This window comes from Pollicipes pollicipes, unplaced genomic scaffold, assembly GCF_011947565.3.
Source record: "Pollicipes pollicipes isolate AB1234 unplaced genomic scaffold, Ppol_2.1 Scaffold_6052;HRSCAF=7182_pilon_pilon_pilon, whole genome shotgun sequence".
Classification (NCBI taxonomy): domain Eukaryota; kingdom Metazoa; phylum Arthropoda; class Thecostraca; order Pollicipedomorpha; family Pollicipedidae; genus Pollicipes; species Pollicipes pollicipes.
The window spans coordinates 3,830,908-3,902,996 of record NW_023596805.1 but is presented as its reverse complement, the minus strand read 5'-3'; the positions used below and the strand labels follow the sequence as shown (position 1 = coordinate 3,902,996).

Genomic DNA, 72,089 nt, shown 5'->3' with positions numbered 1-72,089 from the left:
AATCTCATGGAAAGAAGCGAATCCGTTTCGCAAGAACAGCGAAATGACTGCAAATGAGCGTTGCCCTTTTGTCTTGAAGAAATCACACGACAAAGGCAGTTGCCTCTTCCTGCTCCCTGGATTACGCAATAGCCAGGACCAATGAAGAATGCGGCTGCACGGTTGCATTTTGCCAAGCACGCGGGTCGGTTTTTAAGCCCTCGAGGCGACAACTATCCGTCAGTAGGCTGAAGTGGAGGACAAGAGGTTAGAAAGCAGGAGCTCCCCAGGTCGACAGGGGCATCAAGACTTTTAATGCGTTTCGTCCTACATAACGCCCCCAGTTCTTTTACTTTTTCCGCGTAACCACCGCCGAGGGCAACACGGCCTCAGATTCCCAGGGTAGTTTCTCTGTGTAAACCACTGGCGGAGGGCAAACACGGACTCAAATTTCCTGGGTGTTTTTTTCCGTGCAACCACCGACAGAGGGTAATACGGCCTCAAATTTCCAGGGGATGTTTGCGGATAAGAGATGGAATCAATGGATAGTGTTAATAACGCCTTCTTTAATGGTTTTTGAAAGCCAAATTTTTTTGCATATCCATTTTGACATGACTGTGATCTGACTACTTTTGACATAACTATGACTACTTTTGGCGTGATTTTGACATGACTACGACCTAAGTGGTAACACTTTAAGTGCATCCTGACTGACCAAAGTTGTCGAGCTCTGATTTTGTTGTGACCTTTGACCTGATCGTGACCTGACCGACCTTTTCACCTCTGTGTGACCTGACTACGATTTAATCTTGTCTCTGAAGAAAAAAAGCTCTGAATACCGTTTCTCATCTGAGTGATATAAACAAAAACGCGTTAGGCTTACCACACGATAGCCCATGCTCGGAGCTTCCCTCAGATCATTCAGCACAAAAAAATTTCGTACCAATTTGTCTTCGTGGCGTCACCAGATCGTCCACCCATCATCATTACTTCACGGTCGCTATCTGCTCATTCGTCATAAGCGCACCAACTCACCAAACCCTCCCCCCCCCCCCACCCCCCACACACACACAAACAGACACACATGTTACGCACTCACATGTTATCAACAATACCTGTCAAAAACCGCTGCACCTTATGCAGTACACCGTGATCCAACCTTGGTCACTTCGAAAGGAGTGGGCCCGCAATGCTCAAAACGTACGCGTTTTACAAAACTCCTCCCATACGTGGTCTCCTGCGAGGGCAAGTGCATGGGGAAATAAAGCAATAAAGGGACAGATGCTGCGAACGAAATGCAAATGCACTCCCAGTGCGTTTGACCGCAGCTGGGATGAGCGTAGGTTGCGCTGTGTGTCTCAGCGTGAGGTGTCACAACATGGGAACTGTGGCACCGAACAGGAAGGCCGTGTTCCATGTGCTCGAGCTACACGTGTTGGTTGCCCAATCAGTGGAGCATCTGGAGCGCGCAGCAGAGTCATCAATCATGATATGTATGTATATACATATATATTACAAAGATGGGTCTGCATGAAGAAAAATAGACAGCTCGGTTATCAGATATTTTCGTAGGAGCTACGAGCTTTGATGACAGAGCTAGTTCTCGATTTACATGGATTTACTGACATGCTTGATTTACTTTTGATGCGTTGTGCTTGTGGAGTGGTTCCAAACACCATGGTGAAAGCGAAATTTCTTAGGGAGCCAGACGCAACATAAAAATAGCAAGTCGACTACTAGGTAGTTTTTTCAGTTTTAAAGGGCGCGTCAAGTGCATTGGTTTTTTGTGCCGTGTATTTAATGAGAAGCAAGTTTATGATAAGAAACGAGACTCCTTATACAAATGTCTTGGTCCGTGTCCTTAGTTCAACAAAATTCTGGAAGGAACAAGGCCTGGCAATGAGCCGTGAAAATCGCAGGAGGGATTGTTGCTTACATCTGCTATAGGGATTATTGCTTACATCGGTGCTATGTGGAGCAGGGCGAGTTTTGATCATCATTTAATTTAAGGACCATTTATCGCGGATCATGTATAGGTATATTAGCTCTGCAGGTAACGCATACCTATGCATGAATACACGGTCAGGATGTAGAAGATTTTTTCACGTCAGACATGCCACCGAACGCCAAATATTTCTAGCCGAACACCGCTGATAAAATCTGCTCCGATAGAAAAAAGCATGAAACTTTTTCAAAGATTTCAATTTTCGCACCAAATTTTTTTGTGAAAGTGGCTAGTGATGAAATGTGTACGCATCAAATTCGTGTTGAAGTGGAATAGCCACCGCGACCCTCGTCAACATCTCTGAGTGCGAAATTAAGGCCCCTGAATGTTAAACAATCATCTCCGGATGTCACACACAAACACCATTGAGTGTCTATCATACGCCCGCAAGTGTCACCTAAGCACCCTTGAGTGCCAAACCCCTGGCACCAAACCTTCCGGCTGCCTCGAATCAGCCAGTGGTTAGAGACGCCCACTGAGTGCGGGAGGCAGAACCGAGAAAATGTTCTGCGGAGGCGCGGTTTGGGTCTACACGCGACACTTTCGTTTTCATGAGAAACCGACCGAGCCATCTGGCGTCGCTACCATTGTCCGGTGCAGCGGGATAAATGGGATGACTGTGTGGGAGGCGAGGAGAAGCCAGAGCCGGCGCTGAGCGGTCGGAAGAGTCGAACCAAAGCCAGAGCTGGCGAGTCCTCGCCAGCTCTGCTGCTGCGGATTCGGTGTGATAGAAGTTGGTAGGCGAGAACTTCGAACGCAAGATAAAGTGCGATTGGTGTTGGCTGGTCTGCGATGTTGATGAATGCATGTTTTTAAGAAGAGTAGGTAGATGAGTTCTAAGCCCTGAACAAACAAGCTGCTCAGTGATCGCGTTTTCAAGACGTGGTTCAGATCAAATTCGCTTATTTCCGACCGCTCCGTCCGACAACTGTGGTTTCAGGAATATCGGATCCAGTCGAGTTCAGTCCCCCAAAGCACAATCATCATCATCATCACAATCATCACAATCATCTCTGATACCAATCCACATCAGATTGACATGTATAAGCCCGGGTTTACATGAAATGGGAAATATGGCTTGCGTGGCCTCAGTGATATATATTTTCAACGAGGTATTCTTCGGTTCGTTGGATGCCTCAATTCGTCAGATTGACCAATCTGATAAGGATGGTCAATTCCTGAACCATGGCTCACATCAGCCGGTATCTTTGTATATTTTCCGATCCAGTTCGGCTGAGTAATGAATGCAGACGTGATGCAAAGGAACAACTAAATTCATGTGAAGCTCCATAGTGGTCCGCGTGATCCATTTCTGTTTGCGCACATAAACTGTGAACACCATATGCAATACAAATGTCAAAACCGAGGCGCATGTTTCCTTAGTGCATTGCACGGAAGATAATGACCGTTCCATCTTAAACCTGATGCTATCAAAATGCTCGTAGAAGCTAAACCGACGACAAAACGCCATTGTTTTCTGCATGGTCACTCACGGCTGATCACTCAGCGAACACCACACACACCAAAGCACCTGTCAACCAATCATTTACCTCTAATCCACCCGCCGACAATTGGTAGGCGCATTCATTCAGCCCGGTACATTCAATGCGCTGTGAGATTCCAACAGATCATGATCGAATACCCGACATGGAAGCGGAAAGCATTACGACGTTAGTAAGTGGACATCATGAGCTCGTAATGGGCAGACGTGTTAAGGAGACAGCAGCTGGTTGGTCAGGCGATCTCCGGGGTTCCGTCGTAAATCGGAAGAAGCCAGATCGCTCCTAGAAGGCCCAGGGTGCTTTTAGAAGGCCCGGGGGCCTTGAAGAGAAAAGCGGCGCCGCGGAGTCCAGGTGAGGAAGCGTAGACAGCAATGGGAGGACATCTGAGCGGTAATGAGTGGACTCCCGTCGGGCTGGCAAATGGCCGCCGTGTCGCAACCCCGGCACTCGGCGGCAGGAAGTGCTGCCATATGGCTGCCAGATCACGCTCCGATTACTTTCGTCCGCGCACTATATGCGGGTGTTCTCCACGCGCGGCGTTGCTCGGGATTCACGCTGCTTGCTCAACGGCAGCAGGTGCGAGAACGTGTCGCCGATACTGGCGCGGCGGTGACGAAATGGCGCACTTAGTCAAATGCGGCGCTGTCCGACGCGCTCCGGCTGGGTGTGGCAAGCATCGGGCTGGGTGACTGTGAGCGTCTAGTCTTCGCATGGTGTGTGGCCATCTTCAATGAGCTTTATTGTCGCATGCGAAGGCAGCCGTCATGGAAGGGGTGCTTTTTGTAACAGCGCGTATACTTGCCAACACACTTTAGTGAATACGGAACAGATGGATAGCGTTTTGTAATGCATAACGTGACAGGTGGATTTAGCAACGCGTGGTGTGAAGAAGTCTCGCGAGAGACGTACGCAGGGCAGAACTTCGCACAAAGTATGGGGACGGGGGCAAACTCTCTACTTGGAAGGATGTGGGGTGCTCAGGGGTCGGGTCGTTGTGTCATCGGAGTGCGGCTCATTATTGGGTCGGTTACAGACTCTTCAAAGAGGTACGAAGGCCCCCCCCCCCGTGGTTATGCGGCGAAATCAGGACGGTCCATGTGCGTGCGGAAGGATAGGCGGCGGGGATGAATTTGCAAAGTTAAGACAGACGATATTCTGACAGTGTGTCAGAATTCTTCTTGGGACGAAATCGATCGCAGGACACATCCTGATTTATCCTTGGGCGTCCTATTGAAAACATAGATGATAATTTAATACTGATGATCCTGCTCTGAAAGCAGAGTTACGGGAACCAAAAAAGCGCTAGCTACTGTACGAGCGAGAAAAGATCTTTGGTGTCGCGAAGCGTCCGATAATATGTTTGAATCCCTCAACGTACAACTGTAGCACCCCTTTTTTCCAAACGGACTCTCACACAAACGAATCCTCTATAATGCAGACACACACGGATTGACTGCATAATCCGCAGCAGGGTCTGCGGTCGTCAGCTTTAGCGGACTAGAAGAGACACTTTTGAGTCAGCAAGCCCGCGAGGTGCGGTTAGAAAGAGCTAAAAAGTGATACCTCCCTAGCTCACAACATTTGAAGTCTATGCAGCCCGCATGAAATACTGGGGTGTATGAGTTTGTTGTGGAATACAGCGGTGCCATTTTTGAGATATTTTTGCCCAGGATTTGGGGACCTTCGGGCTTGAAGATTACATTCCTAGTCCGCAACAGCTGACGGCTGTAGAATCCGCAGCGGATTCTGCAGTCAATCTGCAAGGTGTGAAGGAGTCTTGACTCCGCGAAGAGGAGATAAAAATTTAAGCCATATTTACGTCAGTTAAACATGGGACCAACTGACAATACAGTGATCTTTGTCACAAAAATGCGTTAAAGATGTCCCCAGCGCAACACAGAGTACAGGTGGAACTGGAACAGCTGTACTGAACAGAACTGGAACTGGAACCGAAACTGGAATCTGAACTGGAACTGGAACAGTTGTGGAACTGAGCATCTGAACCGTGGCAGAGTAATCAAAACGGAAACTAAAACAATTTGAAATAGTTGCTCGTCATGTTATTGCTGACATACTGCCACGCAACCCCACCAGGTGTGCTGAGCACGTCATGCTTCGGTGACTTTGCTCCCGCACAAAATCCGCCGCGACCGTTCGCTAATTTGTCCTGGTGAAGGACCAGATGGTCGCTGCGAGCTGCAATGACTATAGCCTTCTGGGCGGCGGAGGCCCTACTCTGTATTCCGTACGGTGGGTTGGCTCATAGCTGGGAGAAAAGGATTGTAAAGCCCTGAGGACAATGTCGATAAGCTTGCTGAGTCATCTTGTGTGATCTTACACGATGATGCACCCATTTTTAGCAAACAAAGTAAGTTAACAGTTGCACCAAAAGCTGTAAATGGCCTATGTCTGCATGATTGTTCATGGTAGCCGTGAAACTATTGATGACAGCGCATTCAGCGCACAGGGGAAACGCGGTCTCCAAATCCAAATTCACCCACATCAATTGTGCCCGGCATGCCATCCCAGGCATCAATTACCAATTACGCAGCGCCCGTGGTGCCATGTCGCCACATCAGCTGTGGCGCGAACGCACCAGGTGCGGCTGGATCAGAGGCGTCCGCAGGAGACCAAAGGTCGCCGCGGGCCGCCCGGTGACCCCGGGGTCACGCACGGAAGGTTTCCCTAATGTTTTAACCATGGCCGCCGCCAGCGGCCCAGACTGCCGCAGAAAACGAGAGCGGTCTGCCGGCGGAGCTGACCAACCACGAGAGCGGCGATGGCAAGGGGATGAGCTGAGTGGGCACTGGATGAGGCTGCTGACAGGACCGTCGTCCGGCGGTGTTGTGATGAGAAAACCACTCAATGCGGCAGCAAATACGTAATTGTTTTGTCATAGTTATAGAGTTATGAAATTTTATGTTATATCCGTAGATTTATAAAAATGTTGTCATATTTATAAAACTTGTTTTCATATGCTATATATATATAGGCTATATATATATATATATATATATATATATATATATATATATATTATATATATAAAGTTATCGTTTACTATATATCTATTCATTTGTCGGTAAAATCCGCTGCGTAGTTGCTTTTACGACACATCCGTATTCAGCACGTGTTAAGCTATCGTGATCTATGTAACGAAGCAAAGGGTGGGCAAGGTAACTGCTGAACGACGTATGTCAAATGATCCCATCATCACAATCGGTGCTTTCGCGGCATTTCCAGACCATTTGTTGTATGTACTTGTCAATGTGCAAAACCGCAGCGGCGCATTCCCGCGTTCTGCGCTGGCTTGTTGTTGGAGCTGAACCGTAGTGTCGCCTCGTAACTCAAGGCTCCACCATTGAACTCTGATCGCGGCAAGAGTTACATCGCACGAAGCTTTTCGCCTTCGAATCGAAACCACTCACGTAGCGCTGCGTCTTTCTCGGGAATTTCTGCCTGGAAAATCTCGGGAATCTCGGGAAAAAAAATATCGGGAAAAAACAGCCGTGCGCAGTGCTGCACTTTCGCTTTCGTGTGTCACGTCAAGTTTGCGTGCGCGACCGGGACTTAAAGCGCGATAAATCGCGCACCGCCTCGCCTCTGTTCCTAGCAGGCACTCAAACCGTGGGACTGCACACCAGATGCGGCAACGGCCCGGCGTTTCCGCAAAGTACGGATGTAGATCGTGCGCAACAATGGGACCGTTTTTGTCGGCGGGTCACAATGACGGGGTGCGAGGACCGTCACAAGGCGCGCGAGGCGTCGGACGCCGAGTTCACGCGTGATCATACGGTTCAGAAGGCGAGGATGCGGATGACTTTCGATAATTCGAGATGTCGATTTCGTCATGGCTGTGAGTCTCCTACGATGCAAGCATCCGTTTGGGATTGCTGGTTATGACCGCGCTTGGTTCCAAAAGAAGTGGATCTTTACAAATGACTACGCTGGTTAGAGTAGGGTGTGACTAAATTGTGGGTGCCACTCCTTGCACTGACTCAGTGAAAATAAGTGACTAAAATGTGGGCTCCACTCCTTGTAGTGGCTCAGTGAAAGACTAACTGTGGGGTTTACTCCTGGTAGTGGCTCAGTGAAGAACTAAGGTGTGGTTTCCACCCTTTGTAGGGGCTCAGTGAAAGACAACTGTAGGTTCCACTCCTTGTAGTGGTTCAGTGAAAGTTACACGGCATTAATGACCTGCTATTTCCTAAATATGCGAGCTAACTGAGGCGGGTTATGTGCATTTTGCTACGGAAGTATGCATGGGTATGTAAATTTTTGTCTAGTGGCCCATGACCAATATTCATAGCGACTACCGTTTTGTGAGCCTCTAAGATTATTCAACGGGAGAAGACTTTTAGTAATAGCGAGCCAAAATTACGCTTCGCTCGCTTAGTCGATCTGAATCATCTCAGCAAACATATCTGTTTACTCCCTCCGCTAAATGATCTGCGGGTTATCGAGCTATGAGCTATTGACTACGGTATCGGCTGGCTCATACAAGCCACTGGACGTGATCAGTTCTGGTAGAGCATTCACTAGTGTGAGCTGGTATGAATTAATGCGCCAGACTAAGTCGTAAAATTCGCTAGAACGGAGCTTTTTAGGGGTTTATACTCCTGCTAGGATGGCCCAGTCCATCTTTGAGACACCTTGGAGCAATGTAATGCAAGAAAATCGCGATCTCTGCGGGCACAGTTATGACACTGAACCGTGAAATTGCACTGACTGACTTTGAACTGCCTTATCCTAACAACACACTCTTCAATTTAATTTACGTAGGCATATGCACATTTTCCAGGAAAACGCATGACCTTGCTTCTATCATATTTTCACAACCAGATCTTGGTTGCAACCACATCACAAGTGTTTTCAGCATTGTACTGCTACATAAGCACCGTTGGTGCGGTACGCACTGTACCGTCTGTTCAAGGTGATCTAGGCATAGCAAGGCGGAGTGCATTTCTTATAATGTCGCGTTTAGCATAGTTCTTGTGTTGTATCGAGGTCCTGAGCCCGACAGCACTATGCGCTACATAGGACAGCAAACATCCCTCACATACCTAGGAATTGCGCGACCGGGTGGTAAGGGCTAGCGCCCACACAACCACCACTGCCCAGCATGAGCTCGGGTCCTAGAAGTCATGCATTTAAAAGGTTCTGTAAAAATGTGCCAAATTTTAACAGGCATTACCAGTCGAACGCCGCTGACACAACTATTTTCGTTTTTGCAATGACAGTATTACTACACGAGTGCCGCATATATAGTCTAGTTCGTTTGTATAATTCTAGTATAATCAGGCGAATGCCGCAACCATGACCTATCTTTTGTAATACTGGCATTAGGGGACGAATACTGCATACATGAACGTTTACATATACAAAACAATAAGAGGCCGGCTGCGCATTGTGTGTTTACTCGAAATATCTCTCCACATGCTCTCCAAGAATGGCAAAGCAATTTTCGTTTCTAGCTTACAGATATAAAGATGACAGCAAACCGTCTGGAATCTTATTTAACGCTATGCTGCGTTGCTCTAGATGTAATGGCACTGCGGCAGATGACTAAAAAACAGTACGGTTATGCTGTAACAACGAATGTGCAGCTAAACATGCACGAGGAAAATTTTGACGCATGCGATTTTCTATATATTCACGCTATGAACGCATGATGAGCCGTCTCCCACACCCATGCACGATCTCACACCTTTCTTGTGTCTTGAAATGGAAATATTTCACTAAATACAATTCCGCTACCTTACTAAAAATGCATTGACTGTTGAAAAAAATGCAGAGACACACCAAAAAAAGTTGTCGAAAAAAGGAGTCGCTTAGAAGTGATTGTAGTTTAGGAATTTGTGCCGTCCAATTCTGATTCATTTTATACGTTTTTTTGTCAGAAATTCTGGCTTTGCATCATGCTATCACTGTCCAGTATTTAGATCCCTACACAGACCCAGAAAAAGTATCATCTGCTGGCACTTCCATTATGACAACGTTTTAGTCCAAAACGTTACAGTTGATCACGAAGTGAAAAGGTGAACGTTTACCGGGCTTTCAGAATTTGGGGAGAGGGTGGTTAAGAGACTGCCTTTAGCCAGAATTTGTTTGGCAGGTCCAGCACGCGTGATATTGTAGAGATGAGCAAAATCCCTCTGTTCGGTATCGTTTGATCGTTCGTCAACACGCATCCGTCGGCTGATGCTATATTTTGAGGTTTGAATATCGGGCCAGGAAGAGGACATACGCGTCCTCTCCTCGGCAGCGCTCGCGAGACAACTGCCCCGTCACCGGGCGGCGCGGCCCCGCACAGGACACGACACATGTGGCGCAGCTTCCGGGCTGGCCGTAGGGCCGGGGTCGCAGGGACGGTAAACTAAACAGAACATAAATCTAAGGGGAAACTCGACAGGGGACCGAGAAATGGAGAAAAAACAGAAGCTCAGAGACAGGACAGCAAAGCCGACATTTCACAAAAAGGAAACCGTGTAAAGGCAGACTTTTACGGAACACCCTCGGTACAGAGCAAACAGATTTCTTCCACAGGCCAAACGCAACCCGAATTTCGTTCGAAAAGCGGTCTTCGACTGCACGCTCGCCCCCTCCCAAAAAAGGCAAACCTACCACCCTTTCTTCAGAAAGCGGGATCAGCCGTTCTCAGGACCGAGCTCACCTTCATGACGAGTCCGCTCTGAATCGGGGCCGCATCACAACTACGTTCGTCTGCTGGAAGCGGTATCGCTTTTCCCCGCAGCCGGCACCATGTGCGTGCGACCGTGCTGCCACCTGTTGTGTGAACGTGACAACACGGCGCGAAGGCCGGCTTGGACTGGAACGTGATGATGCGACATGCGATTACACTTTCGTTCGCTGATGTGGTAAGACACTGCCCTTATTAATAAACTGAGGTAAATATTCAGTCTACTTTGCCTAAGACGCACCCTACGTTTGGTTATTTGTATTTGCGTCCGTTTATGCATAAGGCATCATTCCAAGCGCCCACGTGAATGGCAGGGCGTCAGTTGCAGATGCTTACAGCCTGCTTCGTTTACAGATGCTTGGGTTCGAAGAGCAGCGTAAATTATTTGTACAGATTAAGTGTAAAAGATGGCGTTAACGCCAAACTTGGCTTAATTTCCCTTTCTTTATCGCGTTTAACGCCACTGGGAAGTGGCAAGTTACTTGCGTGGTAACATTATCGCACACAATCATTTTGTACGATTAAGCAGCACAATAGCAATTTACGATTAAGTGGTATGACCTTGAACTGGCATATCCCCGACGCTGCCTTGGCTCGCGACTTTCGTTAGCATGGTGGTACGATTTTGAAGCGCACAATTTCGCTCTTTCGCTTGGTGCCGATTCCACGCCTATGCGAGCCATGAGTGCAGGTGCATTGGGATTGACCGAAAGACTTCGACGCCTTTTAGGTACTTTGTGTGGTGAGTGACGTCACGGGCACGTGACATGCACTAACTCAACGTTCTGATACTAGCTTAAGTTATCGATTGATGTTTGAATTTGTCTGACCTGGCGATCGACCCCGTTGCAGCAGGAGATCCTTGATCTCTCCGAGCGGTCGCAGAAGGCAAAGTACCTCAGACGATCCAGGGCTAAGCTGAATATTTCATACAAGAGGTGAGAAATGACAATTTTGCTATGCTCTGCGGCAACTAGCAGTTTCTTCGGACCGACATCCTTCCAAGTACAAGACGCAACTGAAGGTTTGCCGCTTTTCACGTTCACTATACATTAATGCGGCTTTCCAACCATGGTCAGCGCAAAAGAAAAGCAGAAATGTTAAAAAGGCTCTATAAGTGGATTGAGTTTGTTTACAAGTGAATGGCTGGTTTAGGCAGGTGCGCTGCTCCTGTCCGACACAACAGCCATCGGCTCAACCCTGCCATTCCTAATGTTAAATTCCACCTCTGGATTATAATGTTCAACCCGATGTCTCATTTGTCTCATATGGCCGTGGCTGTTGTCTTTCACGCTCATGATTTCTTGTCATGCAGTGGATGCACCACGAAGTCTCAGTTGTCGCTGTAACGTATTCACGATGATAGAGTTCCTGAGAAAACGGCAAATGAGTCGTTCGACATAAATCATCAATTTTTCCACCACCTGATCATCGCTTTCTTTTTATCATTATTTCAAATTGTTGTCTTTAGATAGCCTGACAAACCTTGCCATGGAAACCCGCGGGCAGCAACGGCAAACCAGGCAGTGGCAAACAGCAACACCACCCAAGGAAACTGCAAAAGATGAACCCTTTGCAAAGGCATCTTAAATTGAGCTTTGACCCACCTCATGCAACTCAAAATCTTACATTCCTTTCGTTGTTTACCTTTGGTGGACCATATGCGCCGGGTCGCTCGCCAGACAACATTTCGGCATTTTAATTGTCACACCTGCGCCATTTGCGTCACCAGACGCCGCCGCCACCGCTGTTGCGACAGTTGTGAACGCCCTGCACGCGCTCACCAAATTCGCTTCGGCCAACTTTAGGATGGCCATTTCATTGTGGATCTTGTGTCACATGCTTAGGCTGCATAAAAAGATGGTGACTGCATGCTGGTGATCCATCAAATTGGTTCAGTGACTATCCCACAGCCTCCACACTTCGTTGAGTGACCACCCCTCAGTCCGACGAGTCTAAATTGATGGCATTGTGCTGACGTTACATATGCCATAACTACGCGTACCTATGTGCCAGGTGTGTCTGGTTTCTCGCCAGAAATTTGTGAAGATAAGAGCAAAGATTTCCGGGTCAGACAGTGTTAAGCAGCCTGTTCCCATTTAGCCTACATGAAATATCCTGCAGGGCAACACAGCTTCTTTGTAGGAACTGAAAACGTGTAAGATAGCATTGCACGTGCTTGCACTTTTCAGCTTAATCGATGACATTTGAAAAAATGGTTTAACACGGCACGTTTACACGGCCCCCAAAATTCAATCAAGTGAATTTGATTTTAGAGCTCTACATGAAAAATTCACCCTAAGTCACCAGTCTAAACCAGCATTAGCTGAGTTTCTTAGAAAATCTGACATGTGGTCTTTGAGTTACAGCGAAGCGTGTTTGGAACTACCGGGACCATCGCGTCCATGAGCCTGCCTCCGGCAGGTGGCCATGCCTCCCTATTCCAAAGTCCTCGCCGACAAGCTGCGGTCCCAGTGGCATGAACTGCAGTGTGACAACTCCGATGCAGCCTCCCACTCCGTGTCCTACGACTCCTCGTCAGCGTTCAGCTCGCGTAGCTGTAAATCGAGGAAGAGCCTGAAGAGTTCAAAACTCAAGGCAGGTGGCGGCAAGGGAGAGGATCCCAACGTGTGCAAATGCGGTGTTGGATGCAAATGTAAAGTGGGAGAGCCCGCTGTCACCGATGGTCTGCAAGAAACTCCTCGGAGCAGCGTCCCTCAGTGCCCTGATATTGGACCCGCTGACCCGTACGGCCAAGCTAGGGAAAAGTCTTTCGCTGCCGCCTCGCCTGGCCAAGGCAGAGAAAAGTCTTTCGCTGTCCCACCTGATCAAGCGCCCAAGCTTGGAAGTGGAGGTGCAAACACCAGCCCGTTTAAAGGCGTTTTAGCGGCGCTGAAACAACTTGGGTCGAGTCTTTTTGTAGCTCTGTGTCCTTGTTTAAACAAGAAAAAGTGAGAGGGGTAGAAAAAGTTAGTGCTGGAGTATTTTAGTCCTTTGTTTCTTCGATTTGCAGTCGTGTGATATCGGACCTCGGTTTTTTGGCACAGCACGCTTACTGCAAGTGTTTCGCCGCTCTGTAACTATGAGACGACCAATCAAAACGTACCGCTGCGGGCGACCATATTGTTACCGCTTGAACCAAATACACCTGGCTCGAGCTACCTCGGTGTGATGCCAAGAGGAGGCCTGCCAAAAATGCGGAGCGTGGCTGTGTGAACTATGCCATTTTGTAATGCCTTGACTTGCTATTAACATATTGATATCGAAGACTACGAAGTGCTCGAGAAGTGTGTTCTACCAAACTTTCACCGGTTTCGGTTTTCACGTGTCCACGGTGACGCTGTTGGCCCAGCAGTTGCATCTGGTGATAAATGACCTAATAACTAATGAAGAGCGTTACGGTCTAGCGACGTGAAATGGGTTAATCAAACCAATATGTTTCATTGTTTGAAGGACGGCTCACATGCCTCTCTACATAGGCCGTACATTGGCAGCGGCATGCGATGTATAGTAATAATGACCCCTAGCTTACTTCTCCAGGAGTGACAGGTAGTGCCACCCCTGGACAAATAGGCTAATGGCATTAGTGGCATAGGTTCTAACAGCGGTTATCATTGTACAAACGATGTCACGAGTGCAGCATTTATTTAGATCAGATCAATTGACATCAGTTACAATGGCAGTACCTGCTACTGCTTTGGCACGCTCTCACAACTAAAGCACTGAATTGGATCTTGATTAATTTTGCATCCTCCTCAACACAAAAAGCCTTAGACAAGCTCCTTGGTGTTTGCTTTTACATGCATTAATATTAGCACGCTCTTCCAACTCATGCGTTGTCTTCATGTTGCTGCTAGCTGCATTTGTGACCAATGATTCGATCTTGTACGCTATTAGCATGCATGGACGTCATTGCGGCACGTGATGCATTCCGTCCAAGCCGTTTCTCCGTTCGCCGACGCCATCGACAGCTGGAAGCACAAGGTTAGATTATCGTCGGCTTTGAAGCTTGTCCCACAGCTGATTAATTCACACTCGCCCACCACGCGACGCCACCAGCACAGAGGGCGCTACTCCCAGTTGAGAAGAGGCATTGGAACACGACAGCTGTTACATTCTCGAGAGGCTGCGCAAGTCCAGGGGACACTAAGTGCAAGTAGCGAACATTCGTCATGAGGGGAATTGGTCCGCTCTGAAACACCACCCCGTGTCCACCGCAGTGTTGTGCTTACAAACAACCAGCGCTGCTTCCCAGCGACGTGGGACCAATCATCGTCAATGAATGAAGACTCATCCCCAAACAATTTTAATGAAGTTATTGGCTCGCATTGGTTCTCTTTGAGCCTTCGCAACTTCATCGTGGACCAGCACTCGACTGATTCGCTAACAACAGCTGACTCCGCATGCTCGGCCGGTGACGTACCCCCTCCACACCACCAGCATGGTGTGTCGCTGCAGCTTCTGCCGCCGCATCTTCGCAGCGCTCTGCCCGTGCATCCCCGTGTGCTGCTACCTGTGCCGGCGTTCCCGGCGGCCCAAGCGCCGCGTCATGGTCGAGGTGCGGACCGTGGACCCCTCATTGTACACGGTGCCGGACACGGACAACAATCCGTCCTACCCCGGCACCCCGTCCTACCCCGGCACCCCGTCCTACCCCGGCACCCCGTCTTACCCCGGCACCCCGTCTTCCCTGAACTCCTCGCCCTCCCTCGACACCCCGCTGGATCCACAGAAGCCCCGCCGCCGTTGGGATAACCGCCCGCCAGCCTGGACAACTGAGCCCCACAAGGAGGAGGTGACATGACGCTACTTTAGAAACTTGTGCACTCTGCTCCATCGTCAATAGCGAGAGACCGCGGTGAAGAAGATTCCTGATGTCTCGTTTGCGCTGGAAATGGCCACGTTAGGAAAATACTCCATGCGTTCCAGGTTTTTTGGTACGCTTGTTTCAGTGTTGATCTTACTCGTGAAGGCCTCAGCGCCGCCTGAGCGTGTTTGGTGACCTGTTTTAATCGTTCCAGAACTGGTCAGTTACTTTTTTCATTCGTCGGGGAGATTATGTCAGTTGATGTGCTGCATTAGTCAAACCGATGTGTAGAGAAGTGAGCTGCACCTTCAAAACGGAAGGCCTCATAGCACAAGAACAACTGCCCGACAATTCCATTGCTTTATCTTCCACAAAGCAGTCTCTCCCTTCTCGTGACATGGGCTAGCATAGTCACGAGAAGATGCGTGATGACGTCATTGCGTCGTGATGACGTCCGTCAGCCCACTGCCGCCTTTGTGCTGTGTCTGATGGTGGGTGAGGTTGTCGTCTTTCAGGCCGCTCTGATTCCACAAAGCTTGCCGCATGTGGTCATCTCTGAGCGCTGGTGCTGGATGACTGCGCCATGTTTTAGGTCAGCGTGCAAACTCATTAACTATGGTCTGTCGATGTGATCAGGCGTTTTACGGCCGGGTGTACTGGCGAATGAATGTGAACGCGTTTTGCGTGTGTTTGGATCCGCTCGGCTTACAGCACGGTCCAGCTTATTAACTCATCCTATAACAACACAGGCCCGTAATAAAACACCTGCATCATCTCGAGGGTGCTGGTGAGAGGGGACACAAAGTCTGAAAGGCCCCCCGCAGTTTTTGAGTGTTGGCATATTAAACATTATAGCCATGTCAGCGTCTGTTTGGTGGCTGATCAGCAAACTGCATTTAATCATACGTCTCTGATAGTATGTCATATCGCCGCCGTTTGCGCAACGTCAGTATCGCAACTTAGGCTCCAGCCTTTCCTCGGGCATAAAACTCATCAATGTTTTGTTACGAGTTCATTCATAAAACAACAATGAGTCATACGATCAGCACGCAGCATACAGTGACATCATGACAGCAGGTCGAGTGGGGTGAGCATCGCGAAACGTCTACCAACAACCTAACGAAAGAAAAGAAATACTGAATACAGCTTCGCACCCTTGACTGACATTCGTCTCCAGCTGGGCATTAATAACTTATTGGCTACGACGCCGCACTGGTCGCTGATCTCGCACTAGTGCACCGCCCGGTCTCAACACAGTTCTCGCTTCCATCTCGCGTCAGTGCAACGCATCTCGCTACTTCTTCGAAAACACGGCAAGAAATTCACTCCCACGTGCAACACTCGGTTGGTATCACACTCCGACTGTCTCCCGACAAATCCGCCCAAAAGAGTCTCGCGATCACTCGTGTCCGAATACTGTCGTCGCCAGGCTGAATACTGCCGTCGCCCCGAGGGCTGCAAACATCCCGCTAGGCGCATGGAACCGCGATACGAGGAACACGAGGGCCCTTCCCCCAACGCGAGGAACTCAAGGGCTCTTTCCCAGCGCTGGGAACCTTTCGCAGCCAGCCGATATATCTGTCCAGTGCCTGCCGGTCTCCCCACGCCACCCCTCTTTGGATCAGTTGGCAGCCTCGTGCTGCACGCGGCGACCGGTCTAGACCTTCTGTGCGAAGGCAACCCGGTCTAGACCTTTTGTGCGCGGCAACCGGTCTAGATCTTCTGTGCGCAACGACCGGTCCGGACCTTCTGTGCGCGACGACCGGTTTGGATCTTCTGTGCGTGGCGGCTCGGTCGACGCCTTCTGTGTGCGGCGATCGGTCTGGACCTTCTGTGCGCGGCGGACCGGTCTGGACTTTATGCGCGCGGCGATCGGACTAGACCTGTGCGCGGCGATCGGTCTAGACCTTCTCGTCACTGGAGGACGTGTGCAGGGTGCCGTAGATCTCCTCCTGGAACCGGTCCAGGTCCACGTAACCCTGGTTCTGATCCTCCAGCAGCACCTGCGGACAGGCACAATAGTCAGCAGGCGTATTTCTGGCGTGTTTATCGGCTTTCTAAGTGCGATGGTCATTTGGCGGGTTATTTGATACTGTGAGACTTCACTTCAGCGCCCGGGCCGATCTCTGCAGCTGGTCCGTTGAATTTCTGCGTTAGAGAAGGGCTCTTAAGGATTGAAGATTATATTATTTCTGTTTAACATATATTAAAGGGAGCTCACAATTTATACCGGACCTTTACCTGGGCATGTTTGAACGGCTTAGGACACGCGTATCTTGAGCTAAAAATGTAATATGATATTAGCATTCGCTTTACGACAGAAATTGTTTTCACCATGGTCTCTGCATAGGCCCAAAGCCTGCAGTTGCAATCACTTGCGATTGCAGTTATCCAACAAAACTGTGTTAATGCTTAGGCGGTGAGTTTCAGTCCTTGTCGCACCCCACCAGACGTTAGCCTCAGACTCTTGTACCCAGGCGTCCCATTCACCGGCGTCTTTCCTGCCATTTGACCCCTTGACCCCTCTTGGCCCAATTTAATCTTATGGTGTACTTATGAACTTAGCCCATCATACCGTGGACGGGTTTCAATCAAATAACCTCCCCCTGCCCTTAACTGACCTTTTAAGTCCTTCTCTTCCGTCCCATCCACGGAACTCTCGTCCTCGTTTGTAGCTGCGAGCCTCCGAGTCTTCCCCATTCAATCTACCCTCTAATCCTATTCATCCCTCTAATCTCCGTAAATAGCCACTGCAGCTGACGTGCCTTAATCTCTTCTCTATCTGACCTCTGACTAGCCTCCCCTCCCCTCTGACCTTTGATTGACCTACACTCCCCCTCTGATCTCTGACTGACCTTCTCTCCCCAGCTGATCTCTGACCGACCTCCCCAGCCCGTCTAACCTCTCATTGACCTCCCCCCCCCCACTGACCTCAAGGTCGTTGCGCAGCTCGACGAAGCTGGGCCGCCAGCTGGGCTCTGCGGCCCAGCAGCTGCCGGCCAGCTGGTACAGCTGCGGGTGACAGTGGTCGGGCCGCTCCAGCCGGTAGCCTTCGCGCACCGATCGCATGACCTCGCGCGCCGACAGGCCCGGGTACGGCGTCGAGCCTGCGGCAGAGTTGGCCAGAGTTGTGGAGCGGAGTCGGTGGGAGTTGTCGGGGAGAGTTGGCGGGAGTTGCCGGGCGGAGTTGGCGGGGGTTGCCGGCCGGAGTTGGCGGGAGTTGTTGGGCGGAGTTGGCGGGAGTTGTCGGGTGGAGTTGGCGGGCGTTTCGAGCAGAGTTGTAGAAGCATTGACTGGAGAGTTGTGTGGTTATCAAGTGAATGGATGTTGAGCATTTAGGAGTTCACCGAGCTCACGAGTGAATGCGGGCAATTATAGATGTTAGGGTATTGCTTAACATTTGTGCAGCTTTCAAAAGCTTTGTGCGGGCACAATTTGATTCCTTTCTGAGCTTCAGGACGGTTCGTCAGAGTCAGTCAGATAAATAGTGCATTAAAAGCCATGCTATCGAAACAACCGTGGAACTACCGTTTTATGGTCAGGACTACGAGGCATCCTAAATGACAAATAATAGCTCATTCAACTACCAATTGGGCCGATTGCACCCTTATGGGCACAAAGGACGTTAAATTGCGTAATTTTGTCAGAAGTTGTTTTTCAAATGACATTACTGGCGCTTACCGAAAACAAGGTTCGCTGAAGCAACGAAATGGCAAACAGCCGCGAATGGGGCTGTCCCACAAGGTAAGGCCAGCAAAAGTCAGGTGTCATTATGCATGCCGGCATGGTTGCCAGAGTACCGAGGATGGTGGCAGGTGCTAGAGCTCAAGTGCTGATGGTATCACCCAGAAGATGAGCTTATCCATCATGCTGAACTTACCCAGGGTGATGATCTCCCAGAGGAGGATGCCGAAGCTCCAGCAGTCCGTCTGCTGGTTAAACGTGTTGTGGTACAGGGATTCGGGAGACATCCATCGGATGGGCAGAGCACCCTGGTGGTGGAGAGGCGAATTATGAAAAGCACGGTCAGGGGGCGGCACGCTTTCAAAGCCAGGCGACCGCTCTTCTACGTCGAACGTCCACCCCCTCCCCCGTCCCCAGAGTAATTGGAGCTGCTACGTCACATGTCAATAATTAATGCATATATCAAGTATAAACATTGCGTGACTGCGTTTTGTAAGGAGGTGCTTCTGGATCATCGGCCACGTATATAGCGGGAGGATCAGAACGTTACTGCTCTGCCGACCTGAACACGACTCGCCTCGCGTCATTTGTGTATTTAAATAGAAATCTTCTACGTGACCACGATCCCGGCGATATGGCCAATGGGGCTCCGTGAAGAAAAGTCGGTCGGTCATGGTCGGATGTGAGCAATGAATGAGATCACTCGAAGCTAAGAATGAGCTTACTTTTCTAATGAAGAACGTGTTTTAAGACGTTGTCGTGCGATGACTTGACAGCATGCCTCTGGGATTAGGGAACACTGTTCTCGAAAGGAGGTGAAGCTACTTGAACTGCTCAAAACAGACATGTGTTCTCACCTAAGCGTCACGTCACTCCTGTGAGGAATCTATGAACGTCAAATTTTAAAAAAATGACCCATATTGCGTATTGGTGTAGCCATTTCAAAAACCTGCATCTTACCCTATGCTTTGGTTCAAAGACTTCGGCGCTTATTTCCTTGACGCTCCGGGACATGCCGAAGTCGGACACCTTGCACACCTTCGTATGGTCCACCAGAATGTTGCGGGCTGCCAAATCGCGGTGGATTATCTGCGAAAGAGGCAGAGCATGATGCACGAGGCAGTTGATGTGGTATCACATGATGCATGAGGTGGTTGATGTGGTATCACATGATGCATGAGGTGGTTGATGTGGTATCGCATGATGCATGAGGCGGTTGATGTGGTATCACATGCTGCATGAGGTGGTTGATGTGGTATCACATGCTGCATGAGGTGGTTGATGTGGTATCACATGATGCATGAGGCGGTTGATGTGGTATCACATGCTGCATGAGGTGGTTGATGTGGTATCACATGCTGCATGGGGTGGTTGATGTGGTATCGCATGATGCATGAGGCGGTTGATGTGGTATCGCATGATGCATGAGGTGGTTGATGTGGTATCACATGCTGCATGAGGTGGTTGATGTGGTATCACATGCTGCATGAGGTGGTTGATGTGGTATCACATGATGCATGAGGCGGTTGATGTGGTATCACATGCTGCATGAGGTGGTTGATGTGGTATCACATGCTGCATGAGGTGGTTGATGTGGTATCGCATGATGCATGAGGCGGTTGATGTGGTATCGCATGATGCATGAGGTGGTTGATGTGGTATCACATGCTGCATGAGGTGGTTGATGTGGTATCGCATGATGCATGAGGTGGTTGATGTGGTATCGCATGATGCATGAGGCGGTTGATGTGGTATCACATGATGCATGAGGCGGTTGATGTGGTATCGCATGATGCATGAGGCGGTTGATGTGGTATCGCATGATGCATGAGGCGGTTGATGTGGTATCACATGCTGCATGAGTATTGCCGTGACGAGGTGATCGGTTTCGAAGTGTGTGAGACCAACACACGCGATAACGATGGATCACTGTATGATTGGAATAAAAAACATTCATTGCATTCAAGAGTTAAAAGATAAAAAACATTCATATTCAAAAATGTTCAACAACATGATGAGTGATGCAATGGCATATGACATCAAATTCCTTGCATTCTTTTCACGTTTAGGCTACGTTTACTATCTCATCTTTTTACTGCACGTCCGAAATTCACAACAGAAGTCAAAATTACTTTCTGACGGCATGCCCGTAAAAGCAGTAAAGCTCGCGGTAGCTCTCACAGGGCACCACCTTACCTGCTTAATCACACTAAAATACCCTTAAGCAGTGGCTGTTAGCCGCGTATCACTGATATGCGATCTATATATCCCTGTAACCTATTCCACTGTTGGCGACAGCCCATGATGCGCTTACTATGGCAGTGAGCACGTTATTGTGACATCACATAGCTTGTGTCAACATCTTCGTGACATGCCCTCGTGCCGTAGTCGCCCACACCTTACGTCCGAATGACCCACAGCATAACCAAGTCGGAGAGATCCCTTTGGTCGACATTAACAACGTGCTGCCTCTTGGCGGGATGCCGGCAGTGTGTCATCATGTCGAGTTCAGCCGCACCGCACCGCTCGTTAAAGACACCACGGCATACCACGGCAGACTACGCCATCGTTGACGACTACGACATTTCCTTACGTCCGGATGTCTTATAGCGCAATGTTTGTTGGCGTCATTCATCAAAGCCCCTCCGCATGTCAGCGTCTCCAGCCAGTTAGATCAAGTTCTTTTTGGAAAGAATTACCGTGACCCAGTCTGATCTCCAATTCATAACTATCTAATTCAGTCTGCCCGCACACCAGCTTTTCACAAATTCTAAACCCAGTCCTGTAAATCCATCATAGCGAAGCGATCCGTAGAATAGTCGATGCCGATCCGTCACACTCAAGTCACGTCACCATTTTAGCAAAAACTCCTAAAAACAACAAGCACAAAAACCAACAAAATTATATGACATCATAAATATTTACTACCGCCAAGCTTGGCCCTAAGATCAATATTTACGTTTGAAATATACCTGAATTCTCATCTTCACAGCCTATTGCGATGCAATGTTTGAATTCAGTCTAACCCACGCTATATGGACCGTAAACATCCCGATCTAACCCAATCCAACCCTCCAAATAACCCGAAACCTGTCGATGCACGAAATCCATTCAGAGCTTCAGCGGCGGAACCACGTACCCCTTTGTTGGCGATGTACTCCATGCCGGCGGCGACTTGACACGCGAACAAGGTCAGGTCAGGCGAGGTCAGCACGGCCGAGTCGTGTGAGAAGTTGTAGTAGTTGTGTCGGCCTCGGTTCTCACGTAAGTACGTCAGCAGCTTCCCGAACACCATGTACTCCATGATGACCAGGACGGGGTCTGCGGGCGGGGGTCCTCGTCATGCCTCACGCGGGTACGTTAGCGGCTTCCCGAACACCATGTACTCCATGATGTCCAGGACAGGGTCTGCGGGCGGGGTTCTTGGTCATGTGCGACACTCGCCACCGAAACTATGACAGCATGGCGAAAATGGAGTGAGAACGATAACACGCGGACTTTTAAAATGGTGCCGTGTAAGCGTGGACGTACATTGACCTGAGGCATCTACAACTGGCAATCTTTGTAGGCTACGAGTAGCGTGAATCAGGGAGCTAAGCGGTCTGAGGTTCATCCGTTCCGCTACGCAAGTACAGGTGCGCTTGATCCTTGATTCACTTTATGAACCGGGCCACGGGATCGGTTCATCGGTCATGAATCTCTTAACGGACAGCCAGATGGAGAGAAGATAATTGTCAACCACGTTTTTTGTTGTTCTGTTCTCATGACGAGTGAGAAGCGTGAACGAAGAAAAAATGCTAGAATATTTCACAACTTAATGTTATTGTTAATACTTACTACCATTTTTTATCCTTAAGACTTAGTAGCTTAATGATATTATTTATTTTCTTATGATGAAATGCGCACGCAAGCTTTTATCTAACATTGTGTCACTTTTCTAATTGATTTAGCAGGGGCTGAGCGTAGATGCTTTTTGCATGGAAGTGGCATAAGCCCATGCAAATCGCCCTAACTGTGCTAAATATGAATTATGGATGAGTTGAGGAAATACCGCAGATTTCCTGTTGTGAAAAAATTACAGGAAATGCGGGTTTTAAGACCGCTTAACCTAAATAAAATTCATTGAACATGGCAGGACGCATGAATCAGGCTGGCTACACGTAGATCTCGCAGTCACGATCAGTGATCTTAAGGTTCTTAAAACAGTGAACAGCTCTTCCCAGAAGAACGTCCCATCGTCACAAGAGGATTAACGAGACCTTAACCCAGAGAGTGGCAAGTTCCGTGAACTGCAACTAGTCTCTATCCTCTGCGGAGAAATCGTCTGCTCTCCTCCACAGCCACCCCTTGCGGAACGGCTCTTGCGCGGTGACCGGCACATAGTGGCACCTGCGCAGTGACCTGCGCACAGTAACCCTTGCGCGGTGACCTGTGCACTGGGACATCTGCGCGGTGACCCCGGTGCTACCCACGCATGCTGCGCGGTGACCCGAGGCCCGTGACCTTACCCTCGACGGTGCAGCAGCCGAGGAGGGTCACCACGTTGGGGTGACTGCCCAGGTCTTGCATAATTCGCAGCTCACGCAGCAGGTCCTGCATGAACAGAACAGAGCGTCAATGTCATGAGAAGAACAGAGAGGAGGTGACTGCCATCACACGGAATGACTGCGGCATGCGGCACAAAACGGTCGCACCACGCTAAACAGGACGGTCGTGCCGCACAGAACGGACAAGTCACACAGAACGGACAAGCCACACAGAATGGACGAGCCACACGGAGCGGACAAGCTGCACAGAATGGTCGTGCCACACAGATCGGACAAACTGCAAAGAACGGACAAGCCGTACAGAACGGACAAGTTGCACAGAATGGACAAACTGTACAGAACGGACAAGCCGCACAGAACGGACAAGCCGCACAGAACGGACAAACTGCACAGGACGGACAAGTCGCACGGAAAGGACAAGCCGCACAGAACGGATGAGCCGCGCAGAGTTCAAAGTTCCAAAGCGTCTAGGCACGCACAAATTCATGTGTTCAATATGAGACGTCTCGGCATATCGCCACGCGAATTTTATTTCAGATGAGAAAGGACGACACTATCCTTTTGGCTTTTTAGTCTGGAGAGTTTTTGTGCTAAAAGTCAAAGCGCAGGGATCACTCATTGCTTGAACTGATGTCAGTTAAATTCAGCACATTACTTGGAATAATCACCATGTCAATCCCATGTCATTCGTCCTTTACAGAGTGCTGAGACTGTAATCGATGGGATGCTGTGACGTGTTCGCCTGTTTACCTGTTTTTCCTTGGACGTGGCGTTTTCCTTGACGTTTTTGACGGCCACCAGGAGGGTTCCCTGGTGACCCCCGATGTTGTCCACTTCAGCTCTCCAGACCTGAGGTCAGGAGAGGTCAGGTCATGACCCTCAGGTCAATGACGGGGGCTACGGGAGGTGATATTTGTGAAAACATATACAGCACTTAGGGCGTTTGACCCAGACTATGGACCAAAACGTTTGTGGGATCTTACATCGTATTTGAAAAGAACCTGTACGCCACTCAGTAAAAACTCATGGGAAAGAAAATGTGAATGCAGCTCGGTACAGTCGTTGGAAGGGTAATGAGACTGCAAGGAAAAAACTATTTAGGGACAGGATGTAGCTACGTTACGACACGACGAACTGCATGACGTGGGGGCCACAGCCCGTGGACGTTCTGGTGCAGCCAATGCCAGTCAGACGCGTCATCCGTGTGTCCCGGGTTCGACTCTCATGAACAACGGGATATTTGAGAGCACTTCCAAACATTGCACAGGGGAATGCTCTGAGCTTTGTGCAAAATTATACATTGGAGCTTTCATTGCATTATTCCTGGACATGTAGCAATCGTCCCTGAAAAACGGTCATAATCTCTGTCATTCCGCACGGCACCACTAACGGACTTGTCACGCCAGCTGAGGCAGTTCTTATTCATTCTCCATCGATTTAGTTTTTACGTGAACGCTGGTCATGGAACATATGATCACATGGCATGCACCTAATCGCAGTCTTGTGGTCACGTGTCTGATAACCACACGTGATTAAGAAGTTACGCTGAAGCGGCGGCCTTTCAGGATGTAATTTTATCGGATTAGTGAGACAGCAAAAAAAGGCAAAAACTTTTCTGCAGAGATTCGTGACGTCGTAAATCGGGCTGCACAAAAACATGAAGCACTTGTAGCCGTCACGTTATTAGGGGGTTTCTCAAGCCAAACGATGTGCTGAATGGTGGTTTCCTTGAACGCAGGAGGGCGTCGAGTCAAAAAACAAGCACTTTTGCACATCGGTTTTGTACGTTGGTAGCTATAATTCTGCCAATAATGGATCTTCATTATGCCATGAGGTGCCAGTCAAACAAGTTCACCCGTGCTGAAATCGAAACTTTTCCTGCTGGTATCAAGTTCTCGCCGGTTTCAAAAGATTTGATTCGGCGAATAAGATACACTTATTGGATACACAAGTGTAGATATACGACTAGATACACAAGTGTAGGGAAAACTGGGCAGGTGAATGCAACAACACACAGGTCACCGGGTGGAACTTAAGAACAGATCACCGAGATTAGTGTCGTCTGAGAAGCAGACCCCGTGTCACTGGAACGGGACACTGGCCAGACGAGGTGACCTGGAGAGAAAGGTCGCTCGACCTCTCGGCGGAACGGCCCTGACCTGGCGAGGTGACCTGGGGATATAAGGTCGCTCGACCGCCAGGCTCAAAATCCTTCCAATAGATGGCCCTCAGGGCCTCTGAGAAGTTAGTGGCATTTACTCATATTCCTAAACGTGCGTTTGAAAACCAGCCAAGGAGGCGATTACACATCAGAGCAGGAGTTTCTCCGCGAGTGAGGCACAAGCCTCTTGTTTGCATGGCTCACCCCTTCGGCCCAAAAATGATTCCGCGATTCATGCCGTTCACGTATCAAAATTTGTCTGACAGGTGTTCGAGAAAAATATAATTTTGTTTCATAGGTGGCCGCACATCAAAGGAAGCGTTCCACATTCATATGGGTTTTTGAACTGCTGTTTCCAACTCTGCACTTGTTAAGACCTGGGCACCTCTGAGCTATACTTCCACGAAAATGGAAAACGATGCCGGGAAGAGTATTTTAAAGCCACATCGGCATTCATGAAGCCATAATAACGTCATTCAAATTCACCATTCCATAAGCTATGCGGCGATCGAAGCGAAGGAAAATATCATCGTCGTGGTGCTCATATCTGGCGTTCATGAGCGCAATTATCAAATATGACGACCGTCAATTGGCTCTCAATCATTGTTGTGCAAGGCATAATGACGCAATCAAACTATAAAGCATTGAGGAGCATGTTTACTAAACAGAGAATTGTTCTGTCTGGAGCAGTCTTTTTTACTTAAAAGGTATGTCCATGGTTGTACGTGAGCTTGTTTCATCATATCTAACGTTTGCTTCAATATCTTCTCAATATCTTCAAATGTGACACATTTCCTTTAAGTAATATTTTACGGGGCGGCAATGTCGTTGATTCCAACGTCGCCACCTAAACACGCGACTCTCGCTACTAGGCTACCCCGGGGGAACAACGGTCCAACCAACCGGAATCTGTCTGCGCCTTTCTCCCCTGCGGACGTCCAACCCGCCGCCGTCCGTCCTCTACATGACACTACAAGGCTGCTACATGGCTGCATGACGGCAGTGCACCACCGGCAAGGCGGCGAGGACGACTCGGGGTGCCGCGCCCAGACCGGTTTGGGCTGTGGCCACCCCGAAAAACCGGACCGCCCCACTCGGAGCGGTGTGCAGCCCAGTATCTGAAGGTTACGGTCAGGGCGCGATTGATTGGTAGGCGCGTCACATCCCGCTGATCGGGGCTGTGGTGAGCTAAGCAGTGCCGTAGCATAGCTCGGATGGTGAGGCGCTTCGTCACTAGGCAACGAGCGACGTTGAGGGAGGGCCTGTGTCTGACCTGGACACGTCGGGTCCATCACAGGATGCACGTGATGAGTTTAAAAGTTATTGGTAGAGTCATATTTTATATAATAAGTCAGTATATTTGATAATATATTGTTTTTACATGTTATCTTATGACACGTTCCATTTCATATTCTCTTTTATTTCATGGCATGTTATGCTCTAATGCATTATATTTAAGGACTACATTTTATAAGTTGAAAAATATTAATGTTATCATTTTTCAGTTTATTAATGACTTACATCTAATACAGCAGAAAACTAAGAAGAAACCACGTTCAGGGGCATGTGTATGATAGTACGCAAAAATCGGGAGCACGGATTGCGTACAGCATGCAGCACGTACGCGATGAACCCCACGGCAAACACGAAGAGGTTGCGAGCGTTCGGCGGCAGACCGGAGAGATCGCGAGCGCTCGGCAGCAGACCGAAGAGATCGCGAGCGCCCGGCAACAGACCGAAAGCACTCTCCCTCCAAATTGCAACGACACCAAAACGGTCCTTTGTTTCGGCACATCTTTTCTCACGAGTAGTGCGCTGCAGCACACCCGCCGCGCACACGCTCACACAATGCCACGCGGTGTCACAACCCATGGTTCCCACGCATACGCGCTCGGCCCCGCCTGGCTCTGCCGCCGTGGCTTCGGGCTGAGAGGTGGTGTTTCGTTTCGGAGGGAGTTTTTGTGAGCTTGGCTTCGTCGCGCAGCCATAATCTGAGGCTCAGTTCTTGTCGCCTTTCTCTTTCTTTATTTCGCCCCGGCCGGTCTTCGAAGCTATCGTCTGGTGTTTCTGATGGACGGCGCTTACCGTCAGGGCTATGAGGGCCGTGTTGCTCTAAGCAGGTTGGGATATGTCACTGAGTCCCCTTTTCGTGAGAAGAGTGATGCAGTGTGGTTCGGATGAGCTCAGTGGAATTGAAATGATGTGATTTTAACTCGTGTTGTGATGGTTTTTCACTAACGTTATGCTCGTCGTCTCACAAGGGATTTTTGTTCTCCATGTGCACTCAAAGAAGCGAAATCCGCAAAGCTGATTACTACAGGGCTCTGACAGTGGTCATCCATTCGGATAACTTAAGGTGACCCCAGGTTTTTAATGCGACGGTTGCAAACTGAGATTTTAGGAGTTTTGAGCAATTTATTCAGTTTCTTGCAAGTGCACGGGTAAAAATCGCGTGGAAAGTCGCACTTCATCATATATCCACGGTGGAATGCATAGAATACTTGGCACACCAAAAGCTAGATGGTGGAGGTGATAGCACTTTATCAGAGTTATTCATTAGTTATTAATCTATGTTTATCGCATTGTCATTAGACTGGTTAGATAATTGTATTGGTTGCTTAGAGGAATGAGCGTCGGAACTCGATGCGGTCTGGGATGGCCAACGCCCAGACATTTAAAAAAGTAGAATACCAGGTCCGTGACGTTCCATGCAAAAATTTAAATCACATTGCAAGCAAACTGCACGAGCTCTCCCAGCCATGTCCTGCAGCAAGTCAGCTTCCAGACAACTTAAGAAGTTATCGTCCATTACGTGCTGATCTTGCACAAGATCTGATGCACGAATCAGGAAAGTAATGTTGAGGCACTGGAGCAAGAGGGAGCTGACCAGCGACTATGCACTTTGTCGTGTTGATGTGAAACGCTGCTAGAATGCACGGTTTCACCTATGGGGGAAGGCTACACACTGGCATTCATATCGGAACCAAGTAAACCTGGTGACGCACGAGCTTTCAGACATGAAACGCCAGTGAAACCTCTCATCACATGGACTTTGTTATGTTCCTGTTTCCGCATGCGGACGTATCCATCAACTTCCTTTCACCCGGCTGAGTTACCTTCAGGCTGGTAGCAGCCTGGCTCTAGGACCGTCAGAAAGAAGGCGCATTTCAAATTTAGTGAATAGAGGACGCTCCAGGTTCTGCTCCTGCGATGGTGTAATATTTCCTAAATGCTTGCCCAAATCGAAAAGCTCGATCGATGCAGGTCGTCATGGCACTAAAAAACTGCATTTCCCAGTTCGGATAAAATAAGTTGGTACTGGTGCCTGCTGTCTGATTTAGCGTTCAGGAAACAAACGATTTTCAACTAGAACTGACGACGACGGCAATATTTATGCAGACTCTTAACACAGCTAGATGCACCCGAAGCTTTAGTCCGAACTTCTGGCATCCTATTTTGACCTCAACGGCAATGCCTGCCAGGGCTCTGATCTCACCTAAATAAGAAATACTGTTCGCCGGGGCCTTCAACTCATGTGATGAATGCCGTTTGTTCATCAGGACTCTTACCGCACCTTACCATTAAAATCGTATGCACTTAGGCTTTTTTGTCCCCTGACGAAAGTCACCTGACTGTCGAACCTTTAGGCTTACCTGACCGATACCACCTGGTTGCCAGCGCTTTGCTCTCACAGCGCTTTGATCTCACCTGTCCGAAGTGGCCTTCTCCGAGAATGCTCTGCAGTCTCAGGGTTTCGCGCGGGTGTTCCCAGCGCCTTCCTCGAGCCAGCGTGTCATGTGCCTGAAAACCAGCACGAATGTCACAGACCTCTGATAGATGAGCATGCATGCATCAAACTCAGTATACGGTAAAAGCTGTGTAGCAATTGTGGCACGTGAAAATGTGGATGCGTGCTTGTGTGACCTGATTCTAAGCTGCTCATCTACCTTACGGTGTTATCTGATTGGTGGTCACAGTGCTCAACGTACGCACCAAGCCCATACCACAATGTTTGAGTCAGTATACGGTCCTGTATCTTTTTCACGAGCGCAACAAAGTAAAGAAAATAACTGTAAATCATTGTAAAAAACATCGTGTACTAATAAGATTGAATATCAGTACATGTGGCAAGTTTTGCTTTGGCAGCAAGATTATTAAAGCACACTGAAATGCGTAAATTGCGTGATTACGTATATGTGCGAAATTCAATGCACGGTTGTAAGTACCACCGATTGATAGCTATTGCGCCATCTATTACTTGCTATTATGCAGAGTCACGCTTTCTGGCCGCACAGGTCAAGCTGCATGAGCGCACAGTGCAACTAAATAAACAACAACTAAATAAATATAAAACTAAGCACCAGAAACGCAAACGTGTAGCGTCTCAATAGTCCACATAACATTTATCCGTTCGGACTCAAAACGTGTTGTAGCACTTGAGAAACGAAAGATATTTTGCGGCTATACTGTATCACACAACACGAGCATTCGTACGGTACGCAACTTCTTTGTTACTCGCTTACTTAATTTACGTAAGGTCCAAGCCGTCTAACAGTAGGTGAAAAATCTGTTGTGATAAGACGGACACGCTGCAAAGTAAAGGTCGGCTGAATTGTTGCAGATTTTTTATTGCCATGACCTGCAAATAATTATTTTTGCAAAACCAAAACGAACTATTTCAGCCATTTCACTTCATCTGCATGCATATTTATTGCATCGTAGCATCTTATCAGGCATGACTAAAGCGAACTGCATGTCTAGCGAATGACCGAACGTAGGCGTGAATAAGATTTCGTCTGCAAATGGTTCGAGAAGCTTAACGAGGGACACCGGCTCATCTTCGGCCTCATGCATGGGCGACTCCTTGTTTGTTAACGATTGTTTTTCATTTATCCATCACCTAATGCTCTTTCAGTTCCGCTGCTGTGTTTCTGTGCAATACTTCTCCGTTGACTTGCGGTTGATGGCATCCTGCATCACTACGACTTTTTTATCGATTTAGTCAAGTCTTACCATTCCTTTTTCAGCAGCATAGACGATGTCACTGCTGCAGACAGCGTTATTAAGAGACGCGACTCTAAAACATGTCGCCAATTGAAATGGGCCCATTCCGCGTCTCGCCTTTTGACCCACGATCGATTCATTCTACTTTTCGGATTCAGCTCAAGGACCGTTCCGCGCCTCGCATTCTGCCTCGGGACCGTTCCGCGTTTCGGGCTTTGCCCTGGAACCGCTCCAGCCAGCGGCGAGAAACCGACGCGGTGTGAACGTCCCGCGCAGTTAGAGGAATTAGCATAGTAATACAAGGTCGTGCCGGGAGGTGATCCTCCCGGGCATCCGGACTGACGGACGCCCGTCGCACCAAAACGGATGGGTGTCGTGTTTGGACGCCCGCCCTCGTGCCACCCGTGGCGGTCCTGCGTAGGGGGCAACGCCCGGTCAAGCACACCAGCTTCTGGAACAACGACACCTGATCTTAGAACGGTCAGTTTAGGCTTATTGGATGTGGTCTGGGTATTGATCTCAACCTGAATTGGATGTGGTCTGGGTCTGGTCTGAATCTGATGTTATCTGCAAAAGGATATGACGGGAACTGGGTTTGAATTTTACCTGGATTTGGATATGGGTTGAATTTGTTTTGGATCTGGTATGATCTGGATCTAATTTGAAACATAGGGTGCTGAAGTAGTTGGTGTTGGTTTATCAGGCAATGAGGCTTTAGATATTTGATTGGTAAGGTGACCGCGTGGGTCATGTTTGGTTGATCAGGTGCTTGCGAGACAGATATTTATGTGTCAATGTGCTTATCTGCTGCTGTTTGGGAAATGGTGGTTTGGAGTGTCGGCATTCGTCCGGCCATTGAGAATCACGAACCTTCGGAGCATAGGTTAGGCAGAGAGATAGGATGCAATGGAAGAGTTAAATATAACGAAAGCCAGGGAAAGACAGGAAACGCGAGTGAAAAATTATAGATGACGACAGCTAGAGAAGGACGGGGGGAAGAGAAGAGGAAAAACGGAAACAGGTTGAAGCATAGGCAGATCATTATGATCCACTGACATGGCAGACAGAGACTAGAGAAGGCAAGAAAGAGAGAAGGTGGGGGAAGGGGTCTGCATAAACGGCCGTTTTTTCGTTGACCCGCTCGCACCGACAGCTGCTGCTGTGCCTTTCCATCCGTCTGAGAGTCTCGCATTTGGGGTCACGACCGCAGCAGCTGCCTAACGTAGCCCATCCACAAAAAAGCAGCAGCCTTTGTCGTATCCGGCGTCGGCTTCTTTGATGGACTGCCAGTGGTTTGACGTCTGGCTACTTTCCCTACCATATGTCGAGCTGTCTGACGGTAGTGGCGCTCCGGGCCTTCTCGACGGAGAAGAGGTCGGTGACCAGAAGTGCACCGTCTCGATGGTGCCGACATTTCTGCGGTGGCGAAGTGTTCATCCCCACTGCCAGCCATCATCACGCGCAGTTCATAAACGCCTTTCGGGCATTCTTGATCAAAATAACACGGCTCTGACTGCCCTAGCAGCGCTAATGATAACGCGTCCCCGACGGCCCTAGCAGCCCTAACAATAACACGGCCCTGACCGTCCTAACGCCTAAATTATAACGCGGTACTTACGAGCGACACTTGTAGCTAACCAACTTTTGGCTGTTAAAGTCAAGTTTCATTTCATTTGAAGGTGCAGTTGGCTCACTGGTCCCTGCTGGCAACCAAGCGCACATAGCACACACGCTGCTACCAGTGCTGCCCTGGCTGGCAGGGCGCGTGCTCTGCTCAGACCGGCTGTACCTGCGCTTTGTCTCTATGCGCTTCGACTAAGCGCTTCGCTTCGCATGTGTTTCTATGCGCTTCGACTAAGAGCTTTAAGCGGTTGGTCATGCGTTCTATATAAGCGTTCTATGTAGCCAATGGACGCATGTTTACGTCTTTTATTTTCTCGTGTGCTTTGCCAAAACGCATATATGTGAGGGCACAAACAGAGCATAATGTCAAGTTATAAAGTGGAACGTTTAAAGCTCACTCTCTCGGAGTGCATCCACCACCCTCCGGCCTTCCCTGAAGCTGTTTTTTTTTTTTGCTTTTTGTTGAGATTGTTTATAGTTGTGTTGCTCCTTGAGTTTAGGTCTCGGCCATTCCCTACGCACAGCTTAGCTCGTTTTCTTTAAAAAGCGTTTTGGGGAAAGCGTCATGTACTCGTGGTTGTCTCTAAACACACTTCTTTTGCATTTACCGTGTCACTAAACTTGCGTAAATAGAGGTAGGAGATAAAGAAGAGATTGTGCTGTGACGAAGTAGTCGCCATAAACAATTCGTGCACAAAATGCCAAAAATTAAGCCAATTCCAACGAATAGTGGTACGCTCACCACCATATTTTCCCACCACAATCCCACCCACATTTCCGTATGTCTGCATCTCATCCACCTGCTAAAGGCTGCACGTTTTTGTGGGCGACAAAACTAAAACGTAGCCACGCCATTATATGCCGCAGGAGAACTCTACGCCCGGCCACTCTGACGCAGCAGCGTCCTCCACACAGCGGCACGTGCAAGACGCGCATATTTCACCTAGCAATGCCAGGCGCGCCAGATCATGGCTACTGCAGCATTCTGCAGCGAGTGCCATTTCTGCGCGAGTGCAGAGCGGAGATGCAGACAGACGATCGTGACTGCATGACGTCATTTTTCTTTACGTTGGACAGCTGGGCCTGGTAGTCGTGATAGTGCCAGAGCGCCTGGAGAAATTTTGATAATGAAGGCGCAGCCCTGGTCGTTTATGTCCCATTACACCAACGTGCAGTAGCCAAGCAGCAGCACATAGACCTGACATATGTATTATAACGGCTTACATGACATTCCGTTTTCTTCTAAGCTACGGCGGCACGCGGGCGAGCTGTATTTTAGCGAGTGATCTTCAGTTGCCGAGGCGCCATCGGAACATTTGCACTCGCATGCAATCACAGTTGTGTGAATACCAGTCTGGGTTTGTTTTGAACCGGAGCCTGCGCTAGTTGATATCAGGAAGCAGTTTTTTGTGCGGCCTGCCTGCAACGGCACCGGGACTGGCTGGAGTGTCAGTGACGTGTACTTGAAAATGTATGACGTCATTATCCCGCTCATGTTCTCGTCAAAGCAAATCTGTCCTGGACATGGGAGAGGACTGCGGTGTAGAAGTTGGGGCTGCAGCTGCGTAGCCTCTCAGTTATAGTCATATGAATTAATAAACGTTAATTGATATGTATCATACCATTCAATGACCGTTTAACGGTTTTTGTTATGAAATATTCGTAACGACAGCTTTCCAAACTAGCTTTTTTCAAAGTTTTACGGCCGGCATTCTGTCCAAGATCAGCCATTAATGACAACATCAGCCGATTTTAACCGAACACAGCTCCAATCATCAACGTCAGCATGTGCTGACCAGTATTGACCTTCAGCGACTGCGCAATGGCAAACCAATCGGGTATGGGGGGGGGGCCTCCCGGTGTAGATCATAAACTGCATCGCTCCGCTCAGAGAATGTGTCTGCACGATGACCCCCTAAGCGATGCGTTTGAACTATAGTCCCATCATGCCCGCGCCGCATTCAGCTATAACTTTCAAATGGCAAAGCCAATGTAGTGGTGTCGTAAACGCCTTCACGTGGGCCATAAAGCGAACTACGCACTATTCATTTGATTGCGCTGCACGGTGATGACCAGCCTGCAGAAGGATCACAGGATATGTCATTCATGACATGTTGCAAAGCGACATTCCGAGGCTCCTGTGGTTGCTTTGTTAATAAAGTCATTATCGGCTATGTCATTGGCATTTGCGACTTAGCTAAGTGCACTTTGGCCTAGCATTCTACGGCTCAGGTCGGCAAAGGCAACCCACAGACTGAGGGTGCTGGAGGCAGGAACGCTGGATTAAAAGCTTAGCTCACACTGGGGCCTTCCCTTCGCATAGAGGGCTGACCTGGGGACACGCTTCCACCGAGCACGCCTATTTCAGCGACAGCCCGGGAGACTAGAGACGTTCGCTAGAGGCCGTTTAGGCGTCTCACGAGTGAGTGAGACTAGACCAAGCCTCTGTTAAACTTCGGCTGATTTATGTTCTGATTCGATAAGGCCATATATGTGTAATCTGCAGTGATACCGAATTATCCTAATTCAACTGTCTAACAGCGTATCTCATGGATGGATCAGCAACATTTATACATTTGATGACCGGCTTATGCCGATATGGGTTCTGCTATGCGATTATCTCCATGTCATTTTTGTTTGTTTCCTCCCTTTTGTGTGGCGGACAACCGCCATAACAGCAAAAACTACTGTTACCAGGGCGGTCAGTCATTAAGACTCGACTCACCAGAAGAAAAATGGCAAGGCTTGTGGCGCCATGCTGGGTGTCCGTTAATGAGCTGGAGATTGCTTATAGTGATCAATGTGGTGAGTTTCGAATTCGATGTTACCTCGGCCTCGAAAAGCGTCAATTACCTTCAGCCAGGAAGTCCGAAGGTTCACGGTATCTTATCTAGAGAATTCAGCTACAAAGCTTAATCGCTTTTCATCTCAAATTCAGCCCCGGCCGTTCTGGAAATACGTGACGATCGCGGCAGGAATTCACATGCCAGCTGCAGTCCAACCGTTCTGAATTCACATGCCAACTGCAGTCGAGCCGTTCTGAATTCACATGCCAACTGCAGTCGAGCCGTTCTGAATTCACATGCCAACTGCAGTCCAGTCGTTCTGAATTCACATGCCAACTGCAGTCCAGTCGTTCTGAATTCACATGCCAACTGCAGTCCAGCCGTTCTGAATTCACATGCCAACTGCAGTCGAGCCGTTCTGAATTCACATGCCAACTGCAGTCCAGTCGTTCTGAATTCACACGCCAACTGCAGTCCAGCCGTTCTGAATTCACATGCCAACTGCAGTCGAGCCGTTCTGAATTCACATGCCAACTGCAGTCCAGTCGTTCTGAATTCACATGCCAACTGCAGTCCAGCCGTTCTGAATTCACATGCCAACTGCAGTCCATCCGTTCTAAACATTCATATCTATATGCCTACTAGATTACATCAAATGATTCTGCAAACCTCCGCAAGTGTGGCTGTGACAGTTTCCGAGTGGAGCAATGACCTGAGTCCTCACCATACCCCGCGATTGCAGGCAAAGCGCTCGTAGGCGTCCAGCAATCGCATCCAATTTACCAGCCTTCAGTGCGTTTTTCTCCGCCGGACTGGCATCGTAAACGCCCCATTAATGTGTCGTCAGAGCTGAATTACGTCGTCAGTTCAGATAGCATCTCAGAGACCAAGCGTACAGAGCTCCGCCACATCCCAGTTAACGGGGGGGGGGGGGGAGGCAGCGTCTGCACCGTATGAGCGGCAAATTGATCATAGCCCCACGGCGGTGCCACGCTCCTACAGCTGAGGATCACAGCTGGGCATCATAGCAGGAGATCACAGCTAGAGAGCACAACTAGAGATTACAATTGGGGATCATAGCTGGGCATCACAGCGGGAGATATCACCTGGGGAACACAGTTGGGGGTCACAGCCGTGGATCACAATTGGGGATCACAGCTGGGGTCACAGCTGGAGATGGCAGCTGGGGATCACAGCTGGGGGTCACAGTCGTGGATCACAATTGGGGATCACAGCTGGGGTCACAGATGGAGTTAGCAGCTGGGGATCACAGCTGGGGGTCACAGCAACAGGTCAAAACTGGGGATCATAGTTCGGGATCACCGCCCACAACTGTATCCAGTGATCCGCGCCGGGGGACAAAGCCACAGACCACGGTCATGCATCAGTGGGGTAGTGTTGAAACTGAAGATAACCGCCGGCATAGTTTTGCGAAATCGATGAGGGGCAGAGCCAAGCAAAGGTCACATTCCCACTTGCAGTCCGAGCACGCAATGATTCCAAACATGACATCCCGAAATCCATTCTATCAAAAGGTCAGGATTTAGTCCTTAGGCAGACAGTAAAGAAAACAGTAGAAGACGTAGTTAACTTTAGTTTTCTAGTTCATCCAATTGGACACGGACTTCATCCACTTTCCTTTTGAAATTGGTTACTGCGGCAAAGCTCGGATTGGGGACCTGGAGCCCGCCCAACTAAATGCGACTCAATATCCCCGTCCACCGGAACTGCCAGGTTTGCGGGATCGCAGCAAACTCGTGGACCATGGGCGTGATCCAGCATCATGCTGCACGGTCACGGTCCATGACCTCGGTCTAGGAATGCAGTGTGGATCACAATGAGCGTGGATCATGTGGATGTGCTGCTAGCCAAGCCGTAGATTATGGTCAATAGCTGGTCACTTTGGGGTCCCAGGCCGGCCACCATCGTCGTTCGTTTTTTTTTTAGTTTTGATGATTGCTCTGGATTTTGATGATCGCTCGGAGTTTTGATGATCGCTCTGAGTTTTGATGATCAATATGAGTTTTGATGATCGCCCTGAGCTTTGATGATCGCTCTCAGTTTTGATGATCGCTCTGAGCTTTGGTGATCACCCTGAGTCTTCATGATCACTCTGAGTTTTGGCGATCCCTCTGAGTTTTGACGATCGCTTTTGGAGCTAAGTTATCAGAATGAGTTCGCAGAAGTCGCAGTCAGTCCCCACCTCTCCAGCACTCTGAGAACAGCGCCCGCTGCCGATCTCAGCGACGCTGACTGTTGTTGACCTATTCGTCGACGCAAGCAATCTCTTGCGACACACGCAGCGTGCGTAATGTACGTGTGTAGGTCAGGATGGATAGCGACGGTCTTGAACGTCACCCCTCTCTGTGACTGGCAGCACCCCATCCATACGTCACGGCTTCCCAACAGCCACTTAGTGCGACACTAATGGAGCTCAGGGCCCGCCGCGACCGTAACCTCCAGCCACAGTCGTCTAAGTACTGCATTGATGCCGGCGGCGAGGGCCAGACTGGCACAACAGACCGCGGTGGTCTCCCGCGCGGCGGGCTCACTTTCACTTGGCAGCCATGCCAGCCTATCTGCCGCGCTGGCCGGCGTAATGGAACGTCAAAGTGGTGTAACTGCAGCGCGGCGCGTGAAACGGTGCCGATAACCTTGACGCTGAGAACCGTGAAACGCGCGCTGATTGGCTCCTCGGGGAGCGAGCTTGGGGCTGAATTCGGATCGGTGACGCATGGGCTGGTGTCGGTAAGGCATGGTTTGCATGGACAGCTTAAACTAAATGCTCGCAGGACGGGCTAAATGAACTTAATGCTCGCAACAGACAAAATGAACTAACTGGATTGCATGTCAAAAAAAGTAAAAGGAACTGAAAGGACTAAATGCTCGCCGACGTGCTGGAGTTCATCAGTTCGGAGTTTAAAGTGCGGAGTTCATCAGTGGGCGTGGCAGTGTAGCAAAGGTCTTCGACGACATCAGGTTTCAATAGCCGCGTTTGCAGTCAGTGGCGCGTAGGCGGAGTCCGAAGGTGGAAACAGCTGCACATCGTTCGTTACTGCAGCTCCGCGTATGCATTGAGCGCGTGCCTCACTGATTAGGCCTGTTGTTCGTAGTGGTCTACTGTTATTTTCATTCGGTACCAGTTTGCGGAGGCGGATTGAGGTTCGTCAGACGGGGATGTGTTGACGGACTGGACGCGTGGGTTCACCACAAGGTGATTGTGTTTTACTGGTGGATAGACAGGTGCGCTTGCGCAGCAGCTGAGCGCAAGATAATCTAAAATTGTAAGTGTTTTTAAGACCAGCAGCACATCTGAGGCGCGAGGTATAGACGTGAGGTTACATGTTCCCAACACACGTGAGGCGTGAGACGTGAGGTATGTACGCGAGCTTACACGTTCCCAACTCACGTGAGGCGTGAGGTATATACGTGACGTTGCACGTTCCCAACACACGTGAGGCGTGAGATATATGCGTGATGTTGCACGTTCCCAACACACGTGAGGCGTGAGATATATGCGTGATGTTGCACGTTCCCAACACACGTGAGGCGTGAGGCGTGAGGTGTGAGGTATATACGTGATGTTGCACATTCCCAACACACTTGAGGCGTGAGACAGCTGAGGCGATAACATATGTGAGATTTGGCGGCCGGTATCATGTAGAAAATGGCAACAGGTAAGGTGGTGGAGCCGAACCCCTACGGCAAACAATCGGGGGGATTTTTAACAAGACTATGTATTTAACTTTTATAGTTGCGCTAGCGTCAAATTCGTGCGCTGGTTCACGAACAATGCGGCTTGCAAAACGTCCAGTGATGAGCATGGTCGTGCTTAGCAATTTGGAAAAAAGAAAGTTATGAAGTTGTAGTAAAAACGCTTTTGAATTTGCAGTCAACATGTTTCAAACAAATGCACATAGTTCGGCTCACCACTGGTCACCATAAGCCGGCCTATACACCAGTGCAGCTGTCGCGCCCAAACTCGCTCCATCCAAATTCGAAATTCTTTAAACAAATAATAAATTCTTGAAATGCACAAATTCTTGCATTCGAGATCAGTTTCGTAAAACCTGAGATAAGTGCCTCGATTACTGGCGCGCCTATGGATGGATTGTGGTTGTTAATGACTTGATTGACTGTGATTGTATGACTTGTTATTGAGTGACTTGTTATTGGTACTTCGCCCACACCGTGCAACCGGTATAACGTCGTCGCATGCTCTGGCTGCTGAAATCCTACATCAATCTTTAAAGACGCTTAAAAATGGGCGATTTTTTACGATTCGCGCACGATGTCACGTACCCGTCTGCATGCAACCTTTGACTCACACTTTTGTTATTGCGGTTAACCTTTTTCATCTCCAAATATGTCAATATCGTGTCCCTGAAACCAGTTTGAACACAAGTCCCTCATTTTTTTGCAAGTTGCACGCCTTGAATTTTTCATGCTGATGGAATGGAGAACCTCAAATCGTGAAAATTTTGTAACGTGAAAAAATATCTTCCATCAAACAGCTGGTATGCAAATGCGTACCATTTTATACAGCACGGCATTTTATTACCGTTAATTAGGGTTTTGGGCGCGCCGACAACATTATATTTTCACGACATTTTGAAAAACGTGCATGCTGTTGCCGAGAACTTGCACTAGCTGCGACAAGTGGTCGCCAGCACATCCGTTCCTGCGAGGATGGCGGCCGGCCAGGCCATCCGTTGAAAATCAAAAATGATTCGATTGCTCCAGTATGAGTGGTCTTGAGGTATCAAATAGCGGGAGCTTAGCGCATCTCCTTAAGAATATACGCAGGCAACAACTTTCAACCTCAAGGTGTAAAGCAGAGTGAGACGTCAGCCGAGGCTGACGCGGGTGAGAAATTGAGGTAGGCAAAAGCCGGTGGTTGACTGGTGGGCCATGTGCCAAGATGACCCAGATGTATCGTGCCATCTGCTAGCGGGGTGATGAGTACTTCGTGAACCTGCTTTTAAAGCATGCGGGGGTTTGATGCGCTACTTCATAGGTATTTTCTGACAATCGCTCTACATTCTGTTCCCAACAGCACAAAAAGAATCAAATCAAACCTGACCAACCACCGGTTTCGTTTCGCTCAAGTCCGTTCCTGCTTTCATTGTGCTGGCTTCCAGCTTCCCTCACGCACGTCGGTGGCCGATAGCAAAAAAGCGACGGCTAAGCAGCGATGATGGCCATGAAAGCTAACCTGATATGGCCTTGAGTCTAGCCATCACGTGATCTGCTCTTGACCAATCGCTGTCCCCATCGTCGACGACGTTATTCGCCAGCGGCGGCACGTGCCCATTGCTGGATACGCTGGGGGTCGGCTTAGACCACTTAGGGGTCGAGCAGGTCAATTTTACTACACGTGACCCCAGAGTTGATAGAAAACTGCATTTCCCATCGGATTGGACATGTCTGCTGCTCCAAGTTGGCGAGCGGAATATATCTTCATAAATGTGTTGGCAGCTGCGCGACACCGCGATAAAACTGAGCAGTATGCACGAGCACCATCCGCGCAGGCATTATTTCTGAAGAGGCACCAAGACTTGAATCGACATTTGTTGAACTTACATGGCTCTTAGACACCGTCGATTTCCTTGTGGTTTCTTCGGCCTCTACCGGGTAGACGTCTTGGGAACCCTCCGTCGTCTCTTGCGCCAGCATTGTCTTCAGGCGCTGGCATGCAGACAGAAAACGCGTTAATAATATCGAATTATTCACATGTTCAGGAAACCTAAGATTGCACCGACTGGTTTTACTGTACAAAACTGAGCGTAAGAGAACTTAATATCCATCTCGTTTTTTACCTAGTTTGGAGAATCATAACACTTTTGTTTATGTTCTTAAAACGTACTTGGGCAGGCGGTCAATTTGACTGTGCCCATAAGGTTCTCAGGGAGGTCTCCATGTGGTGGGGCGTAGCGGCACCACATTTTGCACAGCTGTGGAAAATCAAATTATAAGATGTACATAAATATTGCAGTGACCACCTACATAACCTCTTGAAGTCACTGAACTGTGGCAGGTCAACGTCAGGTCATGGTTGTCAACGAAGTTAATTCTTGTGATTTTTCATTTCATGTGAAAAAAGAGTGCAAGGCCAAGTCATGCAACATTGATATATTTTGTAGACAATTGGACCCACGAAAATAGGATCACAATATTGTGCCATTAACCTCGGGTCAGATATGGACGTCAGACCAACCTGAAAATCAAACGGCGTTTTCACTTGAATACTTCCGGTATCAAGTGGCTTTTGTTTATGGTAATTTAGATACATTGACTACATACTTGCCTCGATCCTTGCCATAAATGAGTTCACATGATACGCTACCTGGCCTGCGAATTTAGTGTATCTATCTCTCTTACTTTTTGATATCTCATACGGTCGAACTGACCCCTTCCCACTCCAGCCCGTTGCATTCAACCAGCCTCCCAGGCGCGTGTAAGCGATAAAAGCTATCACATTGTCGTTGACACACTGCATCAGCATATGGTCCTTATCACGTTTGCAAAAAGGCGGGAACATCAAGTACAATAACGCCAAGACGCGTCAGCCTCACCTCCGGCATCAGGTGCTGCACGTCCGGGTGGTTTTTCTTCAGGTACCAGAGCGCGACGGCCACGACGGGCAGGACAAACAGCAGCGACACAAGGTAGATGGGTCCGCTGTCGCCTGTCGCGTCCTCTTTGATATCCAGGGCGGCCAGCTCGTTCACGGCGGTCACCCGAACCAAGGGAACTTCCTGCACCGTCGCTTGGTGAGACGTTGTCTCCGGTGATGGCGCTTTGGTTGAGGATGCGGAAGGATCTGCGGAAGCGGATGAGGAAGAAGATGCAGAAGGAAGTTCTGAGGATTTCATTGCCTCTGAGGTGAGGACGCGCAGAATTGAGTCTGTAGGTCGCACCATAGTGGTCATGGTTGTGGAAGCCGCAGCCGTTAGAGGTTCAACAGTGTCAACGTCTGAATTTGATGGCGATGCCTCGAAGCTGGGCTCTGACACGTCGTCTGTAAAACGAGCAAAGCTTGCTTCGGAGGACGACTTTCCAGCATCAAGGGAAATCTCGGTTGTTGTTGCGAGCGCCGGCGATATTGCCGAGGTCTCCGTGGTCGAGTCGTCCTGAGACTTCACCAAGATACCCTTCAGATACGTGTGATTCTCCACCGCAGGCTCCGTGTAGCTTTCTGGCGTAGGAGATGTACTTCTGGTGCCCGTGATAGTACTACCTGGCTTTGCGCGAGTTGTGTCGTCCTTTTCACTACTTCTTGACGCATCTGTTTCACTTACGATGGGTGCTTCCTTCCTGGCTGACGTACCAGGAGCAGCGATTTCTCGTGGGTCGTCCCGTGTTCGAACCGGAAGGATACTTTTTCCGGTCCGGGGTTTAGAAGCGATGCTTGTTTCATTGGCTTCCAGCCCAGTGTCTTCGCCAACATCAATACTCTCTTCACTCCTCAAGGTTGGTGGTGTTGCCGTGCTCTCCAATACGCTGCTCTCCAAAACTGGGGCTGTCTTCTTGATTTTTGGTACGGAAGCCTCTGGAACCCTTTCCACTGCGGTAACCTTTTCAGTAACCCCCCTGGCCGCAGTCCTCGTCGCTCCACTACCCTGACCATCCAGGGACTCTCCGCGGCTCACGTTGCTGGATGTTGCCAGCGCTTGAGTTGCATTTTCCTCAGAAAGTCCGCGATCAAGCGAAACCGGCAACTTCACCCGCTTACGCAGGCGGTACTCGAGCGGTGAGACAGCGATTGAAACGGACGTTTCAAGTGACGTGCCCAGCACTGTTCTCTCCACATCCTCCGTGCTGGTCGGGTTGCTGACTTTGGTAGTGTTCCTGACATCAGCAAGGTTGCCGCTGGTGAGGTTGTCACTTGCTTTTCTGGCATCACTGAGACCGCTGGGAGTGCTCAAGGTTCTGACGTCACCGACACTCGTAACGTTGTTGAAGCTGCTACTGTTGACACTGCTAACGTTGTTCGGGATGTTGACGTTTGTAGCGTTGCTGACGTCACTTTTGCTATTGAAGTCACTGGCGCTTCTGACGTTGCTGTTGTCGCTTGTGCTATTGACGGTACTAGCGCTTCTGACGTTGTTGTTGTCGCTTGTGTTATTGACGGTACTAGCGCTTCCGACGTTGCTCAAGTCCACCGGAGGCTTCGCAACGGGAGCTTCCGGACGCAAGCTCACAACTCCAGGCGCTGGCGACGACAGCGTTACATTGATGGCGATGTTGCCGACGAATGGCGCCTTGGACAGCAGACTTGGACTGAGCGCAGTCTTGATCTTCGACAGCAGGAGCGGGAACGGCGCGTTGGTGGGCAGCAGCGGCCGGGGGTCAACCTTCGGCGTCCGGCCACCGCGGATCGAGAAGATGTTGCGGCGTTCCTGCAGGCGACGCGCCAGCAGGTTCGGTTTGTCACTGCTCGTGGAGGCCGAACCTCGACGCAGTGCGTCGGGGCGCTTGCGCCGCTCCACAGAGGAGCCGGCGCCGGCGGGAGTGACCGGCCTCGCTTGGGGACTGCGGGTGACAGCTCCACCGGAGTTCACGTTGGTCGGGACAGCGACGTCAGCAGCGAGGGGCGAGGAAGTGCTGCTACTTAACACCGTCGTGGTTTGGGTCGTCGACGGCGTGGAGGAAGGAGACGTCAGCGGAGTGGAGGGCGACGTGGTCGGAACGCTGTCTGCTTTAGTGGTCGCCGAAGTTGAAGTTGTCTCTGACGACGCTGAACCTTGCGTTGTAGATAGAGGACTGGCTGTCGGCGCGGTGGTTGAACTAGCCAGCGACTTTGTCGTTCCCTTCGACTGCCTCCTCGCCGGCGAGAGGGTAGGACGCGTCCGGGCGCGGTTCCGGATCTTCCCCAGGAGCCCGAGCACCTTAGCCACTTCCTTCTTCTCCCTATTGACACTCTGGCCGTCGGCGTCTTCGGCGGGGGTGGCGTCCGTCGTGGAGACGCTGATCGCGGTGGCATTCGGTCGCACCCGCGTCAGCCGGCCTCGGAGCCGGGTGCGACGGCGCTGAGCGGTGACGGACGGCCGTCGCCGCGCTGGGCGAGCGGCGAGCCCTCCTCGACTTCGCTCTTTCGGGTCGGTACCGTCCGTCTGGGTGCGACGAGTCTTTACCGGTGAGCGGTTGGAGCCTGGGGTTTGCTTGCGGGAGGTCTCCGGTGCCTCTCCCAAGGTGGTGTTGTGAGGGACGACCGCTTCGGCTCCAGTGGACGCCGTCTTTTTCCCGATATCTGGGGTCGGTGACTGCTCTCCCGCGCCGGGAGCCAACTTTCCCTTGCTTTCCCCGTCAGTGGGAGTGGGAGAGGGCTCTGGTGCTTTTGTGGGAGGTCGAAGGAGCCGCCGATTCGCCAACCTCCGGGGAACTTTGGTTCCACTCGTTGTAGCTGCTGAAGGTGAGGAGTTTGCATCTGACACAGGCTTGGACGTCGTGGTGCTGGGCGCCGTCGTCGCCTCTGATGCTGTCGGAATGCTTTTTGTCGTTGCTGAAGGCCTTGTGTTCTTGTCAGCACTGCGGGAAGTCGTCCTTACCGTCGCACCATTATCCGACCCTGTCGCAGACGACGACGGCTGGGAGCTCGTGCCAGCCGACAGTGATGTCGGTTGGCGCGGTTTTCGCACGTCGCCGCGCGAGTCGTCAGCGCTCATCGTGCTCACAATCCGCACCTTCTTTCTCCGCACCACCACTTTCGCGTGACGTTCGCCAGGGGCGCCCGACAGCGCGTCCACCACAGACTCGTTCGTCACCACCGCACCGCGCCCACCACTGTCACTCGGCCCACCTCTATCACTCGCGTCGGCCGACGAGTTCGCACTCAGGTCCGCACCCTCGGAGACGGCTGGCGGCGTCTCGACACTCGTCTCCGGCGCGTCGCTCTCCAGCTTCTCGCCGAAGTCGCGGAAGGGCTGCATGCGGTGGCCGCCGGCGCCGCCCTGCGCGAGGACGAACTCGGGCTGCAGACTGAACCGCGAGTCGTTCAGCAGCGCCAGAAAGGGCGGCCGCAGGAACTCGCGGAACGACCGCTCCGTCGACGAGGTGACGTTATCCGTGCCGACGTCACCGCCGGGCGCACGCGGTTGACTACGCGGCGGGAGCAGCACCTTGCGGCGGCGGATGACCTTGAGTTCGCCCGCCGGGTTCCCCGGGTCGCCGATAGGGCGCGCGCGCGGGCGCGTGCGCGGGTGTGTCGCGTGCCGCTTCTGCCCGGTGGCGGTCGCGCGTGCCGGCACGGCGGCGGCGGCGTGCAGAAGATGCGCCGCCGATGCCGCGTCCGCTGCTGCCGTTTCTGAGAAAGGGAAAAGAAAAAAACATGAGAAGAAATCATCATAACTCTTCGACTCACGGCACGTTGCTGAACCGCCTGCACACGTCTGGAAATCGGGCGAGGTAGGACCGCGGGAAATGTCAACGGTGCATTTATGGTATCGTCGAACAAGCGGTAATTCCAAACCCAGTGTTAATGAAGAACCAAGACGACAGCAATGCGCTGCACAAGTCGGGAGTGTTTCTTTACACTCTCCTGAAGAATTACCTGACAGGTTTGCGAAAATGTCTTTCTATTGTCGACATATACGTCGATGTACGGACGATTTTGTATTGAGGACGACACCCGGGTTCGTTTCCCACTATCATCATTGTAGCGTGCGGGTCGAAAGAAATGGAGATGAGCAGGTCGTAGTTGTTGCTGAAGGCCTCAAAAGCTGAAAGGGGTGTAATCTTGTCTAAATGGTTTTCTTTAATCTGCTGTTTCGTCGCTGAAGAGGTTGGACAGGCATGCGTTGAAACGTCGAGTGATCTAACCATAATAAGCTATTGTTCTAGAGCGCTCTGAGATGGAAGCCACCATTGCAAGCAGACGCCTCTCAACCACAGACAGAATAATTAATGCCGCAGCCTGGTGCAAACCCCTGACTTGCGCGCAGCGACGGCGGCTCCAGTCGCCTAAGATGGCCAACTGAGTCGGTCCCGACCTAAATGCACCGATGTAAGACGCCTAGAGCAACACGATTCCTTACTGTTGCGTGCATGGCTAACGAAACCTGAGAAGGGCATTAGCGAGGGCCATCGTAGGCACCTGCACCTTGTAATCGGACGGAACTGGTAATGACGGTGTGCGTATGTTCGAGGCTGTCGGGCCGGGCAGCGGAGGCCACGTATCCAGTCATTACATAATAAGTAATCCGCTGGATTCCACGCGGGAAGCCCAGCAAGCTGCCGCCAAGGTGGACAGCTGGCCCGCACACGTTGCGTTAAGCGCGAGACGAAAATACAGCCACTTATCGGCAGACACGCATGCAAGGGAGGGAGAGATTTGCCACAAGGCGCGTCGCCAGGATCTGATGTCTGGCGTGTGTCGAAGGGGTAGGGGCATCCAACGATCGGGCGGAGTGAACTACCGCCCTGAGGCGAAAACATTTACTTGTTTGTTGGAGCTGTCTAGATGAATGGATCGCATATCTCCAGGGGAGGGTAAAACAAAGGCACTGCACGAGCCATAAGCGCATCGAGGTGAAGTTCTTTGGCTCCCCTCCTGTTGGTTTTTCACTTTTCGCGATGAAAAAATCGGACCGAAAATAAAAATGTGCTGCATCCAACCGTCGGGCGGCCACGCGGAAAACGTTTCGATCAAAGGTATGTATAAAGGGTTTTTCATCGCCTGCGCGATTTTTGTTGCGTGAGCTGTCCCGCCATCCGCAAAGCCCTGAACGCTGCTGGCCGCGGTCACCGATAAGGCAATTGTTTGCTAACATCCAAGGTCGGGCCAGGCGAGTTTTCCGGAATCGCCGCGTTTAGAGGCGAACCTCGAACCCGAGCCTCTCCGACCCTGATCTTGTGCACCCTGCTGTCCGGTCTGAGCGATGTGCCGTTACGCGTTCGAACGACCTCAGACTATTTTCCGATTGTTCTCCGATTATTCTCCGGCGGGCGGTCGCGCGTGCAGCAACGAGATCGCTCACGAGGCTCGTGTCCCAGGAAGGCCGCGCTTCGCTTCCACGGGCAGCCAAGGCCGATGTCCCGGATGCCCGCCGCCAAAGCGACGCGCCCAGCGCCCACGGCCGGCGCTGAGCCAAGCGCTGAGCTACTGGCCTCGATATCAACCGTCTTTTTATCTTCATTACGGGAGCCCTGGGCTGGCGTGTCATCTGGGCAGCGGCGGCGGGGTACATGCCCCTCCCCGCCCGTCTCCCAACGCGGGGGACGTGTCATTACCGGGCTGTAACAACCCCGGCGGTGGACGCGCGCCGGCCGCCCACAAAAAAGTGCGGACTTCAGGCTTCTGGTCAGGCACGCTGACACCATCACGCGGCTTAGTTACGATGGTAATTAGCCATGAATCCCACACCGGCTAAAAAGCGCGCCACCGGTGGTAGAAATCGGCCCACGTGCCTCCCACTGCAAGCACCCGCCGATGCGCGGCACGTGGGGAAAACACTCCGCTCCGGTGTTGTGTTAAGCAAGCTCGTAGCGTTCGCCTGGGGCTGGCCGCCGAGTTTGTAAGCATCCCATTGGAGTGTCGTTACAAGGCTCCAAAGAGCAAGCAGCGGGTCGCATGCAAAGGCATAAAACACAGCAAGGGCGGGCCGAAGGAACCCAACCGGCGCCAGCACGGCGCATGAATTATTTGTTTGATGCTTGGAGCAGTCAACAGCCGCTCCCCTCCAATTCACGGGCCGACCATGACGCAAGCCGTCCCCCCGCGTTGCCGTCCCTGGCGACGCCACTGCAGCTCGGACCCCGTTACGCAACACGCCACTGCGACCGCCAACCAGCGGTGCCTGTGACTGGCAGCGATGAGCGGCAGCGGCAGTATAGTGGCCTGCTTGCGTCACACCCCTGTCACAGGCGCCGCCGCTGCCGATGGACGCCCCCGGGCCTGGGCAGGCGCGCGCCCAAGGATTGCAAATGAGGGGTGCCGGTGTCCAGCTGCGCGAGCCGGATTCGACGCACACCCTGGCCTGGGGAGAGCCAAGGCCCTGTAATGCAAGCAGTGCGCATGTTTCGCAAGTTTAGCTGGTTAATCAAAGTAGAAAGGGTGCGCAGACGCCTTGCCGCATGATAGACGTCGAGGGCGTCGAGGAACTGGCAAAACTTGCACCGAAGCTTAGCGCAACGTGGCTTAAGCGCAGCTGGGTCCTTCGGGCAAAAAGAGAGGAATGGAAAGCTGGCTTGGCTGGTAGGATTCTATCACGCACGAGGCCTGTTGCGCGTGAGCTTCGATGTGCGCCGTGTGCCTGGCTCAAAGGAATGCGCGTTGCAAACTGGTGACACCATGTGATGCGACACACGAGCATTCCCGTGAAGTTCAAAACCTTGCATGACTTACGCCCGAGGTACGCAAAACAGAACTTGCGTGAGGTTGTGTGCACTTGAGTGTAAGCCAAGTAGTGGATAAGTTGGCGTGCGACTGGTATGTGCTTCTCAAATCGCGAGAGACGTGTGCGTGTTACGCGGCATGGCTGGGCACACATACCCCGCGATTTGAGAGGCACACGGCTTGCGCACCACTTACTCCTGACTTACACGCACTTGGATGCGTGCAGTTTTTTGGCCTATTTTTGTCTCCCGAGAGGCATTGGGTCGCCTTGAGATACCCCTACCCCTGGCTGAGTTTCGGTCGGCAAAAACGTCACTGTTTGAAGATCACAAGGGATGCCCTACGGGTTTGAGCCGGGAGTAAGGGGAGAACTTGGCAGCATGGTCACGACTTGCAGCCCACAGTGATCGGGTTTCAAATCTCTAAAATTTCAACGTATTTCAAAATCCCCGTGTCTGGTTTCGACCCTTGCTTTTCCCAGCCACAGTACATCGCGCATGAGATATACTGTGGCTGGTTTTCTGTGTCACTTTCTGCGCAGTACTCCCACACCACCGGTTAGGCAAGCATTTCGCCCTCAGAATTAATCTAGACGTAAGCATGTCATTCCCAATCTGGCAGCTGAGATCGCGCGCTCAGAGCCGCCTCTTGACATCATGATCCATTCCATCATCAGCCATGCAGTACAACTGGTCGACACCCACGATCCACATCCGTGAAAAATCTCTGAATCGTGCTTTTCAGCAGCAGCGTTCTGGAACGCAACGAATGTTGTGACCAGCAATTCCCCGCAACATTCCCCGATAGGCGCCGCCGCCACCCAACCAACCGCACCAACGACATCGTCGGTTACTCCCCCTGGCACTCGTCCACAGCCGTCGCGGCCGCCCAGATCTCCCAGGTCACGGGGATGACCCTGGATGGTCTCCCAGGTCACGGATGACCCTGGAGGGTCTCCGAGGCCACGGATGACCCTGGCGGGTCTCCCAGGTCACGGATGGCCCGGGAGAGGCTCCCAGGTCACGGATGGCCCGGGAGAGGCTCCCAGGTCACGGATGGCCCGGGAGAGGCTCCCAGGTCACGGATGGCCCGGGAGAGGCTCCCAGGTCACGGATGACCCTGGAGGGTCTCCCAGGTCACGGATGACCCGGGAGCCCGTGAGCGCCGGTCGCGCTCGCCCCGCCCGGTCCGCCCGGTCGAGCGCTCGCCGCGGGCCGGCCGGTCGAGCGCTCGCCGCCGGCCGGCCGGCCGGCCGCCGCCCAAACGAAAGGGAAAGCTGCCTCAAGGATACGGGGCGGCACGGCGGGCCCGGCCTGCACTTGCGCCTGGGAGGGCTTGCGGTCGTCAGGGAGGACCCGCGTCGCAGGGGGACGGGATGAGAGGGATCAGTGCCGGCATGGGGTGGATGAGGACGGCTTGTTATGGGGTGGTGGGGGGAAGGGGTGAAAGGGAAGGCTCAGTGGCGACTGAGGGCTGATGGAGAGACTGCAATGCCGACTAGGACCTGACGAATAATTATAAGCGGTGGCTGGGGCGATGAGAAGGTTAATAGAGGCCGGAGGTTGGCAAAGATGATTCGATGCCGACTGATAGCTGACTAGATGGGTTCCTTAAAGATTCTTTGAGAAGACGCTCATTGAGGCAGATATAAAAAACGTATGTTTGCCTCGCAGTCTAACGAAGCCGGCGCCGCCCATCAAGTGCTCCAAGTTCTCAGGTTAACAATAAACCTACTTGCTGCCTCGAGACAAAACATAATAATTATACTAAACGTCTAGACTGACGCAGAGTTTCACTCTGATGTCACTCCTTTTCCCACGTATTCAAGCCAGGCCGCAGGCAGGTTCAATGCCATCGCCGGCGCCAACACCACAAACCAGGTCACCCACGGGGCAGGATAATTTACGAGGCGCGGTGGGTGGATCCCGGTCACGGAGCAAGCGACCGCCCCGAGGAGCGGACCATCCCGCCGGAGAGTCCGTGATGCTGTTCGCCCGCTTGCCAGAACAGAGTGACGTTGCGGATTGTGGGGTAATTACTGCTGGCACCGCCGAAATCTTCGACAAGATCGCGCATGCGCAACGGTCAGTGCTGCCGTTATCATTATGGTATTTTCCTTTCATGAGCGGTTTCGATGTGCTGTAGGCAATATTGTCTGTGACATACGCTCGTGTGCAAGCAGCAACTCCATCCTTATGGTGTTATATGCGCATGCGCAATAGATCGTTCGTGCTACTCTTATCTTTGCGGGTGAACTTACCGATATCATTGCACTGTTTTAGCGTCCAATGCCAACAGCAACGAAAAGGTGCAGTTTAGTAGCATTGAATATGTACACATGTATTTTCAATTTTCTGTCGTTTCTGTCTCTTGTGTTTTCAGCCAGGATTCAAGAGGCTAAGGTGCACTGGATGCAACCGTGTTGCACCGGCTGGATGTAACCGTGTTGTACCCACGTATCTGCACAGAGCGCGAACCTAAATTGCGCGTAGAACATGGACGAGAGTTATCATATATTACTGCGAAAGCTGCTTTCCAGCCTGTCATGTGTTACCTACAAGGTGCCGAAAACTCCACTTCCAGTGCTCCAGTAGTAATTTTTTACACTATCCGATTTCAGTCGGTTGGGCAGCCCGGCCCTATGGCCAGTGCCTGCAGTAAATTTGCAGTGTGATGTCCAGTAAAAACCTGCCCCCTGATAGCCGGAACACCCAGGTTAGTCTTTGGCGGTGCAATGCGCCCGATGAATGAGATACAGGCTGATGAATGCTTGGGTACGATTGCATAACATGTCGCACGACGATGTAAATAAGTGTACATTTTGTTAATGAACTCAGGGGGGGGGGGGGGTATAAATCACTCGCCTCGCTGTCAGGTAGGGATTAAAATAAGTTAAGTTTTTACTCGATGATCTGTTCACCTATTTTTCGATTGACCAATACAAGCCATGTGAAATAGGCAACCACACTTCAACGAACCATATCCAAGCATCCATTCTATCAAATGTAACTAACGATTTGAGACAACTGTTCATTGTTTAGGCCCGGTCCAGCCGACAGCACATCCATTTATTAGCAGCAATACGACCACCCACCCTTTCTCTCTTCATTCGCTTCAGTAGCCGCCCTCCTTCATCGCGAATGTCTCTCATGTGCTCGCTAACCTCCGACGCAATTAAATCCCGCAAACTGATGGGTGTGACGGGCGTGACTGAGAAAATAGCGCTAATCTCCTCGTGATAAACTGTATCCGCATACCGCCAGGGTCCTATTTTCGGCAGCAAAGGCAGCGACACGATCCAGGCGATGATAAGGTGTCCACATAACGCCATTGTTTGGTGAGAATGTCAGACATGTCAGCGCACCTGTGACAAAAAAGACAAACAGCCTATGCATCTCATTTGTCCATTTGGGCGTTTCGAACTGCCAGTGTCATGTGACAGAGTTGCGTGGAGGGCACCGGGGACAGCTGAACGGCTCACAGGGGAACATCAATTCTCAATCAATGTTGTGTAAGCCACGATGACGTAATCAAGCAATGACGTATCGAGGGGCATATTTATTTATCAGAGAAACTGTGCTGGATAGAGCAGTCGTTTCCATTTGGAGGCATACCAATAGCTGTAAATGAACTTGTTTCATGGTATCTGATGCCTGCTTCAATATCTTCGAGTATAAATATTCCCTTTGATCGTTGATCAAGAGCTTACGAAATTAAACTACACCATTTTTATGAATCCTTGTGTTGGACATTCCTACGTGTGTGTTAATACAGAGTTGTTCAACAAGCTTTAAAACTTTTTGTTTAGAAAAATTGTGTTCTGGCAGTAATTTTCACGGATCTGGCAAAACAATGCTGCAAGCCTCGAAATGCTGCATGCCCCATTTAACAGAGCGGCTAAAAGCAGTTCATTTGACATCTATGTCAAATGAACCACTCAGGCATGGCGAAGCACTCACGACACAAATGACGCATGGCCGGTCTCGGATGATATATGCCAGAAATACTCCCCACAACAGCCCCTCGGCTGCCCTTTTGGTTTACCTCGGAATTATCACGCCGGCGCGCTGTTTGAGTTCATCACAATGCATCGTAAATCACTATCTTCCTGTGAACGATCCACAGAACCACATAAGGTTAATTAGACACGGATCGTGTAGTCAGGCGGTTGCATGGCACTGAGAAGCACTGGAACCTAACGCCATCTGATAGTTCTGGTCTAGATATAGCGTGCCCTTTTAACGTCTATCATTAACCGGGCCGACGTAAGTAGCGTTCAATTATGCGCAGCCTTGGAGCGTATCACACCGCATTATTAACTGCTTTGCATGATCTCTTTAATCTAATATCCCAGCCGGTAGCAATAGCCCATAACAACCCTGTTTACACAGATGTGTGCCGATGGTTGTCATGGTTACGCGGGGCTACCGGACTGCTTGATGGTGTTTGGCGAGAGTGCGATTTCAATGCCTGGCCATCGCCGCGCGACATGTTAGTGCGCACGGATGTTCCATTGCTCAGGCCAAGCGTGGGGCGTCATAAGCATGATACGTGACGCGTGATGCGTGATGCGTAGCGCGTGAGACATGAGGCATGTGGCGTGAGGAATCTTCGGCCAATTTCACCTCTGTTGTCCACGCGCGGCGCTGGCTCAGCCATCCACTTTGTTTCACTCGCGCAGGAACAAAAGGTACTACAGACGGGCCGGTGCGGTCGTCGACCAGCTTTCCCCATTGTTGCGGAGTGGAAGTGCCGAATGAAGGCGCGGAGGGCCTCTGGAGCAGGGCCCCGCCACCGCCAACGCCCCGTCCCCGCCCACGGCCTCCGCCCCCGCCCTGGGACCATAACGGCTGTCTCGGGGGTGGAGTGGTTACCCACCACCCGTGCTCACCGATCAAAAACGGGTAAAGTCACGGCGGCTGTGCGCTCAGCGTGTACCCCACCCCTGAATGCCTACAGTGAACACGAGAGCAGGTCGGAGAGCCCACAAACGCCAAAGCGACGTCGGCGCAGTTATCACCGTCGAGGAGACTTGTTGCCCACAGCAGTGGTTCAGTCGGAGGCATGCTCAACAATCGCGAAACTCTGGACCTCCTCAGCCCGCGTAAGGTCCAGCGTCTACTTTGGACCGCTCGGCGCTCGTCCAGCGCGTCAGAGCCAGCTCGAATGACTCGACAAGAGCGAGTCACGGCGCATCAAAGAGACCGACTCGGACAGGAGGGAAGGGTACGGCAGCCGTGGTATTAATACCAGTCTAATTAACGCCGTTGCGCTCCAAGAATGCTACGTTAGGCACTCCGGCGTTGTTGTTTGACGGCCATGCTCCGATGCGCTGACATGGTAGTAATTATATTTGAGCTCGCGGTATCCACCAAGCAGCATTGTTTTGCGCGACTTGAGCGATCTAAGCTGGCATTGTAGCGATGACGCGGTGGGATGGCGAAGAGCTACAGATTTTATGGCAAATTGATGCGGTAAATATACAGGTGCCTATCGTGTACCTGCCACGCAAGTGCACAAAATTTTGATTATCGGATATACACTGCTATCACGGAGCTATCCAGCGTCAATGTGCACAACGTCCATGGCGCTGGTTCGATTTCAGAGTATAATCAGGGTAGCTCCGGAGCAAAAAGGTACTTACTTACTTCGGACTGTCATCACAAGTAAGCCTCTTTTAGCAATCGGGAGTACATCAATGCATACGGAAGCTTGGGCTGGAACGCTTCTTGGCAAAGCTGAGAAGATTGCAGCCAGAGGCGAATGTGGGCCAGGACCACGGTTTTGCTCACAGCACGCTTGGAGCCATTGTAAATGGCCCTGCATGGTTATCAGGCTACATGTCGACACCGTCTAGGTTTTCGTCCGTCTGGCCCGTCGCCAGCTTTACCACGTCACTACTAAAGCGTCTGTGGGTGCTCGTTATCCGAGCCGAACCCCCCCCCCCCCCAAATTGCAAAGGAGAGCGACAGTCAGATTACCGCTCCCCCAACAAACACATGTGCTTTCTTTGTTTTGTGGTGTCCAGCAAAATTTTGGTTAGCTGAGTCAACTTTTGAGAGAGACAACACAACCATTGCGGTACTAAGGCCCCTCCAAAGAGATGCAAAGCGCACCCTGCACGACAGACGTCACCCTCGCCCACTGACTTCACCGGTGCCCACAGACGTCACCCTCGCCCACTGACTTCACCGGTGCCCACAGACGTCACCCGTGCCCACAGACGTAACCCGCGCCCACTGCGCTGACCTCCCCCCTCCCCCCTCCCTCCCCCCCCCCCCCCCTCCCCCCCCCACGAGACCCAAACTCAATCCCAACACCTGCAGGAAGTTCCATGATCCAGTGCATGCGGCCGCAGTCCTCATCTGATCGCGGATAATGGCCCTCAGGCCGTTCCCAGCTCTGTTTGAGGCCGGCTGGCCCGAGCACGGCTTAATCCCGCTCAGGTGCACCGCAACACGCAGGCCGCCCTGCCTCAGATGGCCCGATTGGGCGGGCCTGAGATCTGGAGACGGAATACCAGGAGAGAGATCAAGATAGGGCGATTCGCTGTATTGGGAATGGGAACGCCTGGCCCAGTGTCTGCGCAGCTGGTAGGGTGTCATGCGAGTAGATTTACTATGCATGTATATACATACATGCATGCATATATATATATATATATATATATATATATATGTAGTCTACAACCAATGCACCATTTCATCTCATTTCAGATAACTGGACCTTTCCTTCCACAAGTTAATAGATATATACCTGGTATTTATATGGTGTGATAGTAGATTGTAGACAAAAATATCATGTCTGTCCTTTTCGTTTCGCGTCAAATCAATCACAGCCTTTTCGGCCATACCCCTACAGGCGTCATGGTCACTGCGCACTGATAACCGGTCTTCCAATTCAACGAGACCGCAACAGGAGCATGCACAATAAGCAGGCTCTGGTGCAGCATTTTGCACCATTTACACCATTCTGAGAATTAGTGAGAAGGTCCCGTGGCCGATCTGACAGGCAGCATTTATTGCTAGTGGGGTTATTCGACCCATTCAGCTGCTGAGGCTGTGTGGCGTCGCCTGCCTCTCGCCCTGGCGGGAAGGGCAGGCACCACGAGAAATAAAACTCCGTACCTCCGGTTACCCAGACGCGCATCGCTGTACCACCAGCCGCCAAAGAGACTGCATTTACGCACATCACAATATCACAGAGAATGCATCTTCATCACCGTCCATAACCCGGTATCACCGTCCATAACCCGGCGGAAGGGGTGCAGGGTTATGTCCGCTGCCCGGACCATGCGCGTCTCAAGTCTTTGAACGCTGCCTTGCTGGCGGCAGACCACAACTCGTAGATTTGCACAAGACATGTCGTCCTGATTGTCACCCTGAATCCTGAATTGAATTGAATTGAATTGATGAGTTAAGTTCAACGTGCTAAGACGACGAATTTGGACTCCGCCCTTCAGTTGGTCATCCAGAGCGTGCTTTGTTGATGTACGCGCCTTACATAAGGGAACCTGGGAGAGCGCACCGGCGCAACGCTAGGGACAATCAGGTCATGGCAAGCCTGGGAGAAGATGGTGAGCATAGTGCGATAATAGTGGGAAATAGCCTTAGACCCGGCTCCAAACGTGACCGCGTGGGAGGCGCCATAATGGAGTGGGTACAGTTCAGCAAGGCACAAAACAGTGGTTATATTCCCATAATATGTCAGCGAAATTGCGAAATAAACGCCCATTTGACTTAATATTTCCTTCAGCCAAATAGCCTTTTCATTTGGCTTGTCTTTAAAAGGCATTGCTCACCATTTCACCACAGCCAGCCAGTAGCTGCACATAACTAGCCACGACCGGGGCTGCCCTTGAAGGCGTCACGGCGCGGCGGCCCGCGCCCAGCCCCGATTCGGCCGGTCCCGTAACCGCAGCTGACTCGAAGCCAGCCCTTGGACGCACGAGCGCCCCACGGTGATGCCGTCGACGTGCCCGACCGGTTGAGAAACTTCGAGACGGGGAGGTGTTTGGGTGATGAGAAGTGCTGTGAACGCTCCGTCGATGGTTTTGACAGTGCTGCGAATTAAATGGACAAGTTCGGGACTGGATGGGACCAGACTAATGCCTGTGGACCAGTGGCTGTTATCTTGCTCCACTGCGATTTTTCCTGGGAGCGCCTCTGCGGCTGGGAACTAGAACGAGACCACTTACCGACTTCAAACACGCTAATGCTGACTGCGTAAGCGCAGAAAAACTGCCAGGAAGAAGCGAAGCTGACCGAGAGGCCCGAAATGAATGCAAGACAGCTGCAGACGCAATTGCATGTCTGTAGTTTCTAATCCTTGTTAGAGATTCGCATGTTTTTGGAGATGGGTCTACGGTTTCAATAGCTCCTCTCCCCATGACAGGTCTGGATACTCAAACACGTGCTGAAACATACTGATGCGCATGCTAGCATGCGCAATATACACATACGGCCTGTTTTTCAAAATGTTTGTTCTATTCAATGGGTTTTTAAGGCTTTATTTGAGATACGTACGCGTGTTATGTGTAACGCTTGCGCCATCTTGTCCGTTTTGTCTAGCACATGGCATTGTCCTATCTTTTCACTGAGGGCATGATTGGTAATTCATTGTTATGGATATAATACTTATCACTTTAACAAAATTTACTGCAGTCATAAATACGCCAGAACATACAAGACTTCATCAAAAAGGTACCGCGTCCAGGCAACAATGCATACCACGGTTTTTGAAATAAAGGTTAGTGCGACGATCAAATTGGCTCATTATGTAATGACGCTCAGCTGTTGGCGATTCGCCAAGCTATGTGGGGAGCTGACTGCACAGATCATACTCGGAACGGTCCGCTGGAGGCTGACTTCAGCCTATCAAAGTGCACGCAACCCAGCGCCTGAAATTCCAATCTACAGGTGCATTGTGCTGCACCTGCGGGCGCGAAAGGAACACGACGGCGGCAGCCAACGGACCACGTGGCTGGTAATGTTGGCTCGGACCTCGGTCGCGGTGTGATTGCACCCTCATAATGCCGTCAGAACGTGAGAATATATTGTACTGCGTTCCGAGCCGCTGGAGGATAATTATACCCCTGGGCGTAGCCTTGATGTCACCGCTTTGAATTGAATAGTGTGTCCTTAGCAGCAGCGTTGCGTGCGTGCAATTAAAACGCCATTTTCACCCATTTACGTCCGAAACAAGGAAGTAAAAGCGTTCAGATACAATAGGAAGCATGTCTGTCATCAATTAGCGCATAATTGCTGTCCTTGCTTTGCAGCTGTGCGCGCGTTTACACCTGGTGAGATCGCGCAGTCGACCTGGTTCACCGCTAACCAGGTGTCCTCTAAGCTATGCATGCATTAGAGCATTACAAGCATTACTAAGCATTACCAAGCATTACAAGCCTGGCCAGTCCGGTACGTGCACCCTAGGGGGAAGCCTTTGGCAAGGTCGTACGCACAGAGGCGAGCCCGGGCACGACCTGGGGTAGACAATGCTGGGAAGCGCTGAAGCGTAGCGTGTACTAGGAAGCGCTTAAGTACAGTCTGTACAGTCTGGGCAGTCTGCAGTCCCTTGAGGTCTGTGCTGATAGGCAAAGATGATTCAAACGAAAAGCATCAGCTTCCGAGTGGTTGACGAGTTATGACCTGTCGGTGACATCGCTTGTACAATGTGCGGACTACCTAAACGACGTATTACCCTCCTCGGCTTGGCTTTGCGTGATGAACCACACCAAACGCATCCCTACCAACGTGAATCGCACCGCACCGCACCGCACCGCACCGCACCGCACCACACCACACCACACCACACCACACCACACCACACCACACCACACCACACCACACCACACCACACCACACCACACCACACCACACCACACCACACCACACCACACACCACATCACATCACACCACACCACATCACACACCACGCCGCACCACATCACACACCAGCTCCCAAATGTGGGTTTGAGTATGGCCAGACGTGGCCTCAGTCGGATGTACTCCTTCCCGGAGGATAAACGCACCACCGTGAGTTGGTATTAAGAAAAGATATGGGGGGGGGGGGGGTTGGCCCTAAAAAAAGAGTATTTCAGCACCAAGTTCGCAACAGAGACCCATTTCAACCGAAATATGTGGTTGTTTCCGACACTTCACAAGCGCACGCATCACTTTATGGTGAAAAGTGAAGCTAGTGACTCTGACTCTCTGAATACATTACTCTTTGATACAAGAGCGGCCATGTGCACGCATGTTAACTTTGTAGGTTCGAAGTTTGCGCCACGCGCCGTGGTTATTTTCAACCCAATTGATGATACCATACCTAAGTATGTTGAACTATAAAGATAAAGATTGCTGATACTTTACAAAAAAATGGTGTGATCTTAGCTCTAATTTTGTAACAATTCGCCGCAGTTCATACGAAGTTTTAAGGTATCGCCAGGTCAAGTGGTGATAAAAGGTGCACTAAATTACAACGAAATCAGTTACCTAGTCTTAACTTCATACTTTATGACTTCCATATTCTTGAAAGATCCCAAAACGTTTCAACAATCAACTGAACTAGAAATTGAACAGCCTGAACACTTGCAACGTCTTGCGTGCGGCATCTCGTAAAGCGTGCGGCGTGAGAATGTAACAAAGGCTCTAGCCATGGAGTGATAGAGCCACTGCGTGACCTGAGTGCAATGCGGACTGGTCGTGTAAGTCCTTAAGAACAGCAGTCATGAACTTTAGCCTTGCCACGTGCGAGGCTGGATGAAAGATGCCAATCACATAAAAAGACATTGTTTATGAGGAAAAGAAGCGATTGCCTTCCGTGCAGCAAACCGCCAGAGAGCCACGATTCTCCCACGTCTACCACCTCCCAGCGCGCGAGAAGCGCACGATGATAGCTCGTGCGCAGCGGTGCTGGCGGCGCCACTCGAAAGGCTTAGCGGGTTTAATCGCGTCATCACTCCGCCTGACAGATAATCTCTCGCCCCTCCCCAACCAGTCGGCAGAACGCATCGCCTTGACAAGGACGATCGGCCAGCTGATTCAGGCGAGGCGCCTTCGCCCGGGTGATTTCGACTCGTGTCGGAATGTGGGCACAAAGGGTTTTATCACTCAACGCGACCTCTGAAGAGGTGTGGGAGTGGCTCAAATGATTCGCTGGTATGCGTTGGGAATCGTCTTACCAGCCGGTCCTTGTATAGCAAAACATCACATGATGATCCCATGTTTCATAAAAAGTTTTCCTGTGGTCCCTGATCCACTTACGCTACATCGCGGGCCACTTGTTTCAGAGACGAAAATGGGAATGCCTGCTTTGAATACAAAGACCTAGGATGCACAACCACACATGGGTGTATTTGTGTGAGTACCTCCAAATCTATTAAATTACAACCCTTTCATCCGAAACCACAGATTACTTTCAGAAGGTCGGTTACGCTCGAGCCATTTTTTGTTTTCTGACAGCGCGGTGGGAGAGCAAAGGTGCCAATGGGTTATGTTCTAGAGTATAAAAGGATCCATTAAGCGTCTTTATCCATTTAACACTGGCGTGGGCCGTGAACGTCTTGTTCAGCCGCCTGCTTAAAGAACATGATCTCGCCCCTCTTTCCTATGGTGTGAATGTGAACATGTCGCCAGGCTCAGTCAAGAGAGGCAGTGCTTTGGAGTAACACACTTTGCAGCGTCGTGGAACGATATCTTTGGGGCAGCGGGGCTTCTCAAGGAACTCTACACGAGTCTGTTGTCGGTCTTTCGACACTTGCACTGCAACTCAAAATCCAAACACCTTAATGTTAATGAATGCAGTTCCGGTCACTCATGTGAACTGGTTTCCCACTTCGTGTTCACCTCTTTAAGAAAACGTAGTGAAAACAAGGAAAACTGAACCACGATAAGTTTTACATAAGAGGAGATTGTCAAGCTTATTTCCTCGCCATTGTATTGCATCACGCGTTGATCGCTTAATAACTTTGACTAGAAAACAATCACGGAAAATATTCAAGGGAAATAGTACGAGATCAAATAAGTCCCCAGTTTCTCTGTCGCTGCTGTCTTGGAAATGCGCTCGCAAAGTATAGGGTGTAGCTGTCATCATTCCCATTCCAGACACGTAAAGTGCAGCGCGAAATATTTTCGGCATTGAAAACATCGAAAAAATTGAATCTTGTCCGATGCTTCATGCATACTGCTTTGAAATAACAAGCATTCCACGTCCACGTAAGAAATTCTGACGTTCGCCGCGTTCTATTGCCCCTGACGACACCATGAAAATGTGTCAAGACTACGTAGCTGTCGCTTCTCAGCTGCCTGTGCCCATATTAGTTATGTGGAATTTTCTGACTTCAAGAACCACAGAACTGGTGACATCCTGAAGGTATGCTATCCACGCTGTATAAAAACGGCACGCCGTGAATCAAAGGCTGACAGTTTCGTTGCTCAAAGCAGGCAGGGCTCACTCCACATCCTGACTACTGGGTGACTATTCTGAGCGCCCTTCAAAGACATCACAAGCTTGTGTTTACAACATGAGCGAGGACTTATTCGTATTTCAATCATTCTGCACGTCAGGTGTGTTTGTGCTACGCTTGTTACGCAGCGCGGGAAGGCGTGGATGACCATCTTTGACCACCATGACCCTTCTTTTGCGGCTTTGAGGCTAATATCGATAATAGTGATGATAGTGATGGTGGATAGTGAAGGTGATACATAACGATAAAAGGGTCGAGATCGTCAACACGTACGTCGAGGCACGCTATGAAGCACTGCAGGATGCTTAAAAAAGTGTAAGTGCTCAGATGTCCGCTATTTCTCAGCAAAGAAACTTTAGCTTAACCATGACAGTGATATGTACATCTGGACACGTTGTTGTGTGATATTGCCAGGTACGTAAACATCGTTTCGTTTTTTAAAAGCTAGCAGTAAAGGTGCACAGATACATCCAACAGACATAACAAAAAATCAGAGTTCACTTTTGTGACAGACGTTCAAACTTAGCCTCCCTAACTACAAGGGTAGGAACGGAGCCACTAACAAATCACGGAATTTTGCTGCGTGGGGAGAGAGAGGCTGCTTCTCTCATGCGCGCACTTTGTCATAGTGCTTGAAATACACGTCGAAGTTTGACACCAAGTGAATTAAATCCGGTGCATTGGTTGGAAGGTAGCGACAGGTATGACTGTCGCGCTGGCACTGATGTCAGCTCTCATAAAAACTTAGATCACTTAATAAACCAAGTTCTGCAGGATTCTGGTTTGCCACTGCCTGTCTTCTGTTCAAAATTGATTTCGAGTCATAAGACCACAAACCGCGGATTTTAAGGATAAAAGGGTAAAAGGGTGATCATAAAACCACTATCAGGCCGCGGGTATTAAGGGTAATTGGACATGTCGGTGATTGCGTTCTATGTCACTTGCTATCTGCGACTGGGTCAACGACATACCCATAACGCCCAGTACAATTTTCCGTGAGAATGTCTTGAATGTGAGAAAGTCTTGGTCATTTTTTTTTTAATTTTGCGTGAATGGCCTCGGTCTGGATGGAGACATCACAAGACTGGTTTGCACGCCACCGACAGGCGAAGTTTTTGTCTTTTTGCGATCCTTGTCGTCCTTTAATCGGTATTAAGATGCGTGGCGTGTACTTTGCAATCCTTCCATACTTTTCTTTGAGATGTAAAAACAGCTGTTCCCAGGGTACATTTGACATACCGCCAGTTTAGCCTTCGTTAGGTGCTCTTCTGTTGATTCCATGTTTCGATGCGAGCAGAGAAACTGATGGAATATATAATTTTTGGCTTATTGAAAGCCCAGCGCCCACGACCCAGCTAACGGCGGATTCGGCACGCCATGTCCCTCTGGTCGCAGTGCACGTGCGTATCGCTAAACAAGCCATGGCGAGCACACGCTCAGGGAAAAAACTCTGATCCAAGCATTCAGGGAAAAGGTCAGGTCGATGGGAACGGCACTTTCCTAATGTACTTTACCGCTGACACCTGGACTCGGGAATATATATATATATATATATATATATATATATATATATATATAGATATAGATATAGATATAGATATATATACATATATATATGTGTGTGTGTGTGTATGTGTGTGTGTGTGTGTGTATGTGTGTATATATATATATCTATATATATATATATATATATATATATGTCTATATATAAGTATATGTATACGCCTGATGCTGGTACTGACACCATAGAATAAGCATGAGCACTAGCCTTCAGCCAGCAAAGCATGGCTGACTCCCGACAACGTGACTGGTACTATCTCTTGGCATATTTAGCCAAGAAAACGTCCTGGGTTTTGCTGGTAGGTTCAGTACATGATCAACCACGGCTCCAGCACCGCCAGCGTTGATTCTGTACCGATTTCCAATACCATGACACGAAAACTTTTTTTTTTCTAACCCAGCAAAGTGTGTAGCCCTATACGACGAAAAAACAGAACTAGGTACGTTGCTTTTACCCTGCACGAGCGTTAACGCTGCAAACAATGCAGTTGCTTCGACGCGTCCAATTAAAAAAAAAAGAAGCTGAATAGCATCTTTTCCTGCCTCGGGCCCGCAAGCATACGCGACACGACTTCAAACGGCGCACGTTCGTACTTCCCCTGTATGACGCTGGCCCGGGCGAGGCGCGGCCGTGAGCCGGGCTGGCGTGCCTGGCCGGGACAGAGGTTGGGCAAAGGTCACGCGCACGCGCGGCCCACTCCAGACGGCTGTTGTGCAAGCTGGAGGCTGGCCTGGGGTCGGGCTCGTAGGTCTGGTCACGCCTGGCGACTGCAGGACGGCTCAGACCCGTCCGTGACGACAGGGGCGCGGATCTGATGGCCGCCCTCTTCGCCTCGTCACGTGACGTGATTCGTCACGTGACGCGCCCGTCACGTGAGACCTCGCACTGGAACTGGGCGGTTGCAAGGCTCGGGCTGGAATGGTAGTCGTTTTATTTTGTTGGCGATAGCATGCCCCATGTTGATGACTTGTGTGGTCTTTGAATGCGAGGTCATTGGGGCCGCGCCACCCCGACCGGCCGCCCTGTTGGAGTCGTTTTAATATCGGCACCGAAGCTTACGTCGCGCACAGCGAGTTCGCATAAAAAATTCGCATCAGGCCCCACGTCATCATTGACGGATGATATGAAGAATTCCGACGAGCGCTGTAAAGAACTGGACGAGCGATGCGTCTGTTTCTGAATCGAGTGACCTGTCTTCAAACCCCACCCCTTGAAGCCCTTCGCCCATCAGTGTATGGCGACTCATTAGCCACGCGTTAATGAAAAGCCTCAGTCTCGACAGCATACGACGCTCCAACTGTCCGCCTGCCCGTAACTCTGTTGCCAACTCCGCATCGGCACGGACCATCGCGAGGCGGCCGCCCCGGCGGCGCGGCTAATCCACCGAGCCGACGGCGCCAGCATTCCCGACCGCCCTCGCCTGCTGCGTCACAGCTCGCCTGCCCGCTGTCTGAAGGTGAGCAGGGCAGCCGGCGCGTGGCCGCCAGACGACGGCTGCGGCGCCGGCCGCTTTGACGCCACAGGGCCTGGCTCGCGCTGATTGGACGCTGAGGGGGTGTGGCTGTTGTCGGCGCCCGGGAGACGCGTGCGAGGTATGAGTTAGAGGTGCGAGGCGCGAGTTAAGGGTGGGATGTGCAAGTTAGATGTGGTGCGGTGCTATGGGGCGGATGGAACTCAGCTGCCGGGGGGGGGGGGGGGGGGGCAGGAGGGGGAGGGCGTTTGTGGTCCGAGGTCCGTTTGTCATTGCCAAAAGAAATCCGCTTCCCAACCTGGGGGTGAATCCGCTCTGTGGTCAGTTGAAATATCGGTTCTATCTCGTCCAATCTCATTCCTCATTTCGCCGAGGAAGCGGCATTCTGGAAAACCTGCTCTCATAGCTATAAAACGTCGCAGATATGATGCATTTCCACGTCTAGAAACGCTGCACTTTCTTTCTCCGCGAAAACACTTTCTTTCTCCGCGAAGGCACTTTTTTCTTGGCGAAAGAAAAGCCTCAGGAGCGATTCGTTTATAAAAATAATATTGCAAGCTTGAACCTAATGAACCAAGTTCTTGTTCAACATGTCTGGAGCTCCACTTGGACTAAGTTTTTCCAACGAACAACGGATTTCGACCTCAGATGTCCGAAGCGAAGGGCCACGCGGTCCTTTCTGAGTTACTGCCTTGCAGTTCCGAGGGTACGCCAAAAAATAAACAGCTAACAATAGCGTGCACTCATGCAATTTGCGCAGCTTAAAAATCGAAAGGGAAGTCATTGTCAAGATAATACAGTTCTCTGTCAATTTCAAGCAGCGACTGCATAGTTTAGTGTAGGTTCAAAAAGTTGACGGGCTTTGTCAAAATAAACAAGTTGTTATTCTAAATGGTGGCCTGAGCGAAAGGGATGTTCGTTGACTAATAAGCAACGTGACGTGAAGAGCTTAATTGCTTCAATTGTGGCGCGGCGTAGCCTGGTGACAAAAACAGTGGCGTTAACATGATCCATAATCAGATGAGTTATTCATGCCGAAGATCCAAAATGAAACAGCATAACTCACAAGCGACGCATCTCAAGAAACCTGTATTTGTCAGACATTCACGTCCAGCGAGGAGAACCCTTTGGGACACTTTTTATGAAGCTGGATTGTGACTAGGCTTGGATGTAACCAGAGCATTAATTAAATTAGTGCTATGAAGCAACAACTCGGGTTCTGATCATTTGGTCCGCCATTGACTCTGTCCAGTGAAACGAAGCCAGGCGATATGGCCGACTCCACAGCGACCAATTCTTTCCAATTGGCTGACCGCGGCTGACAGATATCAAACCTGACGCGCTTGCTGCTCTGAAACAGTGTTGGAGTCCGGCCAAACAGCTGCTCGCAATGACGAATCTCCGGAGCGGAAGACCCCAACCAGACAGGTGCCACAGATCTCATCGCTGATTGGTTGAGTCAGTATCAAAGGCGTCGCCAGAGCTGAAGCTTTGCAGATGTAGCAATGATTTGGGTGACGACCGATTATTTAAATGGTTAATAAGTTGAGACAATAAAATTGCCCTCACCACTCGCGAGCTATGCAATAGCAAAGGGTAATGCCCCCCTGCTCGCTCCCTCACTGGCGACACCCCAAGTGAGGACTGCGAACAGTCGCATTAGGACTTTGGAGCAAGGCACCATGATCTAGCCGCTTAAAATATGTGGTATAAACGACAGCATGGGCAGTAAAAAGTCGATCTCACTGACGTTTACAGTCGGCCAATAATTCAAAAAATACGAGCGTTTAATTGGTTTCGTGGGAAGGCTTACGCAGCTTGACTTCTGAACCAAACGAGCTCCGGGACAGGCCATGACTGCTGTCGCCGACACTACATTTTAGTCCTCCCTTTCTAACAGTATCGGGAAAGAGACAGCGTATTTTGGAACCGCCCGGTCACGCCACGCAGAAGTTGGGCTAGTAGAGCAACATCCTGACACTCCAGACGCGAACTCTATAAGTGTTTAGCGCTTTAAGTGGCAAATACCTTTCGTATGTCCAGTTCCTCCACGAGGCTTCACTGGAACAGAACTATGTGTGAGCGGGCTCACTCCGATGATCCCGCTCCAAGGACGGATTCAGCATCCAGAGACCCAGCATCTGATATTGTTGCTCGCTTGCCATCCCCATCCCTCCCCAGAGCCGCTAATCCTCACCTGACGCCTCATCTCCGCCGCTGCCGGCCGGCAAGCCGTTGGAGAAAGGCAGCAGCGACAGCAGCAGCAGCAGCAGCAGCAGCGGCAGGGTCCAGCGAGGCATCTTCACATGGCGCTTCCGCTCCTCCCTGCCGACGCAGTCTGCTCTGCCCTGCCGCTGCCGAGGGGTCGCGTTCCCATGGCGACCGGCGGTCACGTGACCTGCAAGAGGTGATGCGCGTAAGATTACAGCTCAGTCTTGCAAGGAATCTTTTCCAGCAGAAATGCTAAATGCGGTGCAGCAGCAGGCGCCCGCGGTGGTTTATCGGCCCATTACTGTGCCCGTCTTGAGGCTGCGATTTTTGGTGTGGGCTCATTAGTGTGCTGGACATGAGGCTACGATTTGTGGTGTGCGCGGTGTAAGTGTGCAGCGTGTCGCGCAGGTCCGCCCAACTGATGCGCCTGTTTGCCCAATAATTCATCGAACTGGATACGAGAGATAAGGCGATCGCACCGACTCCCTTTCACCGGCGCCATTAAAGAACGGCGGCCATGACACCAGCCTGGTAATGTGACCAGTCGATCGGGCGCGAAATAAACGGGCTGCGAACCGGCGCTGCTTCTTAATTCTCTGGTCACCTGGCGGGCATCCACAAAAGGGAATCGTTGGAATCGAAAACCGAAATGGTGGTGGGTGGTGCACAGGCAGGATCTGGGTCACTGCCTGAAGCACGTTGGAGACCAGAGACAGAAATTCGGCGCGCGAGGTTGACGTCGGTTTATAGGGGTGCATTTAACACATGGAGAAGAGATGTACCGCCGTGTACCAGATAGAGACGGCATTTAAAGCCGTCTCTCGGTGAAGTCATCGCATTGGATTGCAAACTGTGACAGGCATAAGCGACTTACGCCTTAGCACAGCAGGCAGATGTGTGGTTTAAGTCAAAAATAGGTCTTCTGCTGTGACAAGATAAACAGCATGGGCACGGATCTGTTTGGATGGTGGGCCTACCGGTATGGTTGCTTATAGTTCAGGGATGTGTTACGAACCCATGGGGCGTGAAGGAGCTTGCATGCAGCACGGAAAAGCGCGTACAAGACTTACGCAGCATTTTTGCGGGTCTCGTTTAGCGCAAAATAGCAAAGAATAAAAAGTTTGCGAGCACGTCTCCGATGCCCAGGCCAGTGTTTAGAAATCCACAGTTATGCAGCGTGCTCATCGTACTTGCATGCGTGCATCGCAACGAACCATCTGTTGACATTTGTAACCCGTGAAGTGGAAAGTCCCCCGCGCTCCCCGAACAAAGGTATCGAGCCGCTAACTTAAACCCCATGGCGATGCGTGGATGGTAGCAATGTAAGCCCCACATTCTCTCCAACCTCGGCTTTTCAGACGCCTAGCGTCGCGGTTGGCGAGTCTGACCTTTGTGCGGTGACCGCACCATTTCATGTTCCTCGTGTTTTAAATTCAACAATTCAATTCACGAATATGATCTGTGTGGGGAGGGTCAGTCCCGGTCAGCAAAGCTGACACTTCATTACATAATTTGTTTTCGGTTTACGAAGGGCCGACTACAAAACGCGTTAACGCGGTATAAGGCTCGCTCCGGGCGCGAGCTCGTACCTCCTGTCAGTGGCTGGTGTCGGTGTTGGCCAAGACCAGGTGTCGGTGTTGACCAGGACCAGTTGTCGGTGTTGGCCAGGACCAGGTGTTGGTGTTGACCAGGACCAGGTGTCGGTGTTGACCAGGACCAGGTGTCGGTGTTGGCCAGGACTAGGTGTTGGTGTTGACCAGGACCAGGTGTCGGTGTTGGCCAGGACCAGGTGTCGGTGTCGGTTTTGGCCGGGACCAGGTGTCGGTGTTGGCCAGGACCAGGTGTCGGTGTTGGCCAGGACCAGGTGTCGGTGTTGGTCAGGACCAGGTGTCGGTGTTGGCCAGGGATCAGGTGTCGGTGTTGGCCAGGAACAGGTGTCGGTGTTGGCCAGGACCAGGTGTCGGTGTTGGCCAGGATCAGGTGTCGGTGTTGGCCAGGACCAGGTGTCGGTGTTGGCCAGGACCAGGTGTCGGTGTAGGCCAGGACCAGGTGTCGGTGTTGACCAGGACCAGGTGGCGGTGTCGGCGAGGGCCAGGTGTCAGTGTCGGCCAGGACCAGTTGTCGGTGTCGGCCAAGAGCAGATGTCGGTTTCGGCCGGGACCAGGTGTCGGCGTCGACCAGGACCAGGTGTCGGTGTTGGCCAGGACCAGGTGTCGGCGTCGACCAGGACCAGGTGTCGGCGTCGACCAGGACCAGGTGTCGGTGTTGGCCAGGACCAGGTGTCAGTGTTGGCCAGGACCAGTTGTCGGTGTCGGCCAAGAGCAGATGTCGCTTTCGGCCAGGACCAGGTGTCGGCGTCGGCCAGGACCAGGTGTCGGCGTCGGCCAGGACCAGGTGTCGGTGTTGGCCAGGACCAGGTGTCGGTGTTGGCCAGGACCAGGTGTCGGTGTTGGCCAGGACCAGGTGTCGGTGTTGGCCAGGACCAGGTGTCGGTGTTGGCCAGGACCAGGTGTCGGTGTTGGCCAGGACCAGGTGTCGGTGTTGGCCAGGACCAGGTGTCGGTGTTGGCCAGGACCAGGTGTCGGTGTTGGCCAGGACCAGGTGTCGGTGTTGGCCAGGACCAGGTGGCGGTGTCGGCCAGGACCAGGTGTCGGTGTTTGAGCCAAGACCAGGTGGCGGTGTCGGCCCGGACCAGGTGTCTGTGTGGCCAGGACCAGGTGTCAGGTGGTTGGCCAGGACCAGGTGTCCGGTGTTGGCCAGGACCATGTGTCGTGTTGGCCAGGACAGGTGGCAGTGTCACACCTGGTCCCCGGCAATGGTGGTGCCTCAGTGTTAGGGGATCCAGTGCGTCACATTCCCGACGGTGGTGACTGTTGGGCCAGCTTTCGTACGACGCGTGTAAATTAATGCTGGTCATTCGCGTTAATGTCTTTCAGGTGGGCAGGCCGTTCCAGTTAGTGAATACTATCGTCCGTCTCAAACCAAGGAAGTATTTAGGTCACAGAGATATATAACCTCTTTTCAAACTGTTTGATTATTGACATGACGTATATATATATATATATATATATATATATATATATATATATATATATATATATATATATGTGTGTGTGTGTATATATATACTATATTTTGTGCCGCATTTGTATTACGGCAGGCTGTACTTGGAAAAGCTCCAATAATTATGTACCATAGATATGTGACATAGATACCATCAATAATAATTCTGTAACAGAAAAGATTGCATAAGTCCCGTTCTTGATCTGCAATCATACAAACATTTGAGGAGTTTTTGCCAATGGGATCATTTTGCCGCCTCCTAGACAACGTGCTAACGCTAACACTGTACGATAGCCCCATCGTTCCTCTCTGAATATTCGGACTATTTCATTACTTTCGTTATCATTCCAAGGCAACAAGGCCTATATCTCACCACTCTCTTCTCTCGCCACTTTATGTCGTCGCTCATCTATTTCTCCGTCCAACTATCCCGCAATCTTCTCATTGCTCTCACTTGCTCAGCCGCCTTTATCTGCAGCGCTCCACCGCCCGCCGCCCGCCGCCTCCCCCTCATCATTCGACCGGCCGGCCACGCCCTGGGCCAGGTCAGCTGATGGTCAGTCAGCTGACGGTCAGTCAGCTGACTGTGAGCGGGCGACGCCGGGCCGGGCGGGCCCTGTCGACCTTCTGACCCTGCCCGGTGACGACACCGCCGCGCGACCTCCCCCGAACAGGGCGGCCTCGGCTGGGCGTCTACTCTCACCTGTGTGTGTCCCCGTCAGCTATCCACGGTCGCGCCTCCCCTAGTTTTGTTTACCCATTTCCCTGATCTGTTCTTGCCCTTGCTTCTCCCTCCCCGTTTCTCACCCTATCTATGTTTTCTCTCTATTAAAATCCTCTAAGCCGTTATGATCTTCCTCTATGAGCCAATATTCTTACATTATTTTCCCATCTGCCATTTGTCGCTATCTTGAAACGATCTCTCAATATGCATTGTCTCCTGCACTATCCTCATCCCTCTTTTCATGTTCCCGCCGTCTTCGTCTCCTTTGCAGTTTCTCGACTCTTCCTTCCCTTTCCCCGCTTCCCATCATCTCGTCCTCCCTCTCCCTTATTCCACTCTGCCACCCGCACTCCCTCAGTTCCGTCCCTTCGCGTCTCCCTTTCACCTTCCAACCCCCTTTCCCTTCTCTCCCCTCTCCCCACCAACCATTCCGCTCTCAAGCTTCTCTCGCCCGCCCTCTCCCTCCTGTCACCCACACCGCCCTCCTTCGCGTGCTACTAGACTGTGACACGAGCGTCCTCACAACACGACGCGAGGAGGCCTTTTCGCCTGCGACCGAGCCGGCGGCAGCGCGTCGGCGCTTAGGCGAGGCCGAATCAATTACTCTGCCGCTACTGAGATAACTACCACCCTCCCGGGTCACGGCTATAACGAGCGCAGAGTGCGCGAAGTGAACGACGCTGCAAAAGTGTCGCCGGTCACGATCTGCAGCCAACGCGTGGATCTGCGGTTCGCTCAGCGTGACGCTCTGGCTGTGTGAAGTGTTTCGCCCCTCGCATTTTTGGAACAAAGACCGATGATGCTGATAGGTGTTTTGTGCGTTTGGAATAGGACGACCGAGAGCTATTTGGAGGCCAAGGACGAGCTGGCGGTAAAAATCCGAAGCTTTTTCGCTGCACGAGGTATTCGTGTACAGGAGTCTTCATTAATTCGATCCACGCATCATGCATAACACGCGCATCTTCTGCCAAGAAGAAAGAGAAACGGTGGTGCGGTGACCTTGACACCGTTGTGCGTGTTCATCTCGGAACACTTGACTCAATACGTTCCTGAATTCCATTTTCTCAACGGCGTAACAAGCACATTCCAGCCACACGGACCTTGGATATCTGCGCTCTTGTCTTAATCAGAGGCTGGTTGGGCTGCTACGCACAGTTTTTTTCACCACTGCGGACCTCCAACTACTTAAATAAGGCGATGTGCAAAAAACTGCGCCATCAATTCAAACAGGAGATGGACAGTGAGACGGAACTTGAGACGGAACTTGAGGTATAAGAATGTGACATGAATATGGATCGGTCCCCCTGCGAGGTCATTTAAAAAACTAGAGCTTCAGGGAAGCCACAGTAGGCGAGGTGGTAATGGCACGACAATCTGGAGCAAAGCGGTCGGCACGTCGGCTTCGGAGCAGCGGGGTTCGGAAGGAGATGCATATCTCAGGTTGGGGTGACAAAAAATGGCGCTAGTTGCGGGGCGTCTAGTAAAAAACAGCTGTCGAGTGGAGACTAAAAGGCTCAGTTGTCAAGCAAGAATCCGAAAAGTCACTAAAACGTACCATGCACGCACAGCTATTTTGCGTGGAAAGTGTTCAGTTCAGAAAAAATTGGCTTGAGAACCAAGGCATGCCATCAAAAGGACAGACTGACCATCGCTTAGAGCAAACTATAGATCTGCCAGGGTCAGGTCAGGTCAGGTCAGGTCAGATCTGCCAGGGTCAGGCGCTGAGTCGTGCAAATAAAGGGCCGGAGATGTCCATGGCGAAACAATGGGGTGGGGTGGGGGTCTTGTTCCTCAGCATCGCTGGTTCCGATGTCGCTTCCTTGAGCGACTTCTTATCGAGGTGATAATTTAATGAGATGCAAGTCAACCAACGTATGTGTTCGCAGGTTGCATCTATGCTGCACCTGGCAAGATTGGGAGCTAGAAAAATGTGGCTCACACAGCACCTTGCGCTCATCCCGGGTGATTTGCTGGCAGCATTCTGACACATAAAAGCCTGCCGTCTCATGCAAACCCCTGTGGGGGGGGGGGGGCTCCAAGATCCCGACTTCTGAGGCGCCCGCATAGACGGCGGATCATGTGGGAGGTCACCGAGGGAACGGGGGAGCACCGAGGCACGCTGCCCCGGTTAGATTATCAAAACGTGTCATTGTCGTGTCGTGTCATGTCATGTTCCTCTGTTATAACTGCATTCGTGAGGGTGCCGTGAAGGTACCCTCGGTGGTGGCAGGCCGCACACAGCCAGTGGGTGGACATGTGTGCCTCGTTTTCCTGTGCTGCTGGTGCCGCCGCGGTGGACACGCAACGAGCGTGCTATTTTCGGACGCACAAGCATGTTTGAAACGGGCATGTGCGTGCCGAAATGACACAATCACACATATATTGGGAATACTTGTCATAGTCTTGTGGTTTGCGTTCGGTTCCAGTCTTGACTTCGGGCAAAGGTAGTTACAGG

General features: G+C 50.9%; 1 protein-coding gene across 1 annotated transcript; it reads right to left on the bottom strand.

Moving 5' to 3' along the window:
- Nucleotides 1-15,990: 15,990 nt before the first annotated feature.
- Nucleotides 15,991-65,936, bottom strand: LOC119104705 (mucin-5AC). Its single transcript, XM_037228422.1, has 11 exons — nt 65,834-65,936; nt 41,374-45,104; nt 40,382-40,486; nt 29,094-29,186; nt 23,975-24,073; nt 23,186-23,270; nt 21,817-21,998; nt 19,638-19,766; nt 18,874-18,985; nt 17,925-18,100; nt 15,991-16,996 (listed from the first exon to the last, which is right to left on the bottom strand). Exons 1-11 carry the CDS (start codon nt 65,934-65,936, stop codon nt 16,895-16,897), a joined length of 4,917 nt encoding a protein of 1,638 aa, XP_037084317.1. The 3' UTR covers nt 15,991-16,894.
- Between the last annotated feature and the right edge of the window lie 6,153 nt (nt 65,937-72,089).

Excerpts from the sequence above, each read along its gene's own strand:
- LOC119104705 (XM_037228422.1), bottom strand. The coding sequence starts at position 65,936 with ATGCCTCGCTGGACCCTGCCGCTGCTGCTGCTGCTGCTGCTGCTGTCG. Across the intron at positions 19,767-21,816 it reads AGTACATCGCCAACAAAGGG|ATAATCCACCGCGATTTGGC; the intron begins GTACGTGGTTCC and ends CCTCTTTCGCAG. Across the intron at positions 18,986-19,637 it reads TCTTTGAACCAAAGCATAGG|GGTGCTCTGCCCATCCGATG; the intron begins GTAAGATGCAGG and ends CTCCACCACCAG.